At 40.3% G+C, this 72,089-nt stretch overlaps 3 protein-coding genes across 4 annotated transcripts; 2 read left to right on the plus strand and 1 right to left on the minus strand.

Annotated features, from left to right (window-relative positions):
- Positions 1–25,292: 25,292 nt before the first annotated feature.
- Positions 25,293–33,654, plus strand: LOC133830739 (agamous-like MADS-box protein MADS2). Of its 2 annotated transcripts, none has more exons than XM_062260786.1 (8): positions 25,293–25,625; positions 28,884–28,968; positions 29,139–29,200; positions 29,314–29,413; positions 31,886–31,927; positions 32,062–32,103; positions 32,712–32,842; positions 33,045–33,654. In XM_062260786.1, exons 1-8 carry the CDS (start codon positions 25,441–25,443, stop codon positions 33,127–33,129), a joined length of 732 nt encoding a protein of 243 aa, XP_062116770.1. In that variant the 5' UTR covers positions 25,293–25,440; the 3' UTR covers positions 33,130–33,654. The 2 variants fall into 2 exon arrangements, with proteins under 2 accessions (XP_062116770.1, XP_062116771.1); XM_062260787.1 differs by having other exon boundaries at positions 28,887–28,968.
- Positions 33,655–48,600: 14,946 nt separating this feature from the next.
- LOC133832491 (uncharacterized) lies at positions 48,601–50,600 on the plus strand. The gene is made up of 6 exons (XM_062262828.1): positions 48,601–48,683; positions 48,764–48,953; positions 49,070–49,318; positions 49,616–49,884; positions 50,009–50,159; positions 50,211–50,600. The coding sequence occupies exons 1-6, from the start codon at positions 48,601–48,603 to the stop codon at positions 50,598–50,600; spliced, it is 1,332 nt and encodes a 443-aa protein (XP_062118812.1).
- A 13,700-nt stretch (positions 50,601–64,300) lies between these two features.
- LOC133832492 (pentatricopeptide repeat-containing protein At4g04370-like) lies at positions 64,301–64,939 on the minus strand. Its single transcript, XM_062262829.1, has one exon. It carries the CDS (start codon positions 64,937–64,939, stop codon positions 64,301–64,303), a length of 639 nt encoding a protein of 212 aa, XP_062118813.1.
- Between the last annotated feature and the right edge of the window lie 7,150 nt (positions 64,940–72,089).

Consider the following 72,089-nt stretch of genomic DNA (forward strand, 5'->3'; position numbering starts at 1 on the left):
ATAGGTCAAATATATCACAACTCTAAGTGGATTAGGCTATCACCAAGGTCTACTCGCAGTTGACCAAAATCGTGGTCAACACCTATGAATCTAATTAATTACAAAATACATTTATAATTATAAAAGAGTGTGAATCTATAATTAATGTGATCTAGATAATTACTCATCATTCATCTAACTTTACTAAAAATGATTTTTACACGAAGTTGGATATCTTAAAAGCCTGTAAAATCTATTGCCTTTATTATGGTGTGAGTTGCCAAGTTTTAACTATTTCAATACTTAGTAGTTTACATGCAACTGATTTCTCCAAAGAAATTCATTTGAACAAATAGGACAATCCTAAATAATCATGATTCTATTAAGATGCATGATTAATGTGAAACACAATCAAACATCAATGAACATTTAGTAATTGACTGACATGTAATTGACTAATGCATGATTATGTTATCAATCAAACATCAATGAACATTTATTTAAATAAATACAATAAATAAATAAACAATAAATGATGAATCGAGTACTATTGGGTATTTCAAAAATTTACAACCCTTGGAAAAATTAGAAATTAAATTGCAATCTAAGCCTGTGTAGCTTTCAAGACTCTCTAAGAATGTTTCTTCTCTCCTTTAGGCCTTTTGCAAATCTTTAGGAACTTTGTTCTGCCCATCTTATTAATTAGAAATAAATTTTCTAATTAATTTATTTAATTAAAACGAACTTTTAATTAAATAAATATTTTTGTCATATTTTTAATTTAGTTGAATTTAAATAATTAAATAATCAAATTCAAATAATTACTTAAACTTAAGATCCAATCTTAACCAATTAAAATATATTTTATTTTTATAATAAAAATAAAATAAGATAATTAAACTTTTAAATTCAAATAATTTAAAATTAGTTCAATAAAAGATATTGCACAAAATTAGGATCTACGGTTTTTGGACACCAAGATTGGTGCCCTAGACCACTAGGGTCGGCGGCATATGGAGCCTCAAGGCCTCGGGATGGTGGATGTCGCATGTAGCAGGGGCGTGCACAACAAGGGCTTGGGCAGGCTAGGCACATGCAGCTGCTGGCAGACTGGGCTCGCAGGGTCGTGCGCAGGTGCGTGGGCGCGGGCCAGACAATGCGCGCGACTAGCTGGGGAGGGCTCAGGCCGCTGGCTTGGCTGGTGGCTTGGATCCTCCTCTTCTGTTGTGTGCGGATTTTTTTTTAAATTACATATTTTAAAAATAAAATTTACAAAAAAAAAAAACCATGCCCTTTATGGCTTACACAAGATCTAGAAACTCAAATTCCCAACTCAATAGCATCATATAATTAACAATTTATCATTCAACCATGCATTCAAAAAATATATCCATCCATTCAATATACATATAACAAATGCATGAAACCCACATATTATTTAATATATATATATATGTATAGACTGCTCTGGTACCAATTGTTGGTATTAAATGATCAACTCAAAGGTGCGCAGCGGAATATATGGACCCATTTTAATAAATATTAATACCAGTCAGGATCATATACATATATAAACATTAAATCACATACAAAACAGATTAGAGATTACCTCTTGTAGCCTATCAAGTGTCCTTGAGTCATTTTGTATAAAATCAACGATCTTCCTAACCAGTAATCTCAAATCTAACACCTTGATCTTCCAGACCAATCCTCAAACACACAACGACGAGTGTGGGCACGTAGGATTCAAAAAGTTTATTTATGAGATCTAGAGAGGTTTGACTGAGAGAAAATGTTTTATAATAGATTTTAGGTTTAGAGAAAAACTATCGCTTTAGAGAGAGAGTCTATATTTTTTAATCACATAAAAATAAATTAAAGCTTTCTGAAAGTCATGTACTATCAAACTTATATAAAATTATTTAATCTAATTGAATAATCTTTATTTTATTAAAATCAAATTCAAATTAAAACTAACTTGATATTTATATTTAATTATTTATTTAAATCATATTTTAAAAAAAAAATTAAATAACTTATTAAAGAAACTTATTTGAAATTCAAAATTCAAATATCAGGGATGAAAATCCCTGAGTTAAGCACCACACACTGTACTATACAGTGTGCGTCGCCCATCCCTTTTAGGGTTTCCCAAATTTTTTCATTTATTTATTTAATCAACTTTTAAGACAATATATTTTTCCCACATAAATACTAGTTAATTCAAAATTAACTTTATCTTAAAATATCAGTTTTAAAATAAATAAATAAATATCATATTCTAAATAAGATATTTATTATTCTCTCTCTTTATATTAATCCAAACAAGGTTAATATTAATTTTAACCTATAGTTTTTCAAAATAAAAACTATATAGTTAAATAATTAATTAATTCATAATTAATCAATTACCCTACAATTATCACATAATTATTTCCTTGCTCTAGAAAATTAATTCCTTTGCAATTTAGTCCTTCTCCCTACAAATCTTTCTTTTGACATCCTTACCCTTGACAGTATAGGAGAGAGGTGATCTAGGGACCATAGACCTATAATACGACGCTCCAATAAATCAGATTATTAATCAAACTCTTTAATCTAGTAATTTTATTTATTAATTTCATGATAACTCCACTATAAATATGGAATTGCACTCTAAGTATTTATAGAACTATATTTGCAGAGTTTTCTCTTGTAGTCAATTGATATAATCAATATATGTAGTTTTATCCTCCATTATTGGTTCGCTAATTAGAGTTGGTCAAAATTACCATTTTATCCTTCTAATTACCTCTTCATCCTTAAGTACCATTAATTTACTAGAGAACAATTAATCTATAATCTAATTATAGATTTGAGCTCAATAACTATTCAATTCCATAATTAACCCTTAATTAAGGGAACCAATATTTGATCCGTTGGGAAAGCATGAATTCCAATATTGTAATTCATGTTCCCAGCCATTCATGATATTGAATCTCCAAAACAAAAGTTATTAGCTTCATTATTCTAAGAGACCTTAACAAGTGAATCAAAAGATCCAATAAACACAAACAAGAGTTCATGAATACTCAGGATTTAGACTGGTCTACAAATGATCATTTATTATGATAATAAGTAAATCTTTATGTGAAACGACAAGTTTATAAAGATAATTGATTCTCATCGGTCTTGTCATATATAATCTTTATTATATACAACACATTGATTAGGATGTCTATCCACATCAGTAATCTGAATCTAGATCACTCACATCTCGTATGCTTAGCAAACCATACTAATAACCATTCATTAAAGATTTCATACTTTAATATGTTACTGACTATTTTATTCATTATATATGATTTTAATTCTCTCGTATTAATACAAGATCATTGTTGACCCTCGATTTGGCCTATGATACGGAGTCAAAAATACGACAGGAAATGTGATAACAATTAAGATTTTAATCTAATAGTAAAGAAGAAACACAAACAATTTATAGTGGTTCGGCCCCAATGAATGGTAATGATCTACGTCCACTTAGTGCTATTATTAATATTGAATCTCAATGTCATGATCAAAGAACTAGGGTTCTTGAGTTTCACAAACCTTGGGAGAATTACAATAAGACAATAGATAGTTGCACTATATGCTCTCTCTTTCAATACTCAGAAAAAAGCTTTTAAGATCAAAAGTCTCCTCCTGGAGCTATTTCATGCATATTTATAGGGTCAAGGGGGGTTACATGGGCCAATGGGCCTTAACTCTTCTTAATATCCTCATATCAAGGTAATAAAGGTGAAATAATCAACGTAGTTATTACAATATTATGACCGTTGAAGGAAATAAACCAAATCATACGACCAACCTGGTCGTATCTAATAGCTAAGCTTTGATGAAGCATAGAGGAGCTGGTCGACAGACGAACAACACCCATTCTTAATGACGCTGACACGTGTTACCCATGTGTACAAAATTCATGCCACGTCATCCGCAGCCATTTTGGGTAAACATTTGCCCCCCAAGTTTATTTTACTGCGACCAGCATAAAGTAAACTTAGGAAACTGATTCTTCGCTTACCCCACCAAATCTGTCAGATCCGCCCATGCCTTCTCGAAAAAAGTGACCACTCATGTCCAATCAAGTCTTTTCGGTTTCCCAAAAACTTGTATAACGGCTACTACAGTTCCCCATACTTTGAAAAAAGTAACTCATGATTACTTCTTTTATGGTGTCACAGTCACTATAAATAATACCCCAAATTCACATATTCACTTTTTACTTTTCACTCACCATCTCCTTTTCAAGAACTCGAAAGAACTTCGACCTTCAGAGCCCAGAAATCCCAGGAACTTTCATCGCTGATCCAAGGAACTTCCATCCGGATGTTCAAAGCTTTCGTGTTCAGACTTCACCTTTTATCTAAGTAAATTTCACGAACTCCTTAGACGTTTGAGCTGCCATGCAAAATTGTTTTTCATTTGTTTCATATTTGAGTTCTTGATTGTTCTTGATCGAAACTGTCTTGGGGTAATTGGGCATAAGGATTGACGTTTGATAGGGTAGTGAAATAATGTCTCATAGGAGTTTAGGAATTAGTTTGGTAGTCAGGATTGTAGATTTAGGGCATAAAATCGAAGTAAAAAATCAATTTTTAAGCTAGCTGAAAAACTAGGTTTTTCCCGCCCCTTCGGAGTCGAAAAAGTTTTCTCTGAAAAACTTTTTACTTCCGCTTTTAATCTGTTTCTCAAACTACTCGTAAGAAACTTTGTGTTTTTGTTGGAATGTTGTTGATCGGATAAAAGTCTAACTTCTATACGCGAGCAACGTTATCCCAACATTAACACAAATTTTTAGGCGTTAAGTTCTCATCTCCCCTTTTCTGTTCGCAGATTTTCATGCAAGATCCCTGGGGAGGTGAGAGGCCAATTGACGACGACCTGCTCACTCAACTGCTCGTGAACGAAGAAAAGTCGTCATTACTTATTCCAGACATTCCTTTTTCTCAAACTCCACCTAGAAAACCTCATTCAAACCTTTCAACCATGGGTAGAGTAAAGTCTACAGCCTAGAAAAAGAAACCAGCTAATCCCTCTTCAAATCAGCCTGCTCCTCGAGCTAAAATTCCGTCGACCAGCGGTCGAGAAAGAAATATCCCCGACCCTAGCATCCAAACTCACGCTCGGCTCTGAAACGTCGTTCAACCAAATGTTGAATGGTACGTTACCCCTCCTAGCCGAGTAACAGTTAGGATGATTGCAAACTACATTAAAAAATATGTACTTCCTGGGGTGACCCTAGTCTAACCCACCAGAGAACAAAGGGCGAATCTGCCTGGAGGTGCGTACAGTGCCTGGTTGAGGTATCACATCGAGGCAGGAGCGATCCTGCCTCTTCATCCCTTCTTCCAAGGAGTGGCCAATTATTTCGGGGTCGCTCCTTTACAAATAACCCTTAATGAATGCTTTTTGCACTCTATATCCTCTATAGCCACAAGAAATGGCCTGTCCCCACACCACATGAGGTCAACTACCTGTTCGACCTAAAATCCAACCCCAATCAAGAAAACACGGGGTTCTTCCATTTCTGCCACCAGGAAACGACGCGCACTTTTCTGAGTGATAATACATTCATATCCAACGTGGGGAAGTACCATCTAGAGTACTTTCTGACTACTGACATGGTTGCAAACAACTTGGCTTTCACACAAGGAGGTAATTTCTTAGCTCTCCTAGTCTTTTATTTCCCTTTAATTTTTCCTGCATTCCCCTTAGAGATTTAGTATATTTCAAGTCCATGGTTGCGACCAGCTCCCACTCCAGACATGGAAATCCGATCAGCGCTCTTGGCCAGCCTGACTGACGTAGAGAAGAGCGTCAAGCATCTGGTCACAGAGGCTAATCTAAGGCTGGTCGGGCTTGTGGCACCTCACCAGGATGTGAGGGAGTCAACAGCAGGAAGTGCCACTGGCGAGGAGATTCCCGAGCAGCACCCAGACGTGTCACAACCTCAAAGGAGGAGGACAACTGGAGTGACAATCAGGAAACCCTCCAGCACCCCGCGAGCTGCTGCTCCCCCTGCTCCACTGGGAAAGGGAAAGAAGAAAGCCACCGAACCCCTCGAGCCTCTCGACGAATCTTCGGATGAGAACGGTATTGATCTCTCGCTCTTAGATAGTTTGCCAATTCCATGTCACTTGTTTGACGGGGACGAAAATTTTAAGTACGCTCCCAATTTAGATTCAGACTTCTTCATGCCAGAGAATGAGTGTAACACTAGTAGAGTATATAATGTAGCGACCAGTAATGATAGCTCGAGTATTTTACTTACAATTTTCTTTGTTTCTTTTCCTGACATAACACACTCACTTGTTTGTACTATCTCACTGTTCGTGTATTTTCTTTCTTGCAGACATGGAATCCAAAAATGTGTTTGATATGTACAGTGCTCTCGAGGCTCCTAAAGCTCCTGCGAGCAAGAAGAAAGCGAGCAGGCGGCATCACAAGGAAAGCACTAAAGCGCCTCCGGCCAAGAAAACCCGTACTGCAGATCCTCCGGCAGACGGACCTTCAACAAATGTAACGCCACCTCCTTCTCCCCTCAGGCAGCAAACTCCGCCTGCTCCAGTCGGGTCGACACCTTCCCCACCGAATCCAACTAACCATACTCAGCAGGTTGCGCCTACTTCCACAGGGGGTGACATATCGAGTTGTGCCCTAAGATCGGCCAAAGACAGGATGGAAAAAATTCTGAGGCACGAGTGCTGCTGAGAATCGATGGTCGGGAGGACGTCGACCAGATCTTAACCTGCGCACTAAACAAGCTCGCAAGTGTAAGCTGTCTCTTTCTGCTGAGCCCCAATCCTTTTATATATTACAGTCAACTCTAACTTTTGTGCTGATCGCAGACAATGCTGACCGTCACTGCTGGCCGTCTCCGCTCGGGAGTTATCACCGAGCAGTCCAAGACGTCCGAGAAATGGCACGCTAAGGAGCTAAAGGTTGTCGAAGCAAAACATGCCGAGCAGCTTGAGGTGGTTTAGAAGACAAACGCAGCATTGCTCGAGGAGAAAAACAAGCTAGCTGTAGAGTTAAGGGAGAAGCAGACTGCTCTAGACAAGGCTGTCGAGTCAAGAGACCAGTTCAAGGAGTCTAACCGCATGAACTACCGCGAGGCTAAAAAGCTCTAGTAGGACCTGATTGCGATCAGACAGGAGACTGCAACGCTGGAAGGTCGTATCGAAGAACTTGAAAAAGCCAACGCCAGTAATCTGGAGAGATACAAGAATGCCACAGTCAAGTGTTTCTATGACTTCTAGAAACACAACCAGGAGGTTAGCTTCAGTTATTTTCCCGAGCGCACGAGGCATGCTGAGATAGCCCGCTGCGTTGCTCGCCTGGCGGAAGAAGAAAGAGCAAAGATGCCTGCCTCGCCTGAAATCTCCTTGGCCACTGGCGTGGAAGGGGCAGACAATGAAGCTACAACTGTCGTCGACTAGGACACCCCCCAAGATCCTCCTGCCTCGTAGTCTGCTATTTTTCTTTTATTCTTTTATCTTTTAAATACACAACCTACGGGTCGTGATGTAGAGACAATATAATTTTGATTGCTGCGCGGGCAGCTACTTTTTTCTTTTATCAAACAATTACATCCGAGCAGTTACTGCTCGTGGTGTAAAGGAATTTCTCTTGATATTATAATATTTGCATTTTATCATAACATCTGTTCACATGACCGAACCTAGCATAGTACTTTGGTTTGATTTAACAAAATACAAAATTTTGAAAAATACCCTAAGTACTCTAGCATGCTTTCACTTATTTTACTCATGTGTTTACATACCTTTCGATATGCTTTGCTTACTAGATGCCTTATATGCCCCCAAGTGATTGAGGAGCTTTAGGTTCTTAGTTACTTGCCTTGACCAAAACATGTTCGAACATTACTGCTCGGAGTAAAGGAATTAAAACGATAATACAGCAAAACAACACACATAATGAGCAAATACTTGTACTAAATACAATAATTGGCAAGAATGACTGGCTGCGCACAGTCCCTTATATTTCTCATAATATTTGGACAAAACTTTTCTGTTCAAGCAATCAATAAAATCTTACACTTATAAGCAATTAGTCACATAAAATGACCAACCCTTTTTCATAACTTGTAAAAAGTAAAATTAATACAAGCCAATTCTTTAAGAATAATTGTTCATTGATAGTACTTGCGCAGGTGTTCTTCATTCCAATAGCGAGGAACAAGATCTCCATTTAAGCGAGCAAGTTTATAGGTGCCTGGATGGAGGACTTCTTCAATCTAGTAAGGCCCTTCCCAATTAGGTCTGAGTACTCCAGCAGCCTGGTCGCGGGTGTTTAGGAAAACTCTTCTAAGTACTAGATCTCTGACATTGAATTTTCTTTCACGCACTTTAGAATTGAAATACCGGGCGACTTTTTGCTGGTACGCAGCTACTCGGAGTTGGGCTTGCTCATGCTTCTCATCGATCAAGTCCAGGGATTCCATCAATAATTGGCTGTTAGAGCCTTGATCGTACGTTATTCTGCGATGTGAGGGCGGATCTAACTCAACAAGAAACATAGCCTCATACCCATAATCCAAAGAAAATGGAGTATGGCCTGTTGCTGTTTGGTGGGAAGTTCTGTACGACCAAAGGACTTCAGGTAATTGTTCTGGCCATGCCCTCTTAGCTTCTTCCAGTCTTTTCTTCAAAGTATCCTTTAGCGTTTTATTGACTGCTTCGACTTGTCCATTTGCTTGGGGATGAGCGACTGAAGAAAAGCTCTTGATAGTCCCATGTCGTTCGCAAAAATCCGTGAATAAATCACTATCAAATTGCGTGCCGTCATCTGAGACGATTTTCCTTGGCAATTCATAGCAACAAATGATGTTTTTACCACAAAATCCAACACCTTCTTGGTCATTATGGTTGCGAGTGGCTCAGCTTCGGCCCATTTAGGGAAGTAATCAATGGCAACCACAGCATACTTGACGCCGCCCTTTCCTGTGGGCAGAGATCCGATTAAATCTATCCCCCACACTGCAAACGGCCACGGACTTTGCATCTGTTTCAGTTCATTAGGGGCTGCTCGCGGGATTTTGGAGAACCTTTGGCACTTGTCGCACCTCCGTACAAATTCCATCGAGTCTTCATTCATTGTTGGCCAGAAATACCCTTGCCTCAGGATCTTTTTGACAAGCTTTGCCCCCCAGTGTGGTCCCCACAAAAGCCTTCGTGTACCTCTTTCATCAATTCCTTGGCCTTCTCTTTCGAAATGCATCTGAGGAGTGGCATTGAGTATCCCCTTCGGTACAAGATTCCATCGACTAGGATATACCTAGCAGCCTGCCGCTGAAGGGTCCTAGCTTGGTTTATGTCTGTTGGTAACACACCTTGCATCAGATACTCTATGTATGGTGCCATCCATGTATCCGCCACCTAGATCACCAGAGTGGTCTCCTCTACTTGGATGCTTGGCACAGATAGTCGTTCAACTAGCACTATGTTCAGAGTTTCTGCCTCCTTCGCACTTGCTAACTTGGCTAAAGCATCAGCATTTGAATTCTGGTCACGAGGTACTTGCTGAAGGGTGTACTTGTCAAACTGCACTAATAGATCCTTCGTTTTGTTTAAATAAGAAACCATCTTTAAACCTCGGGCCTGATACTCTCCCATGACTTGATTTACCACCAGCTGAGAGTCACTGTAGATGTCAAGTACTTTTATATTCATGTCCCTGGCTAATCGTAACCCAGCGAGCAACGCTTCATACTCAACCTCGTTGTTGGAAGCAGTGAAGTCAAACCTGATTGCGCAGTGAAATCGATGCCCTTCAGGCGTAATCAGGATCACCCCCACCCTGCATGAGGCTCATTGGAGGAGCCGTCTGTAAATAAATTCCATGAGGGAGGTTGGTTTTGAGACTCAGGCTCTTCGGTATGCTCGCTATCTGGAAGTTCAGTGAACTCTACAATGAAGTCAGCCAGGGCTTGCCCTTTTATCGCTGCTCACGGAAAGTAAGAGATATCGAACTGCCCAAGTTCGACCGCCCATTTCAAAAATCTACACGCGGCCTCTGGCTTTTGCAGAATTTGCCGTAGAGGCTGGTCGGTCAAAACCGTGATTGGTTGAGCTTGAAAGTAAGGCCGCAACTTCCTAGAGGCCAAAATTAAGCAATAGGATAACTTTTTAATAGGTGGGTACCGCAGCTCCGCTCCAATTAGCCTTTTTCTCACATAATAAACAGCCTTCTGGACGCCTTCTTCTTCTCTTACTAAGACAGCACTAGCAGCATATTCTGTCATCGCCAAGTAGACAAACAAAGTTTCCTCATCGACTGGCTTCGATTGAATGGGTGGTTGCGCCATGTAAGTCTTCAATGCTTGGAAAGCCTGCTCGCACTCCTCCGTCCATTCAAATTTCTTGTTGCCTATAAGTAGATTAAAAAATGGAACGCACTTGTCCGTTGATTTCGAAATAAATCTACTGAGAGCAGCAATTCTTCCGGTCAAACTTTGAACATCCTTAATCTTTGCTGGTGATTTCATATCGACTAGGGCCTTGATCTTCTCGCGATTGAATTCGATTCCTCTCGAGTTTAGTATAAATCCCAAGAACTTCCCTGATCCTACCCCGAAGGAGCATTTGAGGGGATTCAGCTTCATCTGATATTTGTTCAAGACGTTGAAGCACTCTTGCAAATCCTCTAAATGCCCTTCTTCCTTCTTCGACTTAACCAGCATGTCGTCAACATAGACCTCCATGTTTGTTCCGATCATCTCCCTAAACATGTGGTTGACCAGTCGCTGGTAAGTCGCACCAGCGTTTTTCAAACTGAAGGGCATTACTTTGTAACAGTAAAGCCCGGTGTCAGTCCGAAAGCTAGTGTGATCCTCATCAGAAGGATGCATACTAATCTGATTATACCCGAAGCATGCATCCATGAAAGAGATAATCTCATGCCCTTCTGTGGCATCGACCATTTGGTCGATTCTAAGGAGCGAAAAATAATCTTTCAGGCAGGCTTTATTGAGGTCTGTGAAATCCACGCATGTTCGCCATTTGCCATTCGGCTTCGGAACTAACACAGGATTAGAGACCCACAATGGATAAAACGCTACCCTGATGAATCCATTCTCCTTCAGCTTCTCGACTTCTTCTTTTAAGGCCTTTGATCTATCTTTGTCGAGCAATCACCTTTTTTGTTGTACTGGTGGAAATTTTTTGTCTATAATAAGGACATGGCTAATGACTGCAAGGTCTATTCCAACCATGTCTTTATGCAACCAGGCAAAGACCTCCTGGTTTTGTTGTTGTCTCTAAGTTTTTACCAACTTTCACAACCCTGGTCGAATTTTCTTCATCGAGTTGGACCTCTTCAAGGTCCTCGATGGGTCCTATTTCTTCCTCAAAATCCCCAAAGCGAGGATCCAAGTCTCTAACCTCCTTTGGACAATGCCCTATTTGGTGACATTATCACCTGACTGGGCCTGAAAATCAACTGCCATTTGCAACTCCTTTCCAAGAACAACTCTCGACATACCTTTCTTCGCTTTAGTTATTGAGGCGTTGTATCATTCCCTTGCTTCCCGCTGATTTCCCAACATGCATCCTACTCCTGCGTCGGTTGGGAATTTCATGGAAAGGTGCCATATTGAAGTGACGGCTCGTAGGTCGACCAGAATTGGCCTCCCAATTACAGCATTATATGCCGAAGGACAATCAACTACTATGAAAGTAGTGAGTAATGTCCTGTTAGCAGGTGCAGTACCTGCTGTAACTAGAAGCCTAATCGACCTAGTTGGGGCAAGCCCTTCGCTGGAAAAACCATAGATGGTTTGGTTGCATGGCTCCAGGTCCTTGACGGACAGTTTCATTCTTTCCAGTGAAGACTTGTATAGGATGTTGACCAAACTTCCTATGTCAACCAACACCCTCTTCACCATCATGTTGGCAATTTGCACGTCTACGCCCAGCGGATCGGAGTGTGGGAATCGTACGTGCTGGGCATTTTCTTCAGAGAAGGTTATCAACTCCTCCTCTGTTCAAGCCTTCTTTGGTGCTCTATCCTCCACACTCATCATCTCAATGTCCTGGTCATGGCGTAGGGTTCGAGCGTATCGTTCCCTTGCCTTCCCACTGTCCCCTGCAAGGTGTAGGTCGCCGATGGTGAGTAGAGTGCCTGCCACAGGAGCTGGCTATAAAGGTGGCGAGCGTTGGTGTGCAGGCGCCTGCTCGTTGCCACCTTGAGCCTCTCGTTGAGACCCTCATGCGACTCGCACATACCTTCTTAGATGTCCCTGCCAAATCAAGAACTCAATTTCATCTTTCAACTGGTTGCATTCGTTAGTGTTGTGCCCGTAGTCATTGTGAAAACGACAAAACTTCGTCGTATCTCTCTTGGAGATATCCTTCCTTATAGGTGTGGGTCGTTTATAAGGCACGTTAGAGCTGGTAGACTTCCGCTCGACTTTCGACAAGTGTCGTGTAGTAGGTGAATCTCGGCTCGTATAGATTGCCTTTGGGGCGTTTATTCTCAGAAGCTAAGGGTTCATTGCCCGCCCGTTTTCCACCATTCCTACCATTGCCATTCCCGTTGCCCTTACCATTGCCATTGGGTTTCTCCGACCCGTTGGTGGCCTTGCCGGGTTCTTCCTTTGGCCCTTTGTCTTTAGTTGGCGATTTCCCCTCATTGGAAATCGCATCCTCGAGCTTGATATATCGATCAGCCCGATCCAAAAATTCCTGGGTACCTCTTACCCCATTATTTCTAAGGCTACTCCAGAGGGGTGAATGGCGCCTAACCCCAGCAGTTAGGGCCATCATCTTGCCTTCATCACCCACCGTCTTGGCTCTAGCTGTTGCTCGCATGAAACGCTGGACATATTCCTTTAAGGGATCTCCCTCCTTCTGGCGTATCTCAACTAGCTGGTTGGCCTCTGTGGGGTGTACACGACCTGCATAGAATTGTCCGTAAAATTCCTTCACGAACATCTCCCAAGATACTATACTAGCAGGAGAGAACTTAAAGAACCACTCCTGAGCGGTGTCAGATGGTATCACGGGGAAGATCCTGCAGCGGGCATCTTCTGACACTTTCTGTATATCCATTTGTATCTCAAATTTATTAACGCGAGATACTGGGTCTCCGTACCCATCAAAGTTTGGCAGTGTCGGCATCTTAAATTTACTGGGGGTTTCAGTGGCTGCAATCCTCTGTACAAAGGGAGTGCCCCTCCTCCTATCATACTCTATGTGGGACGTTCGTCCCCCGACTAGCTGTTGTACTACCTGGTTCAGAACATCAATCTGAGCCTGAACCGCTTCTGGGACCGCAGGGGTGACCAGTGTCGGGGGAGCGTACTCATCATGCCTTTCACGGTGGTCATTGAGTACGTCCCTTAAATCGTCATCCTTGTGTCTCTGCTCGCTGACTCCTAGCAGATCAAAGACGTTCTTCTGTCTGGGTTTCCCCCCAGCGTTATGGCTAGCTGGCCTATTTTCTCTAGGCGGGGGGCTTCTACCTCCACCTCTTTCCTCATTTCTCCAACCAGCATTCCCTCTGCCAGAGTCAGCTTCATTATAATCGTAGCCGTCTCTAAACTGGGGCAAACTACGGCGTGACCGACTGTTCACGCTATTTCCTCCTCGAGATGGAATTTCCCGAGCACCAGGGGGGCCTGCACTGGTCGTTGGGTCCACGTGCATTGTTATGCCATGGGGGGGCCCTGACCGCAGAGCCAGACTCGTTGTTCCTTCTATTGGCAGAAGGACGTTGTCCCCTGCTCGGTGGATTCGGCTCTTTATCCCCTGGGCGTCTAGGGCTGCGGGGCGGCTGCCCGGCCCTATTCTGCCTCTGGCGCTGGGGATTGCCTCAACCAGCCTGAGATGGAGGCTATGGCTCAGGATCCCTAGCTGGGACGTCATCCTGAGCCACAGGTGGCTGCTCCGGCCTTTGAGGGCTTGCTGGCTGGAGCGGAGGACTAGGATTGGGAGCTCTCTGAGGCGGCACACTCGGTGGCTAATCTGGCTGAGAGGATGGCACAGCCTGACTCCGAGCTAATTGGATGGCTGCGTCGAGAGCGGCCATGGCATCCCTTTGCCGACAGTCCATGTCCGCTTACCGCTCACTCAACTCCTGACGCTGGGGTTCAATTTCTCTCTGCTGCAGCGCCATTGTCTCCGCAGCATTCTCCTGGTTGGCCCTCAGATTAGCCAACTCGTCCTGCAACACCCCTAGTGTTGCCCTCAGCGTTTCCGAATCTAACTCCTCTTCAAACTCTAAATGTGGTTCATTTTCAGCCACATTTGGGGGAGGAGGTTGGGATGATGCAGCGCCAGCGGTTTGTCCAGCTCTCTTGGATGTCTTCGCCATTAGACTTTCTTACAGTTTTTTTATCAATCTCTCAACAAGAGCACCATAATGTTGACCCTCGATTTGGCCAACAACACGGAGTCAAAAATACGACAGGAAATGTGATAACAATTAAGAGTGTAATCTAATGGTAAAGAAGAAACACAAACGATTTATAGTGGTTCGGCCCCAATGAATGGTAATGACCTACGTCCACTTAGTGCTATTATTAATATTAAATCCCAATGTCGTGATCAAAGAACTAGGGTTCTTGAGTTTCACAAACTTTGGGAGAATTACAATAAGACGATAGATAATTGCACTATATGCTATCTCTTTCAATACTCAGAAAAAAAAATGCTTTTAAGATCAAAAGTCCCCTCCTTGAGCTATTTCATGAATATTTATAGGCTCAATGGGGGTTACATGGGCCAATGGGCCTTAACTCTTCTTAATATCTGCGTATCAAGGTAATAAAGGTGAAATAATCAAGGTAGTTATTACAAGATTATGACCGTTGAAGGAAATAAACTGAATCATACGACCAGCCTAGTCGTATCTAATAGCTAAGCTTTGATGAAGCATCGAGGAGCTGGTCGACAGACGAACAACACCCCTTCTTAATGACGCTGACACGTGTTACCCATGTGTACAAAATTCCTGCCACGTCATCCGCAGCCATTTTGGGTAAACAATCATATTCTCATGAATGAATAGAGAATTTTCTTGATATTATCATATAATTAATTCAAACAATAATTATAACATTTAAAGATAATAAAATTGTATTTTTATTTAAAACCAATAAAATGTTTTTACATGCTTTTTAGGACATTAATTCTAATAGTTTGAGGCTCTTGCATTTCCATGGGGATGGATGGAGATGGAGAAGCAGGAACCTCTGGAGGTGGTATTTCCTTTGCTCATCCTAACAGTTGGAGTCTCTTGCATTTCCATGGGGATGGATGGAGAGGGAGAAGCACGAACCTCTGGTGGTGGTGTTTCCTTTGCTCATCCTAACAGTTGGAGGCTCTTGCATTTCCATGGGGATGGATGGAGAGAGAGAAGCAGGAACCTCTGGTGGTGGTGTTTCCTTTGCTCTAGCAAAACTACCACCACTAGAAGTAGTTTTGCTTTTTGTTTTCTTAGGTGTGGCCAGCTTCACGTGAGATGTCTTGCTAGAAGAATTTGGAGCGAGAGTCGAAGCGGTCGTCTTTTTTGCAACAACAAGACCTCCTTGGGTTCTCACCATGATTCCTAAGAGATTACAAAGAACGCAAGCACAAAAACACATACACAAAGCAAAATGACAATTTAGAAGCAAGAGAGTGATGGAGGTTTGATCGTGGGTAATGCTCAACTTATACGAGGGAAGTGGAAAAAATCAAATTTTCGTAACTAGCTTTAAATGCCTAATATTTCAAAATTCCCTCCAACACTCAAATGAAATATTTCCACATTATAACATATAGGTAAGTAAAAAAGTAGGAATTAAATCACTAAATATGCCTTAAAAACTTAATGCCGGCTTACAAACCGTCCAAAAATACCCTTAATTAAAACAAAGATGTATAATTTGATTTGATCAGAAATAAACAAAAATATCCCTAGATACATAAAGAAAGACAAATATATAATTTGATTTGATCAGAATTTTTCAAGTATTCCTAAAAAGTAACATCAAGATAATAAATATAGATTATTGAATGTACATCCTACGTACCCTTTTTGTTTTTCGACCTATCTACCTCAAGCATGGTGTGTGAAAGTGACGCATGGGCAATATGTCATTATTGACCATTTTTATTTATTTATGTTTTTTTTCTTATATACATACTTCAAAAATCAAGTAACCATATTAGAAGCATTCACATTATCACTGATGGTAGCTTTGTTTCTACATAATTTTAGTTATACATTGTACCAAATTACTCACCGACGCTTTTACTCACCAGTGTAATTAAATAGCTCTTATTTCCTAATAATGAGGTCTGAGATAAAACAAAGCGGAAATTATTAGAGATGTGCATGTACAAAGAATAATCCACAAAAAATATCACAAAGGTTAAAATGAGAAAATTCAATCATTCTAACAAAAACATATCATGTCAACTGAGGAACTGGAGGTTATAGTACAATTAATCTTAAGTTATTCTTTATTTTTCTCTATTTGTAATTCTAAAAAAAATCATCATACAAAGTTTTTTAGGATATGACAAAACAACAATATTGGTAATTAAGTAGTGCAAATCTCCAAAGCTTTCTTGAAGGAATTGATACATGACATAATTAATTTAATTAATTATTCAAAAAATAAATTAGCTTAAAAGTAAATGAAACAGAGAAAACTTTCACCTAACAATAACAAGAATAAATATACACAAATTCCTGCCCATGATTTAGCAAACCTTGGGTTGGGCTCTAATTTTGATATTAGAGGGAATGGGGATCTTCTCCCCAATTGTATTTCTAATGTTATCTCTTGTAAGATTATTTGCTAATAAATTTCCTATTATTTGCTAATAAATTTCCTAAGAGGGACCTTTTTCAAAAAGTAAAATATATATACATAAATTCCCCTCCCCTCTTTTTTATAAGAATAATGCTACTCAACTCATTATAACTAGTAAGCCAAGCCACGTAAGCAGTTGACATTTTATTACATTGGGTTTTGTACCAAAATAAGTTTGATAAATACTAAATGCAATCAATATTATACTCTTTATTTTTACACTCTCTTAAAACCATGTATATTTCACTAATGATTTATAATACTTTTATAATATAAAAAAAAATATGAATAATGACCACATCATTATATGCATTTTCAGATGCGCGTGATCTTTTTGCGGTTCTAGAAAATGGTTAGTGCCCGGTATAGAGTCAATAAATATCCCAACACACGACCCCTCCCCCCTTCTTCTTCCTCTTTCCCTCAGATTTTACAGAGACCGAGTCTTTCTTTCTTCTCCGCCTTTCTCCACCGAAATTCCTCCATTTCCCTCTAAAAAATTTCATTTTTAGGTCAAAAAATCTCCCAAGTTAAGGGGTTTCTCTCTATTTCTTAAGGTAAGATTCATTTCTTCATTTATATGTATATATATTTATAAACTGGTAATCCATTTTTGTATTTTTTGTTTGAAGGTGATGGTGCGATTTTTCTTGAGCTACAGTGAAGGATTTGAAGTTGGTTTGCTCTTTCAAGATTCAAAGGTAATTTGATTTTAATTTTTCTGTTTTGTTTGATTTTTTTTTCAATTTTTTAATGATTTATGTTTTTTATAGAAATGAATTAATATTAGTTTTAATAAAAAATCAATTATTATATTAGGGTGAATGTATTTATTATTAGGATTTAAAAATATTTATTAGTAAAAATTAGATTAGGAATTAGAAAATTGTTAGATGGTTAATTAGTATTTTTTTGTATTAAAATTGATTCTTTGTTGTTTTGGTAAAAATTATGTATTAAACATATTAAATATTTAAGTGTTAATTTGGAATTTTTGGGTGCTAATGTTGGTATGTTGTTGTTAATTTTTTTTTTTTGGTTATGTTAGTAGTAAAAAATCAGATTATTTGAATATCGATGATTTGTTGTTGTTAATTTTTAGTAGAATTATGATATTTTGATTAGAAAATTGAATAATTAATAAAATTTAGAGTAATAATTATAAATTATATAGTCGTTTACAATGTATTTGTATTGCTCTGTGCATATTCTGGAACTTGATATTTTTTATGTGTCATTTGCAGGGTTTTAAATTTTGGGATAAATGACAATAAAGTCGTTATGCTATCGAATTTTACATAGAATTCTAAAATTTAGTTGTGAATATTAGTGAAAGCACTCAATAAAAGTTTTAATAGTTTAGTAAAAAAAATCATAAAGTAATTAAATAACTTTTAACCAAATCCTAGAAATTATGTGAAAATTAATTAAATTATTCAATAAAGTAAAAGCAAAAAATTAAATTTAATAAATAATTAATTAACATTTATAATTTTCACTATTTTTTGTAATTAAAATTAATATTTGAAGTTAGGAAAAATATGTCAATTGAAATAATTTTAATAATATTTACTCCCAAATATATTGGAGTTAGATATCATAAAACAACACAATTAACTTCAAAGAGCATAAAACATTATAAAAATAATATTTAATTTTTTTTCTTTGGTAATAAGAAATTATTACCAAAGATATGATAGTGTATTATTATCACCTAGTGATAATTTTTTATTTTATTAGTGTTCATCACAAGAAGCCTTAGACCCGTTCGGAGAGGGTGAGTCATTGGAGACTCTTAAATTTGCCTCTCTCTGAATTAGGACACACACACAAATTGATTATAAGTTTGATGATAAGTGTTCCGTGCAGTGCTACACTTATACAATGTCAATCGACAAGAGCTGGATTAATTTGACAGATCGATTATCTGATGAGTATGAGGCTGGTGTGATGGATTTTCTTCAGAGAGCTAGGCAGTGCGTTGACTTAAGGGGATTGGTGAAATGTCTGTGTAGGAGGTGTGTCAACGTTGAATTTCAGACGATTGATGTATTAGAAAATCATCTCTTTGTAAATGGTTTTCTACGGAAATATACCAATTGGCATTTGCATGGAGAGGATGAAATAATACCAATGAGAAAAGTGATAAATCAAAATGATGAAGATCAAATGATGGATGTTCTCAATGATGTTATGCAAAATAACAATGACGAATATGAAGAGAATGAGCGCGATCAAGAGAGACCTACAGCAGACTACTGGGGTGGGCAACATTATAACGATTTGTTTGCTGAGATCGAGGCTCCATTATTCCCCGGGTGTCAAAATTACACATCATTGAATTTCCTAGTGAAGTTGATGCATTTCAAAGTGTTGAGCAAAATTCCGAACAAAATATTTGATGGAATGCTGGAGTTGTTACATGATGCATTTCCAGCCCCAAATAAGCTTCCAAAATCGCATTATGCAGTGAAAAGGTTGTTGCGAAAACTTGGATTGGGCTACGAGTCAATCCATGTCTGCAAGCATGATTGCACACTGTTTTGGAAAGAACATGCTGGAAAAAACAAATGTCCTGTTTGTGGGGAGGATCGATGGGTGGACAAGAACACCAAGGGCAAGAAAGTGCCTCATAAAGTGATGCATTATTTTCCTTTAAACCCTAGGTTAATGCAAAAATATGCATTGAGGCACATTGCTCAATATATGAGATGGCATCACGAGCAACATATAAAAGAAGATGGTGTATTGCGTCATCCTGTTGATGGGAAAGCTTGGAAGGACTTTGACCGAAATAATCCAACGTTTGCAATGGAACCCACGAATGTGCGGCTTGGATTGGCTGCAGATGGATTCAATCCCTTTGGTACTATGAGTATTTCTTATAGTATGTGGCTGGTTGTGTTGACGACATATAACTTGCCACCATGATTGTGCATGAGAGAAACTAATTTCATGTTGAGCTTATTAATTCCAGGACCTCATTCGTCAGGAAAAGATTTTGATGTTTTCTTAAAATCATTGATTGATGAGTTAAAAGAATTATGGGTGACCGGTGTACAGACTCGAGATGCAGTCGATGGTAGTTTCTTCACTCTTCGAGCATCTTTGATGTGGACTATAAACGATTACCTAGCAAGGAGTAGCCTTTCTGGATGGACTAGCCAAGGTTATCATGCTTTCTCTACTTGCAATGTGGCAACACAATCTATTCATTGACAAAAGAAGGCTGCTTTTTATGGCCATAGACATTTTTTACCAGTCAAACATGTTATTAGAAGGGACAAGAAGACATATGGTGTTGTTGAAAAAAGACTACCACCAAAGCCATTAACCATGCAAGAAATGTTCACATAAATGAGTTTTATACCTAATTCTCTTCCTGGTAAGCATGGAAGATATGATGGCCAAAAAAGAAAGTGTACAAAAGAGAAAGTAGGTTGGCGGAAAAAAAAAGTATATTTTTTGAGCTCCCATATTGGGCCACATAATGTTGCGACACAATCTAGATGTTATGCATGTTGAGAAAAATGTGTGCGACGGTTTAGTAGGCACAATAGTTGGGTTGGAGAATAAGACCAAAGACACAGTTAGTGCCAGAGTAGACTTGGAGAAGATGAAGATGAGACTAGACTCGAGGTGTTGAAAACCTAGACCAAATAGAGAGGACTTTCCTAATTAGTTTTATATTAAGATTTATCATCTTCAACAAACAGGTTCTTTGGAAGTACATGAAGAATTAATCTCTTTAGCAAACAGTTCTTCAACTCGCATTGCTTCGTACCCTGGGTGTGTTGTAAATAGAGTTAGATTTTTGTGTTATGATAGGGACAAGAATCGCAAAACTCAAAATAGTTGAGTCTCTGTAGCGGGAGTTGAAAATAATACTTATTACAGCCAGTTGGAAGAAGTTTTAGTGATGTCATATCTTTCTAGTTGTTCTATTGTATTATTTAAGTGCAAATGGTTTGACACTAATCGGTCTTCAGGATTAAAGTTTCAGAAAAACATAACGAGTATTAAAACTAGTTTGAAGGCCTTCAAAGATGATAAATTTATCTTAGCAACTTAGGCTAACCAAGTTTTCTACATTGATGACCTTAAAAATAAATCTCACTGGAAAGTTGATCTGTGAAATCTGTACGCAAGTATATGTAGTCGTGTCAAGTAATAAAGTCTGTTAGAACAGAGATTGTCCCACAGAGACTATTAACCAATTACCAATAATTAATTTTCAAATTATATTTGGTGAATTAAAATTTAGATGAATAATTAAAAATTAAAATGAATACTCTAAACTATGAACAAAATTTAAATAACTGTAAGCAAAATAATGAATCAACTAATTAAAAATCAATAATAAAAAGCCTAGGAATTAATATCATCAACTTTTCATTCTATTAATTTTATTAATCAATTCTAAATCTCTTCTTCATATTCTAATAGCAGGTTAACATAATCGATTCCTATTATTTTTCAAGATATAAGATCTCAGCCTATATGCAGATTTTCTACATCTCTGTGATAAACTTAAACATATAGAAGTCATTAAGCATGGAAACCTAATTACTACACAAGTCATACAGGTACTTTCGTCCAATATGTAACCTATGTCTATATAATGATAGGATATTCAATTCTCATCTTTCGAATTTTGAATCAAAATCATTAAATCAAGTAAATAGTGATCAAGTTTTTACTAGCATTAAACAAACATCATATAGATGAGAATAGAAAAGAAGTATCAATAGAACATCATAATAAAATTAAATTTAAATTCAAGTGACTACATTAATCTCTAGATAAAAGATTTAGTTCATAGCTAACATAATTAAAATAAACTACAAATAATTATTCATAGAAAATAACCTAAAGAATTCAGATGAAGAGAAAAATCTAAAAAGTTAGGAAAATAAATCTAATTACAGCAGCCTTTTCTAAATCTAGGGTTTATAAAACTAAAACTGCCTACAAAATTCATAGAATAATGTCCCTTAAATAGTTTTACAAGGCTCCTAAGTGAAAAGACTGTTTTGTCCTTCAAAAAGTGGCAAAAAATCTCAGAATTGCGTCGATAGCGCTGTAGCGCTAGGTTTTGGGCGCTATAGCGCTATTGACATAGTCGAATTTCCTAAAAATTTAATGCACTAGTGTTGTAGCGCTGTAGCGCTACTCTTCAATTCTTGATAACGCTCGTTTTGTAGCGCTGTAGCGCTACTTACAGATTTAACACTTTCAATTTTCCCTTTTCTAGCGCTATAGCGCTACTTTGTTAGCGTTGTAGCGCTATTTACTGAATTATTACTCGAACACATTGCTCTCGAAAGACATGATTTTCTCCAAAATAACTTCATTTTCTTCTACTTTCACTTCATTCCCCTCTTTTCACCATCTTAGCATGAAAAACCTGAATCATGAACAAACGAGTGTAATTCTGCAATAAAATAGCCCTAAACTAATGAAAATCTTCATAAAAACTACACCCTAAACGAGCCTAAAACTCGTTTATCAAAAGTCGTCCAAGTAGTGCATCACAAAAATGTGTGGGACATCCAACTAGTTGAAGATCAAGCGAAGGATGTAAAAGTAGATGTTATGCACGACACTAGTCCCTTTGATTTCCAATTATTCATTGATCTTGGTCTGTTGCCACAAATTAGCTTTGAACGTACGGGGGCTCCATTACAATTTGTTGAGATAGATAATGTTGCAATTGAGGAGGAGAGGGAGGAGGAAGAAGAAGAGGAAGAGGAAGAGGATGGGGAGGAAGAGGAAGAGGAGGAGGAGGAAGTTGAATATAAAGAAGAATATGATGAAGAGGAAGATGAACACATAGAAACCGATGGTGATAGTGATGATTAAGTGGTAATTTTATAATATGTTGAAGTAATTATTTTTAATAATAATTGATTATTATAGTTATTATGTTTAGTATAAATATAAATTTAATATAGATTAATTTGACAAATATGGCTGATGTTATTGCTCGATTTCATGGGGGTGATGGTGGAGGATGCGATCCTCCATGTGGACCGTCAAATATCCCAGCTGATTATGAAAGAGGTAATACATTACACATTGATACACTCCTTAAATTTTAACCGTTAATACATATTAATTTTAAAATACTAAATTTGCATACAATAGCGCCTCCAAAACAAACTTGGATGCCACAAAGGATTGAACACGCGGGAAAAAAAGGAAGAGTTGGCGCGTCCTCTCCCTCTCGAGTGGGATGTGCGAGGGAGAACATAGAAAGAGATCGGAGATTACAACTCAAATTTCTCAAGAGAGTTGGGATTACTTGTTCAACAGTACACAGATCCAAATTGTCATCAATGGTCAAAAGTACCAAATACCTCGAAACAAAGAATACTTGCACATCTGGAGGTAAGTAATTTCTATATTTATGTTAATTCTATTTAATTATATATCATGTTTACTAATAAATGTTTGTAATTTAGGATGATTTGTTTGATATCGGGCATACCAGATATGGACAAGGGCACTGGGATCTTGAGAGGCATTGATACATCATGTGTTAAAAAGTATTCTAATTGGAAGTACGATATTAAAGAATATTTAACGATTAATGGGCCAGAAAATCATTACGGTGGTTGCACAAATACGCAGTGGCAAAAAGCCATTGAATTTTTCCGACGCCCAGAAATTATGGTATTAATTTCTTACTAAACTTAACTCTCTTAATTAACTCTCTTAATTAATTAATTTCTTACTAAATTTATTTATATGTTTAATATAAGTGTTTTAATTTTATTTTATTTTTTTATATTTAATTTAAATTAAATCAATAAATAAATATATAAGTGAATAAATATTGCATATATAAAAAAAATCTCGGCTCATTGTCCTCGGTATAGCCCATCCATATGACAAAATTGGACAGGTTATGCCGAGGAAATTGTCAACTCTATACCGAGGACAATTTCCTCGGTACAACTTATACAGATGACATATTAAATGCCCTCGGTAGAAGTTTATCTCTACCAACGCAGCTATACCGAGGACCTACTCTACCAAGAACATTATAGGCCGTGTTTTTTTTAGTGCATATCATACATTAATGAATGAAAGTGCAATGGTGCACTCCTCAAAAATTAATTTAATGAAATCAATACCTTCACTCATAGCATCACACCTCACCCCAATGTTAATATTTCAAAGCAATTTTCTTTTTATTTATAAGATCGTTGTTAATTTTCTGCCCCGCAATCATTTTTTGTGTTTTTGTGAAAATATATTAAGCCTGATTTTTTTATGACGAATATATTCAGCATAATTATTAATTACATATAAATTATTTGTTCAAAATAAAAAATATTTCTCTTAAACTTTGAGAAGTTTACCTTTATTTATTAGCATGAATTTAAATTTCTCCCCGCAAATATATTTTATTATATAGGGATATGTCCAGTAATTGTGATCTAGTAGTCTCATATAGTAATATTAATGTTTTTTTTGGTAAAAAAAAAAACATTAATGTTTTAATATATATATATATTAAAACATTAACAACGTACACATCCGAAGTTTGTACGTTGTTAATTATATTAATTATATAGGGATAGTAATATTAATGTTTTAATATATATATATATATATCGTACTATATATTATACAAAATTTGTAATGTATATATGTATTGTATAATGTACACATCCGAAGTTTGGCGTAAACGTGAATCTTAGCAGATATGAGATATGTCAAGGGTCAAGGATATAACCTTTGGTTTCTAACTTTTCCATTTGAGTTACAAATATTTGAACCTCGCCAACACCATGCGTAACAATAATCAGATTTTTGTATGATTTATTACCTAATAATATATAGTTGTAACTGTTACATTAATTTCGATTTCCAACAGAACACATTATAAAAACTTTGATATAAAGTGAACGTTATTATATATATCTTATTGTTCATAATTAAGTGGAAATTAATTTAATATCCTTAAAAACTAACATCATAGATTTCTCTTAAAAATTCTCTCTTAAAAATTCTTTGGCAAGGTTTAATTTGCACATAACTATATACTACGTCTGATAGAATTTTGATATCATGATCTAATGATCGATCTGACGTTGGAAATTATATTGAAACATGTAATGATAAAGTACTATATATACTATAGAAAGCAAAAATGCCTTGAATTTATTAATATTACACAAATATTGTACTATTATATTATTATTACCAAGAAAGAGGGGGAAATGGATCGAAGTTGTCCATATATATAAATATATATAGTTGATGTTGATGAGTGGATGACATAGGGCAAAACCATGTACTCTTCAAAAGAGAAAAATCTGATAAACTTAGCTACCTTTTAGATACCATTAAATATACGGCACACAAAATATAATTATATATATATATATACAGAGCACCAAATACAATACACAAAAGATTTTTCGGTGTTTCCATTTCCCTTCATAGGATACTATTATCTTATCCCTTTTGGTACCCTAACTGAAGCTTTTTTTAGAGGGTTTACTAGCTCTTAACCAAGACAGAAATTAAAGAGGGTCTAGCTAGAAAGAGAAAGTGTCAAAGTCTGAGAGAGAGAGAGAGAGATGGGGAGAGGAAGAGTAGAGTTGAAGAGAATAGAGAACAAAATTAACAGGCAGGTCACATTTGCCAAGAGAAGAAATGGGCTTCTCAAGAAAGCTTATGAGCTCTCCGTTCTCTGTGATGCTGAGGTTGCCGTTATTATTTTCTCCAACCGTGGGAAGCTTTATGAGTTCTGTAGCGGCTCTAGGTATCAAATTATTATTATTATTATTATTATTATTATTATTATTATTATATATACACACACACATCATCATCATCTTTTCCTATTAAACCTAGCTCTTCTCCATCCAGATCTCCATACATACATATATATATATGTTTATGTGTGTGAAATTACTTTAGATGTTATATATAGTTTATATCCAAGATCTGTGCTTTCTTCGAGTTGATTTTTGTTTATAATAAAATAAGGAGCATGAGGGTGAGGTTTAGATGGCTTAATTTGTAGGAGCAAGCAATGAATAAGATGCCTTTCAATTAGTTTCTCATATTTTCTGCAGATATGATAAGGTTGTAGTTCAAGTGATTTGTGATTGTGTGATCCAAAGTTCAAATCCTCATAAATATACTTGATTTAATTTTGTGACGTATATTTTAGGTTTTGATTTGTCAAATACGTTTATATACTTATATGTAGGAATATAAAAGCTAGAAAAAGCCATGATTATTCTATAATTTCTAGCTTCATCTACTTCATTTCGTCTACTTTGATCTCATCAGGAAAGATCAGAGGTTGAATCCTCTCTCTAATCTATATATTATATATTATATGAACAATATATAATTAAAAATATACTGTCATCATATTAATTATGCACTAACATTTATTTTTGAAGATAATTTTTTTTGTCACTCCTCTCAACTCACCAGGTTAGTTTTGGTGATCTGGAATGTAGAATATATACATACAAAGTTTGTTTTATCCTAACAATAGTTATATATATATATATATATTCTTGATTAATAATTAATAATTATATATAGTATGTCTTGATTCATTTTCAGAAAGCGAATTTTTCGAAGATTATTTATATTAATTAATGTTTTCAAAAGACTGGTTTCACTGTTATGATTCGAGGGCAGAGATGTGATGTATGATGTGCTAGAAAGAGCTAGCGTGGTAATTGGTGCAATGAAAGACTTGAGTTCAAGAGAGAGAAGGCTGCTTCTCTTGGCATGTAAAGCTGTTAGAATCTATACAGATCACTCACCTAAAACCAGTGTGTAAGCCATTAACAAAAAAAAAAAAAAACTTGTGTGGAAGGGTATGCTTTTTCTAGCTACTTCAAAATATTAACCTTCTTCAGAATAAATCTAATTCCAATATCTTTGTCGTCTTCCTCAAATAATTTTTTAATTAATTTCTTTCCCTATATAAATTCCTATTTTAATTTTTATTATTAAAGAAAATCACAGATCTAAACTAATGCAAATATAATAATTCTTCGGGATATAGATCAGCTATTTTTTTTTCTTTTCTCCATTAGTATCATTTTCTTTTATTTTTTTCTCTTTTTATTTTTCTTGCTTTTTGTAGTTTTCTTTAAATTTTGGAGTTTTTTTTTTAATTAATTGTACATCAAAGTTTTTTTTTTCTCCCCTTATAATTGTAGTATAAATAATGCACACCCAGAAGTTCATAAAACTATTTTAAATACACTAACATATAAGCGAAATCGAAAACTTTGTGAAATCACTTGTTTGTTTCTGTTATGTACTTGTGTGAGTACCATATAATATATATAGACTTTGATTTTTTTTCGAGACAAAGTATATACTCTACATTTAGTTTTATATATATATATAAGTAATTTAGATTTAATATTTTTTTTAAATGATTTAATTTTAAGTATTTAAATATCCAATAATTAATTGTCCATTTTATTGAATCGTTGTGGGTCGAAGTGTCGAACTGAATTTATTTCCAACAAAAACAATATTGAAACCGGTAAATATATTTATGGTGGCCAATATAAAATTATATATATATATATATGAGCTGAAGTTTTTTTGTAATATTTAAGTGAAAACATGTTTGTTTGTTCGGAGAGCTGAATTTTTTGAAATATTTGAGTGGAATATGATCGATCATCTATATTTAATGATAGTTTACATATTTTCTATAATTGTCAATCTTAAAAATGATTATTGAAAGGGCGAAAAAGAAGCTTAAGTATTATTAGCTCATATATTGGAAGTGAGACAGCCTTGTTTATCCACTTTAATTTGTGCCGAGTCCGGTGCACTATCAGTTTCTGAATGTGTTACTAATATTTATATTTTTTACATATTCGATTATTGTACTAAGTATATATAGGTCTATGACTGTATGGAGCCTCCTAGGAGTCCTACCTCTTGTGCCTTACTAATTCAGATGTAAAGTCATTTGAGAAATATACTGATGACCTGATGTACATATGCATGGCATAAGTGATAAACAAATGTGGCTAAGTCTAGCTATATAAATTAAAAGGACATGATAAATATATAGGTTTGATCATGATATCATCATTATTTTCTTTTGTAAGAGTGTTATTACGTACATGGTGAAAATGGTATAATATATTTGTAAATATGTAGGCATGTTATATTATGCACACTTTTACCTACTTAGTAGTAGTCAAAGGGCTTGCCCTGAAACTATTTTGTGTATATGGGTAAGCACAAAGTCTCTCATAACAAACTTTATTACCTACAATTGTGCACCTGAGTCTATAGGTTCAATTGTAGCCTTAAAAGATCTTTGTCATCATACATGTACAAAAAGAAAGTACAACTAAGAGAATAACGGAATGAGTCTGGTGTCCTGGGTACTGTAAATTATTGACACTATTTTATTGCATATTTTCAGGCATTATGCTCAAAATATATAGTTTGTAGTGGATGAGAAATTGTCTATTAAAATAAGTTTAGAGTGAATGAAAAATTGTGTTCTAAGTAAGTAGAATATATAAAATTTGAGAATATACAGATCTTCAAATTAACTAACTAGGATTCAACATCCTTTTAAAAGGGAAGAATATTACTACTGCATACTTGTTCCCATATATATATGTATATATATATATATATATTGGAACTATACTGTACCAGTTGAATTGTCATGCAATTAAATTATGAATGTATAGTATATGTAACATTTTGCTTCCAACATAGGAGTTGCTATAAGAGTAAAATTCGTGAAAAAAAGTCCGGCCACTTCACCTTTCTGTTCAAATGGGAATATATAGCTTTTTGCGTGTTCTTAATTATTCAAGATTATAGTAAGATATATGATAATAAAAAAATTTATTCGATTGATAATAATCATATAATATGCTTTATCGATTGATTTAATTCAATTATGTACCCCATAAATTATTTATATAATAACACTGCGTTGTAATATTGTATTAATTTTCCTTCCAATTTGTGCGTTTTACTTGGATTCTTTTTTCTTAAGTAGCATGATAAAAACACTTGAAAAGTACAAGAAGTACAGTTATGGGGCACTGGAGGCTACGCAACCTTTAATTGACTCTCATGAGGTAAATTGAATGGGTATACATACACCAAATTTATATAAATATATGTCTTGTACACGTGTCAAATATACATATATGTACATGAGAAATAAACTAACCATAGTTTATGTTATAATAAACTCATTGCACCCTAGAGCTAAGCATTATTAACTGGTGATTTTGTGTCTGAGCAGAACAGCTATCAGGAATATTTGAAGCTAAAAGCAAGAGTAGAGGTTCTGCAGCGATCTCAGAGGTAGGTACACTTCATTCTTTAATACATGTAATACATATATATATATATAAATATATCTATATCATTTTTATGTGTGTGTAAAGATTATACATACTGAATATATAATGCCGCAGAAACCTTCTTGGAGAAGATCTTGGTCCGTTGAACACAAATGAGCTTGAGCAGCTAGAGAATCAGCTAGAGATATCTTTGAGGCAAATTAGGTCAATGAAGGTAACATTAAATTAAATTTTAGGATGATACTTTAATATTAATTATTGCATTAAGATCAATGATCTATATTTATAATTGTTAATTAATATTTCTAAAAATAAATTTTGATTTTTTTCAAACTTTTGGAATGACTACCTAATAACATAGTGGTCATATATTAATTAAAGTAGGAGTGAACATTTGATCCGCAAAACGCGAAAACCCGCCCGACCCGAATCTCGAGAACTCAAATTTTCAGAAAATAACTAGTCATTTTGAGCTTAATCCGATCCGAACCCGACACATATTGAGTCGGGTTCGGGTTTAAAATTCAATAATTTTGAGTTCGGGTTACAAACCCGACCGAAATTTTTTTAAAAAAAAAATCTGAAAAATAAGATGATAACCCTAAAAACAATCGTTATTTCTTTTCTTCTTCTCTTTCACTCTCACTCATCACGCACAGCCCCCCTTCTTCTCAAAAGAGAAAACAAACTATAAAAAAAATGTAAAAAATGGTATTTTTGAAAAAAAATTGGTATTTTTGGAAAAATGGGCTTTTCGGCCCAAACCCAACAGGCCCAACTCAACACAAACCCAACCCGAAAAATCCGAAACCCACAAAAACTCGAAAATTTCAGATCGATTTCGGTACCATTTTTCTCCACCCGAAAATCCGACCCATGTGTACCCTTAAATTAAAGAATAAAAAAAGAATCTTATTTAATATTCACTATTAATTCCCTCTTCATTATTGAATCATTCCTTTTATCAATTTCATGAGAAAAAAATCATTTTGGAATTAATGAGAATAATTAATGTGACCATTATCTTTCCAATTAGTATTTATTGACTAATTAATCTAAAAAATTCAAAATTAATAAGTTATAATTTAATTTTTTTTTATATAACATTGTATATTGTAGTTATAGCAGATCTCCTATCAATTTTCAAAAAATTCTGAATAATTTATTATGCTAAAACATGGTTCAAATAACCTATTACACGCAAACCTGTTTTTTTATACACGTGTAAAATTGACTTTGAACTTTATTTTTGGCATAAAAAATTATTTAAAAAATTCATAAAAACTAATGGAGGTTTAGAATAACTACATTGTATATCGTCATATAAAAAATGAATTTAGAACTTCATTATATGCCGAAAATTGAAAGAAAAAAAATTATCTGTAATTCTCTTTCCAAGAGGACTATAGAATTACGCTATATTCAAAACACAACATACATTATGATCATTGTTTAATAGTCACAAAAACTATGACAGTGTTTGAAATTATGTCTTTTGGGCGTGATAATAATAGTAACAACTTGAATATGATCATAGAAGAGATCATTAAAAGTCATCAGTTTTGTGATTAGTCCGAATAAGAAAGTTGAATGGTAATTAGAAAAGGTAAATATTTTCACTCAATTACATCAACTTATATATAAAGGTAACTATCCCAAAAGTAGTGTAAAAAGACATGTTAACGCAGAATAAAGAGTTCAAGACAGATCAGTTTCCCATTTGGCACACAACCCAGTTTTTGGGCCTCTTTATTTATTTATTTATTTTCATATTTTGGTTACTTATGAGATTAGAAAATGATAATAAGAAAATATTGGCATCATTATCTTTCTTTGCTTACCTATTTTTTATTTGAGAATAAAATATGTGACACTTGGGATTGAGAAATAGGATTGTTATAATTCCATAAGATTGAGGGATTGACAGCAACCTCATAGGATTAGAAGGATCATCATTCTCATTATTTCTTAGATTATCATTCTCATTATTTCTCAAATTACATATTATTATTTTTACTCTTATTTAATAAAAAAACTATTAATTAAAATATTTAATATTTTTTTTCATAATACAGATATATTATTTAAAAAATTGTCAATTTTCTTTTATATGTTATTGAAATTATTATTATTTTTTATTTATAATATATTTTTGTTTATATTGAAAATAATAAATATAAGATAATTGATATTTATTATTATTTTAATAAATTTGTACATATATTTGTGTATGTATAATTTAAATATTTATATTATTTTTAGTCTGAATATATTTCAATTGTAAAAAGTTAATATGAAGATAAATTAATATTTAAAGTTTAAAATATATTTTAATATAATATTTTTTGAAAATATTTATTTTATAGATCTATACATATATTTAATAATGTAAGTTTTGTAACTTACAAATATTTTATTCAGATTCCAAAATCAATGTAAACATATTAATTGAAATATTGATAATTCTAATTAATTAATTAATTAATCTGATTATCAATCATTTAAACTGTAAATCATTCTGACATTTTGGAGATTTGAATGTCTAAAAGAACTTCATTTTGGTGAATAAATAGGGATTCTCTTTTAAATGGATTCATAACTTATCTTGCAATGACATTTTATGATTTGAATGTGTAAGAAGCTGAGAATTGCTAACAATGGACTTTTTACGTACACAATTTTTCAGACCCAATGCATGCTTGATCAACTCAATGATCTTCAACACAGGGTATGCGTATTTGACGATCACTTCAAATTCACATTCCAAAACTATATATACTTATTTATATATATTTATATACATGTATATATATACTTCTTAATTTCAATTTATATATTAAATATAAATTTACTTTAATGCAGGAAGAATTCCTACTTGAAGCTAACAAAGAGTTGAGAAGAAAGGTATTCCAAATTTTTTTATATCCTACATATAATATTGCTCTGAATAAGAACGAAGTAGACCAGCAGTTATAGAAATTGGTTTTTTATATATACATTAATTATATTTTTATGCACAAAAACTCGTTTTATAAGAATCATTTATAAGAGCTTTTTAATAACCATATCACATAATACAACATAATTAATATATGCAATCAGAATTATTTATAATGTTGTCACGTACGTATATGTATAATATATTCGTGTTCATAATCCATTGTCAATTTCCATCTTTCTTATCGTAATTTCTGTTGGATTGGATAGATACATAGGTTCGGATTACATTAACAAACGATTATTGTTAGTTGAAACAACAATCCACTTTAATCAAATCTTACGGAAAAGAGTTAGCAAAAGATTTCCTTGGCTACAAAATTTATTGCTATAGTTGCTACTATAGTCGTTGTTGATGCTTTTCAAATAATTAATTATTAATTTCTGTTTCCGGCAATGTGATCATATTATATTTGTGAGTGTGTGAGTATTACAAATTAACAAAAATATTTAGCATATAAATATATATATATCTGACATAATTTTTAATTCTAGAATTGCTGATTATTATTTAGTTGGAAGAAAACAGTACTCAAAATCCACTTCGACTTACATGGGAAGCTGCAGCAGAGGAACACAATAACAATGCCTACACCCACCTTCCTTCTCAAACTGATCAAGGCTTCTATCAACCTCTGGGAACTGGGTAAAAATAAATTATTTCGAAACTAACAAAAAAATAAAATTTACATCTAAAATTTGCATTTGTTTTCACTAATAATTTTTTTAATTATTTTCGGATCACACCACATGCATATATGATAATAAAGAACTAAATTATTACTATTGAAGTATCAAAATAATATTTCAGTCCAATTTAATTGATATTGCTTAATCGTACTGCTTAGATACAATTCAATGGGCCCAGATGAAATTAATGGTGGAGCCCCGGCCCAAAATATGAACGGGTACATGCTTGGATGGATGCTTTGATTTCCCATGGACCTATTATATCAAGTTATTAATTGCACCAATAAAACGTGTACTAGAATTGTACTAGCTTTTTTTCCCCTCCTATATAACTTGTAATTATGCTTCAATAAGTAGTATCTACGAGTACTATACCTCTCCTCGTAAAGAGAGGTAGTTCAAATCTATCTTCTCCAACATATAAAAAATTAGTATTCATGACTAGTGTTGGCATGAAAAGCCAATGTTGTTTTATACTCCCACCACTACCCTGCTATTAAACATTCTGATGTTGTAACATGTAAGTGTGTGTGCATGTATATATAGTATATATAATATGCATTTTCACATAGAACAATATATAAGAGAACATTCTCGATTGGTACTATAATCTTTTGTATCTATTATTTGGTATTTGAGGGATAAGAGACTTGGAAATTTGTTGTTGTAGATTAGTTTTTCTATTTGGTTGATTATGTTCTATCTTTCGATGTGGATGTTTGTATTTTTTTGGTCATTGTGTTATTGTGATACGGGCTGGTTGTGATAGCTTTTGCTTTTGACTTTTAACTCATGGGTTGGTAATTTGTTCATTTTTTCACTGCTTACCCACACCGCCCTCATCCTAGTCCCTAGTTTTTGTGGTTTATATAACCAAATTAAGGCTATATCAATAATGTTAAGATGAATATAACTTATTATAAATTTTAAGAGTAATATTTGACACGCACTTACTTTATACATACAAAATGCACACAATGATACAATGATGTAGCAGTTTAATTAAATCATTCAAATTTATTAAAGTAGAACCATATTATTTTTATGTATGGTCTAAAATATATATGTAATATTAGTGTGTGCATTTATTATGTGTAAATAAATATGTCTCTAGCATTACTCAACTTTTAATATATGTGATTTTTTTATGTGAGGATAAATAATTTTAATCACAACTTCATATGCATATAAATATATATTATAACTAATACTTTTAGCCATAACATATATAATAACATTTCTTTTAGATTACAATTTTTTCATTTTTAGTCATAAGTTATGCTTTCTGTTGACGCGGTTCTTCGGCATAATTAAGAGAAGGAGAGAAAGAGATTAGTACTTAAAAGTAGAACCGTCGCAGATATGAAATCTTTGTGGAAAGAACTAGGTGACCCTAAACACGTTTTTAAGTGGTTCGAAGGTTAAAATCCTTCTACTCCACTAGTCAATATTATTGATCTTTTCTGGGTAATTGGTTTACAAAGTATATAGTTCTTACAAGACTATTTTTCCAACCCCTATCAACTCCCAAGGTCTCCATATTTATAGGAGAAGGCACCTGGAAGTTGGTAGGGAGGTCATCCCGTGACCTTACCATTTGTCATATCAAGTCTGTGATATTCATGATTAATTCCTAAACCTGACACACAAGTGTGGTCTAATCAGTATGGAAGGAGATAATGGGCCGCATGGCCCAACCCGTCCGTGGGTGTCTGAATACGCACGTTCCTGCTGCGTGTCCGAGAAGTCAGGGGGATATCGGACACGTGATGGCAGGATTATGCACGTTTATCTTGCGTGTTGACTTCCCATAGGGTCAGAGCTTCCTGAGAAGCTCGCTACCGGAGCAATCCATAACCCGAGCTGATCCGTCGGTGGTCGCCGGATGTTGTTCCCAGCTCCTAGTGCAACAAGAGCGAGCTGGAAACAGGGCCCCCTCGAGCTAGAAAGGGCCCGTCCTAGAAACAGAGCCTTTGGCCTGTGGGAGCCTCGGACTAAATCATGTTTAGTCCGAGGCTCGTCCTGCTAAACAGCCCGTGGGAAAACCAGGGCGTACATCTGCCCCCCAAGCTCCTGCTCGTGGTTCATGACGTCAGATATGGGAGACCACAGTAGGGGCTTTTAAACTTCTCCCACAACCCTTCGTATTCCATGCTTTTCGCAGGCGTCTGATACGTGGAACGCCGTGGGTGGCGACGGTACACTCTACGAGAACCGCATTAAATGGCCTAGCCTACTGTCCAGCCGTCGTTTCACATTTCGAGTGGAGGGTCTCCCAAGGGCCTTTTACACGTGATCCTTCCCGTGTATAAAAAGGGGTGGTCATCCCACGCACGGGCCACCTTACCATTCAAAACCTCTCAAATTTCCTTCTTTTCTCTGACCTTCCGAAGAACAAAACCCTCATTTCCATTGCTCTCACCTTCTTCGTTCACGAAGCTTAGGCGTCCAAGTTCCTTCAAAACTTTGGAGACCACTGTGCCAACGAAGCTCCTACCAGCGCAGCGACCTCGCTCACCATCTAACCATATACTGTAAGTCTTCTGCCCCTGTTTATTTTTGAAAGCATGCCACTGTAGCTTAGGCAAAAAAATTTACTGTAGCCACATGCAGAGGTTTTCTGGGTCGCGCGGATATGGAGGGTGACAACCCTTCTTAGATTAGGGCACACTTGCCATGGGACATCGTCTTAGAATATGGGTTCCATGGTTCTCTCTTGGGAACAATTTCTGGGTAGGATCCTTAGAAATTTTGGGTGCAAAAAACCGGGTAGCTTAGGGAATACGCCTTAAAAGCGGTTTTGCCATGCCTTGCTTGTTGAAACTTTCCCCCCAAGGCAATTTTTTACTCTGAGTCCTCTGACACACGAATTCCGAGTAATCTGGGATCTGTTGAGGGCATAGGCGCGTGTTCCTTGGAACGCGTGGCATCACTCTCCACGGGCTGGGCTTACCCCAGCTCGTGTACTTAATACTTGTTTCACTCTCCTGCTTGGGTCGCCTTTTCTAAAGTGTTTTCTTTTGTTCGATAGGCGACCAGATGGCTCCAAAGAGAAATCTGCCACAGAAGAATGTGGGAAGTTCGGCCTCCCAGCAGGATAAAGGACAGGCGGTGGTGACCAGCTCGCCAATTCCTCACTTTGGGCCGGCGGTGGAGAAGCAAGCCGAGGTGGCTCCTGACGCGTTTTTCGAGGCGGAGAGAATCGTCTCGAAGATAACCAGCCAGGCAAAGATCACCAAAATCTTCCTTAACCACAACATTCCTCTGGGGAAGACCTCCGTGATCGCCCGACCCGCTACGGATGGGGAGCGGAGCTGCACGCCGCTCGACGAGTCGTTCGCGGCCTGGAGCGGGGAACACTTCAAGGCAGGGGCCTTCCTCCCCCTGGATCAGTATTTTGCTGATTTTCTGAACTATGTGGGGTTGGCCCCATTTCAGCTCCCCCCCAACTCATACCGTCTATTGGCGGGATTGAGGTATTTGTTCCAGAAGCATGAGTGGGAGGTCCCCACTCCTGCTGATATTCTATATTTCTTTTGCCTCAAAGCCAGCCCGGACCAGCGGGGGCGAGGCGACGGGTTCTATTACTTAACCCGCTTCCCTAACACAGTAGCAGTGATCGAGCTGCCGAGCCATCCAAACGACTTCAAAGACCAGTTTTTCATGTCAACTGGGTTCCGAAACTGCGATCATCACTATTTCAACCGTCCTCGTAAGTGATCCTTGATTTAGCTCGCCTTTTAACGGTTATCTTATTTTAGCTCGTCCCTTATTCCACTTCTGATTTCAACCAACCTTGCAGCCATCTACTCGAGGACCGAAAATTCTGTGACCCTTGGGGGTCAATACGATACACTGGCGAACCTGCCCCCCAGTGAGAAAGACTACCACGCGCTCGTGACGGACGAGACGATGGTATTCTGCAAGCTGATTTTCCCAAATCAGACTTTGAATTTGAAAAGGCCCCGGGGGCCTCCCCCAGCTCGCGACAACAGACCGATCATCGCGGAGGAGGTCACAGACGACGAAGGCGAGGAAGAAGGTGAGGAACAGGAAGAGGACCTTGGAGGTCGCCCAGGGGATGAGCAAGGAGAGGGCCCAATCCGGAGCAGCCGCGGGTCCTTCCGGTCAAGGTAACTCTTACTTATTTAAGAACGTAGATAGGGCCACTGCAGACCCCCGGCTGGTTAGGTTCAACCCTAGGCAGCTCGTCCATCGTCACCCAAGGAATCCGGACCTGGACACGCTCCTGCTCCACTGCGTTGACCAGCTCGTGCTGGACAACCAAGAGAGTCGGCCTAAGGGTACCGTAGTAGTATATAATACCCTAGCCTTTAGGTCGGCCATTTTTGAGGAGTACGGGACCAATTTACGCACGTGGCCTGCGCTCTAGAGGGGCATCTATGCTCCGGGGATTAGGCAGTACGTAGAAGAGTCCAGCCCCGATTCAGAACCGGACCTAGAACCTTCGCCAGTTCCCGAGATAATCGTCCTAGGCTCTTCCAGCTCGGGGGGTAGGGTTCCCTTAGTATTTGCTTTCTCATTGCCTTTGGACCTTTTGTCTTTATTTCTTCATGATTGCTAATAACCATGTTTTTTGTTCTTGGCAGAAGAGATGTCTCAGCCCGGGAATAGTCTGCGGGGCGTTGTGTTCGGTGGGAATCCCCCAGCAGGGCCGAGGTTAAAGAGGCTTCGCGAGTCCAAGAGCTCGGCCGGGGCCTCCACCAAATCCCCGGCTAAGGAGAAGGAGAAAGCCCTGCCATCCCAGGTCGCGGGGGCGAACCTCCCTGTCGCCAGGACAGGACTCATGCACCCGCCACCCCAACGATCTCCACTGGCCGCCCAGGATGGGGTAATAGAGGTCGGGAATCTGGCCGCGGCAGCCCCGGACGTGCGTATCCCGGTCGACCCCCGGGCTCTGGAGAAGATGCCCGAAGCATTCCGGGGGACGGTGTATGAGTCGGCTAGCTACGTCGTCAGCCACTATTACAATATCAGGGAGAAGGAGCTCTGAGCCATCGAAACAACGAGCCCGGTCCGAGTTATAGAGTCTGCTATGGACATGACCTTAACGGTAAAGTGCCCCCTTCTTTTAAGGCTTTAACACTCACACGCCGCCTTTTTCCTTCCAGTTTGCTAATTTATCATTCTTTTCTTGCAGGGCATGGCTGCCGCCTATAGAGGCATTGTTAGGACCAAGGCCCAGCTCGAGGGTTTGGAAGCTGATCGCCAGACCGCCCTCCAGGAGTCTCAGGAGGCGAGAGACGCTCTGGCGGCCTCTAAAGCCGAGCTAGAGAAGATCCGCTCTGAGAACCTAGAGCTTAAAAACTCCCTGGCCGCGTCCGAGCTAGAGAAGATCCGCTCCGAGAACCAGGAGCTTAAAAACTCCCTGGCCGCATCGCGGACAGATCTTGAGGCGGCGAAGGCCGAAGCCCAGGCCTCCCTGAAAGACGAGCGGGTCGTGTCGGAGCAGTCCTTACAAGACCTGTTCTATCACTGCTGGTCCCACAATCCGGACGCGGACTTTTCTTTCATGTCGCCGGACCTCTGGGCATTCTTGTTGCCGCAGCTTCAAGCTCGCCTGAATAAGGAGGTTCCTCCATCGGAGACTGGAGAGGCCTCTGCCGCGGCGGAGCAGGATGAGACCGCGACCTCCAAAGGGCCAGCTGATGGGGCTTAGGACACTTCTTGTTTAAGTATTTTGAACTCTTTCTATTGTAATTTTCTTTTTATGTGAGGCGTTTCCGCCTCGAGACAATTTGCTCAGCCAGTTTTACATATATATTTTTATGCATTTGGTCAGAATTCATCTCTTTATTTTTATGAACTTAGTTCGAGTTAACTTTATCCGTATCCCGGGCTCTTTACAGAAGAACCACGGTCAACAAATTTTTGTTAACTTCTAAGTTTTATGACCTGGTTAAGACCAGGAACTTATTTTGAAAAAACTTAGTTCGGGTCAACTTTTATCCGTATCCCGGGCTCTTTAAAGAATAACCATGGTCAACAAATTTTTGTTAACTTCTAAGTTTTATGACCTGGTTAAGACCAGGGACTTATTTTGAAAAAAATTTAGTTCGCGTCAACTTTTATCCGTATCCCGGGCTCTTTTAAAGAAGAACCACGGTCAACAAATTTTTGTTAACTTCTAAGTTTTATGACCTGGTTAAGACCAGGAACTTATTTTGAAAAAACTTAGTTCGGGTCAACTTTTATCCGTATCCCGGGCTCTTTAAAGAATAACCACGGTCAACAAATTTTTGTTAACTTCTAAGTTTTATGACCTGGTTAAGACCAGGAACTTATTTTGAAAAAACTTAGTTCGGGTCAACTTTTATCCGCATCCCGGGCTCTTTAAAGAATAACCACGGTCAACAAATTTTTGTTAACTTCTAAGTTTTATGACCTGGTTAAGACCAGGAACTTATTTTGAAAAAACTTAGTTCGCATCAACTTTTATCCGTATCCCGGGCTCTTTTAAAGAAGAACCACGGTCAACAAATTTTAGTTAACTACTTCTAAGTTTTCTGACCTGGTTAAGACCAGGATAGGACTTAGTTTGTGATAACTCTTATCCGTAGATAAAAATTAACACCTAAGTCGTTAAGGAGACCTGGATATATCCAGGTACCATATGCCCCCCAAGTAACTGGGAAAGGGTCTTTCGTTGTTACTTTAAAGTTACACTTGCAAATAACGAGAAACATTTGATTTTTATTTATACATGGAAGGTGACCTTCTAGGCCTTACAAATGGCTCATTGATCATATTTCTTTAGGTGGATAGAATTCCAAGTCCGCGGGACCGCCCCTCCACCAAGTCGAGCTAACTTATAAGTTCCCTCTTTGATGACTTCGATGACCTGGTATGGTCCTTCCCAGCTTGGTCCCAAAACCCCATCTTTGGGATCTTTCCCGGCCAGGAAAACTCTCCTCAAGACCAAATCACCGACGCTAAAGGCACGTCTTTTGACCTTAGTGTTGAAGTACCGAGTGATTTTCTGTTGATAATGGGCGAGCTGGAGTTGTGAATCCTCTCGCCTTTCATCCATTAAGTCTAAGGAGTGGCATAGGAGCTCGTGGTTCTCGTCTTGGTCGTAGGACCGGACCCTGTGCGACAGGACCTTCACCTCCACGGGGAGGACTGCTTCACTTCCAAAGGTTAGGGAGAAAGGAGTGTGGCCCGTGGGAGTCCGATGTGAGGTCCTATAGGCCCACAGAACTTGGGGGAGCTGTTCTGGCCAGATCCCCTTTGCCTCATCTAGCCTCTTCTTGAGGCTTGCCTTCAGAGTTTTATTGACAGCCTCGACCTGGCCGTTCGCCTGGGGATAGGCCACGGACGAGAAGCTTTTCACAATTCCGTGCCTTTCGCAAAATTCGGTGAACAGGTCGCTGTCAAATTGAGTGCCATTGTCGGAGACGATCTTTTTGGGTAGGCCAAATCGACATATGATGCTCTTAATCACGAAGTCTAGCACCTTTTTCGATGTTATTGTCGCCAACGGCTCTGCTTCGGCCCACTTGGTGAAGTAGTCAATGGCGACCACGGCGTAACGGACCCCGCCCTTTCCGGTGGGCAGGGCGCCTATTAGATCTATCCCCCAAATGGCGAAGGGCCAGGGAGACGAAATCATCTTTAGCTCGGTCGGAGGAGCTCGCGCAACCGCGGCGAACCGCTGACACTTGTCGCACTTTTTTACGTATGAGATCGAGTCTTTGGACAGAGTCGGCCAGTAATAACCCTGCCGAAGGATCTTCAAGGCCAGGCTTTGCCCCCCAGTGTGATCTCCGCAGAATCCGTCATGAACTTCCTGCAGGATGGCCTTCGCTTCACTTGGAAGAACGCACCGGAGGAGGGGTAAGGAATGCCCACGTCGGTACAACACCCCCTCGACTAGCGTATACCTCGGAGCTTGATAAAGGACTCGTCGTGCGTCGTTGCGCCCTTCGGGTAACTTGCCCTCGACGAGGTACTCAACAATGGGAGTCATCCAGGTCGGCCTGATGTCAATCATCCCAATATCTGCTCGATCTCCGCCTATGCTGGGTTTCTCCAAGAACTCAACTGGCACCAACCCCAGGGTTTCTGTCTCTCCTGAGGTGGCGAGCTTGGCGAGAGCATCTGCATTGGCGTTCTGCTCCCGAGGTATCTGTTCGATCGACCCTTGCCCAAACGTAGACAGTTCGGATTTTACCTTAGCCAAATAGGAGGCCATCTTGGGACCCCGCACCTGATACTCGCCTAGAACCTGATTCACCACGAGCTGGGAGTCGCTAAAGCATTGGACAGAGCTTGCCTTTAGCTCGCTGGCTATCCTAAGTCCAGCTAACAAGGCCTCGTACTCTGCCTCGTTGTTAGATGCCTTGAACCCGAACCTCAGCGCCGAGTGGAATCTATGCCCCTCTGGGGATATCAGAATGATTCCGGCCCCGGAGCCGTTCTCGTTAGATGAGCCATCAACGAAGATCTTCCACGATGAACCTGAGGAGGTGAGCTGATGCGAGTCTTCCGATGGGATCTCATGGAATCCCGCGCATTCTGCCACGAAGTCGGCCAAGGCTTGACTTTTTATGGTAGTTCGGGGAGTATAGAAAATCTCGAACTGACTGGGTTCGACCGCCCACTTTAGCAAGCGTCCCGAGGCTTCAGGCTTTTGCAAAACCTGCCTTAGAGGCTGATCGGTCATGACGTGTACAGAGTGGGACTGGAAGTATGGCCTGAGTTTTCGCGAGGCCGTGATTAGGCAGAACGCCAGTTTTTCCATCAACGGGTACCTTGACTCAGCTCCGAGGAGTCTCTTGCTGATGTAATAGACCGGTTTCTGAGCCTAGTCCTCTTCTCGCACCAAAACGGCACTAGCTGCGTCCTCAGTGATGGCCATGTAGAGGAAAAGAGGTTCTCCTACCTTGGGCTTTGACAGCACAGGTGGCTCAGCCAGGTGCGTTTTTAGGTCGAGGAATGCGCCTTCGCATTCTACTGTCCATTCGAACTTCTTGTTTCCGCGGAGCAGGTTGTAGAAGGGCAGGCACTTGTCGGTCGATTTGGAAATGAACTGGTTCAGTGCTGCCACCCTTCCTGTGAGGCCTTGGACATCTTTCCGCGACCTGGGGGAGGGAAGCTCGAGCAGCGACCTGATCTTGTCGGGGTTTGCCTCGATTCCTCGGGTATTGACTATGAAACCCAAGAATTTCCCCGATGCGACACCGAAAGTGCACTTCTGAGGATTGAGCCTCATGCCATATTCTCGCAGTATGTTAAAGCATTCTTCCAGATCGGTGACGTGGTTGCTGGAAATCTTTGACTTGACAAGCATACCATCGACGTATACTTCCATGTTTTTCCCGATCTGATCCGCGAACATTCTATTTACCAGCCTTTGGTAGGTAGCCCCGGCATTCTTAAGACCGAACGGCATGACCTTATAGCAATAGACATTAGTTGGGGTCATGAAGCTGGTATGATCTTGGTCTGCTGGATTCATCGCGATCTGATTGTAGCCCGAGTACGCGTCCATGAAGGACATGAGCTCGTGCCCCGCCGTGGCATCCACCAGTTGATCGATCCTCGGCAATGGAAAGCAATCCTTGGGGCAGGCTTTATTCAGGTCGGAAAAGTCGATACAGGTCCGCCACTTCCCATTGGGCTTTGGAACTAACACGGGATTGGCAACCCAAATGGGAAACCTGGCTTCGCGGATAAAGACACATTTTTTGAGCCGGGCCACTTCTTCTTCAAGGGCTTCGGCTCGGGTCGTCCCTAATCGCCTCTGCTTTTGAGATTTGGCAGGGACGCTTTTGTCTAGGTGGAGCGTGTGCATGATTACGCTCGGACTGATCCCTATCATGTCCTCGTGCGACCATGCGAATACGTCCAGGTTCTTTTTCAGAAACGCAGTCAGTTCCGCCTTTCTTCTATCACAGAGGTTCTTTCCGAGCTTAACCGTCCGTGATGGGTTTTGTTCATCGATGCCTACCTCCTCGAGGTCTTCAATAGCTTGGAGCTCGGACCTGTCCTCGCCTACTCGGGGGTCAATGTCCTCGCTTAGGGCGAGCTTTTCATCTTCGGAAACCCGAGGTTTTTCAATCTCAGGGGCTGCCTTGGGTCCCTGTGATTCCTCTTCATCCTGAATGGCCATCGTCACCTGCCCGGGTTTAGATTTTCCCTTCATGGAAATGCTGTAGCATTCCCTGGCAGCGAGCTAATCGCCCTTGATAGTGCAGATCCCTGTTGAAGTAGGGAACTTCATGGCAAGGTGCCGGACGGACGTGATAGCTTCGAAAGCAACGAGCATAGGTCGGCCCAAAATTGCATTGTAGGCAGCGGAGCAGTCAATGACTACGAATTCGAGTAGTTTGGACACTGTTCGGGACTCGTCGCCTAGGGTGATCACCAGCTCAATCGTTCCTATCGCTGCTGACCCTTCTACTGAAAAACCATATAGCATCGTAAAGGTTGCCTTCAGCTCGGAGACGGTCAGACCCATTTTTTCTAAGGTGGAACGGAATAGGAGGTTCACCGAGCTCCCATTGTCCACTAACACTCTCCTTACTCTCTGGTTGGCGAGCTGGACTGCTACGACCAAGGGATCGTTATGAGGGAATTGGACATGGCCCGCGTCTTCCTCCGTGAAAGTGATCGGTTGTTTCTCTAATCTTTGTTGTTTTGATTGACGTTGTTCCGGGACGAACTCCCCTCCATTGTGGGCCTTCAACTCATTTATGTACCTCTTCTGGGCGCCTCTGCTCGTGCCAGCCATGTGTGGTCCTCCAGAGATGGTGGAAATCTCTCCCTCGACCACGGGGGGAAGGACGTCCTGATCTACTCGAGGTCCAGGTTGACTGGCTGGGATCTCCGGAGCGGGTCGACTTGTCGGGACCCTGTTCCGCGAGTATTGCGCCAACGGACCTGCTCGGATGAGAGTCTCGATTTCATCTTTGAGGTGCCTGCAGTCGTCGGTATTGTGCCCGACGTCGTTATGAAAACGGCAGAATTTGGAAGCGTCTCTCTTTCCCTTAGGGTGCTTTATTGGCTCTGGTCTTTTCCAGGGGACTCGCGTAGCGTTGGCCAGGAAAATATTCTCTCTGGTTTGGGTGAGCTCGGTATACGTTGTGAACACGGGCTTGAATTTATCCACGGACTTATTCTTCTTTTGACCGTGCTGGATTTTTTCACCGTTCCCTTTTCTTTTGCCGCCACCGGGCTGGTTACTCTGCGTGACGTCGGGAGTCGCTACTACGATCTCTGTTCCCGTCCCAGCGGGCTTCTCGAGGACCTGGCTGGTCCCCGCGGCTGAAGCTTCAGCTTCTTCCAAGTTTATCCACTCTTGGGCTCTGTTAAGGAATTCACTAACTGAGCTGACCCCCCTCCTTTGAATATCCTTCCACAGATCTCCGCCTACTAGGATCCCGGTCCTCATAGCCATGAGTTTGGAGCTGTCGTCGGTGTCTCTGGCTCGAGCAGCAACATTTGCAAATCTGCTCAAGTAGGCTTTTAGCGTTTCTCCAGGTTGCTGTCTCACATTAGCTAGGGAGTCGGCCTGGACCCTGGAGGCCTGAGAGGCGCGGAATGCCCTCTTGAAGTCAGCCGAAAAGGTCTTCCAGGAGCTGATTGACTGCCTTTTACTTTGTTTGAACCACTGCCTGGCAGGTCCAGTTAGGGTGGAAGGAAAGATCAAGCAACGAAGCTCTGGCCCGATGTTATGAGCCATCATTAGGGTGTTGAACATCCCTAAGTGGTCAGATGGGTCTCCATCCCCGTTGAACTTTGACAAGTGGGGCATACGAAAGCCAGAAGGGTATGCCGTTGCTGCTATGTTGGGGGCGAAGAGCTCCATCTCATCCCCTGAATCATATTCGTCTTTTTCTTTTTCCGATAGGAGCTTCTTCATCAGCTCCTCCATTTGAGTTAAGCGCTCTAGGGTTTTGTCCTGAGATCCTGGGTTATTCCGGGGCTGTTCAACTGCTCCGGACCCGTTGTACATATTAGGCGGGTTGTTGCCCCTCCTATCTGGAGATAGGTCATTTGGGGCATTCCCGCCATTACGTACTTCGGATCGGACCCCAACTGAGCGGGCCTGGCTACCATCCCTAACTCGATCCTCTCTGTGAGAGTTGAGGCGATCTCGAAGGTCGCCTCCCTGGGTAGTATGGTGACTTTGTGCTGAACTTAGTCGCTGTCGCAGGTCTCCTCCCGAAAGATCACTCCGTGCACTACCGGTCCAGTGACTCCTGCTGGACAGGCTCGAGGTGCGTCTTTGGCGGCTCCGACCTGATCCTTCCCCCGGCACCCTGCTGCGCCGGGAAGGCCCGGCCGATGGCGGGTCTCTCCTACTATTTCCGTAGGTCGGGATGTCTCGGACGGGCTGAGGAGACGGATATCTGATGGGAGAAGGAGGATGCCTGACCGGAGAGGCGATCCTAGTGCCGTCCGGATGGACTAAATTTGGTGGGGGCCTCTCGGCCCTGCCAGCTTGATGGTTTCGCGCTGGGCGAGCTGGACGAGGAACTGGACGTTCTTCGGGGACGGGCTGACGTCTCCGGATCCCCTCGGCCCTCCTTTGGGAATTTCCTCGATCTCTTCTGGGCGTCCTCGAGGAAGGCTGAGAGCTAGGGGTTGATGTCCTAACTGAACGGCTGTACTGCTGCTGTTCGGTCTGAGGCATTTCCCTGAAGTTCGCCTCTTGATGGTGCGTTGAAGGGGTGGAGTTGGCTGCAGGGAGTCTACCCGAACAGCTATGCCTGGATCGATTACTCCGGCGAGACTTAGGAGCCTCGCCTTGCCTCTCTCCAACGTTACTGTTGGTTGTGAGAGGGGGTAGTCGACTCAGAATATCCTGGATTTGCTGACCAGCTGCTGCTAGCTGGCTCCTCAGCTGAGCATTCTCCATCTTCACCGCAGTGTAATAACATGGATTCGGATTAGGCGGCCGGGGCGCCGAACTACCAGTGTCGTCTTGGCCGGCCGGCTGCTTTCCTGGCCTTTGCTGGACTTCAAGAACTTGCTCATCGGGGAGGGCAACATGGCAAGCCTCCTTCCCATCATGCTGTTCTGTCTCGTTGCCATGTTTGGATCGAGTGGTCACCATAGTTGTATGTTTGTGGTAGTACTAATCGGACTTGCTCTCAATGAAAGCACCAAACTGTTGACGCGGTTCTTCGGCAACAGATAATTAAGAGAATGAGAGAAAGAGATTAGTACTTAAAAGTAGAACCGTCGCAGATATGAAATCTTTGTGGAAAGAACTAGGTGACCCTAAACACGTTTTTAAGTGGTTCGAAGGTTAAAATCCTTCTACTCCACTAGTCAATATTATTGATCTTTTCTGGGTAATTGGTTTGCAAAGTATATAGTTCTTACAAGACTATTTTTCCAACCCCTATCAACTCCCAGGGTCTCCATATTTATAGGAGAAGGCACCTGGAAGTTGGTAGGGAGGTCATCCCGTGACCTTACCATTTGTCATATCAAGTCTGTGATATTCATGATTAATTCCTAAACCTGACACACAAGTGTGGTCTAATCAGTATGGAAGGAGATAATGGGCCGCACGGCCCAACCCGTCCGTGGGTGTCTGAATACGCACGTTCCTGCTGCGTGTCCGAGAAGTCAGGGGGATATCGGACACGTGATGGCAGGATTATGCACGTTTATCTTGCGTGTTGACTTCCCATAGGGTCAGAGCTTCCTGAGAAGCTCGCTACCGGAGCAATCCATAACCCGAGCTGATCCGTCGGTGGTCGCCGGATGTTGTTCCCAGCTCCTGGTGCAACAAGAGCGAGCTGGAAACAGGGCCCCCTCGAGCTAGAAAGGGCCGTCCTGGAAACAGAGCCTCTGGCCTGTGGGAGCCTCGGACTAAATCATGTTTAGTCCGAGGCTCGTCCTACTAAACAGCCCGTGGGAAAACCAGGGCGTACACTTTCCTTAATAATTAAGTTCATGTTTCAGTATTGAACATTTTTTATATCAACAATTTTAGGTGGGAAAATATCATTTTAATCCCCAAAATTTTAGCTAAATAGTAGACTTGACTCTCTCAAAAATACCAATGAAAAATTATTTAACTTTAGATAACTTTTATCATGTGATTTTATTACGTATTTTTATTCGTGTATTATTACTATTAATATATTATATTTATTTATGAAAATAAAAATTAATATATTTTGTAAAAGAAAAAGCCATATGCGATTAAAAGAAAATCAAATTTTTAAAACAATGGTAGAAATGTCTTATTTTTCTTAAAAAAATATTTTTTACCATGTTTTTAAAATTAAATATAAAATAAAATTAATAAATTTGACAAAAAAATCACATGAGATTTTTAATAAATTTATTACTTATAATATAATAAGAGTTGAAAGGCTGAAATGATAGATTTTATAAAACAGAGGATTAACATTGGAGTTTTCTAAAACAAATGGTTAAAATCATTACGGAGACAAGGGGGCCGGAGGTGGCCATGGCCCCCAACTTTTTCTTAATTTTTTTACTTAATTTTTTTTTTTTTTTAGGGATTTTACCTAGTTATATTAATTAATAACTTAGTTATTATTTAATAAAAAAATAATAAATTAAAAAAAGTTATAATTGAAATTTGGATTTAAAGTTTACAACTATGAACCAAATTATGTATAAGGCTCATAATTAAATGGGTCATATTATTTAATAGTAATCCTGACAAGGTTAGTCTCTTTCATTTTTTTTAAACCCTAGTAGTTTCCCTGAATAAATGAAGACAAATAGTATGGAGGAGGAGTCGATATCTGCAATGGCTATATGCATTAGCACAGAAGCTCATACTGGTCTTTAAACTTCCTCTTCCACCAAAATTTTCTCCTAGAACGAGCCAATACCCTTCCAATCAAGACCTCCCTAGTCAAGGTCCTCCACCAAGTAATTAGTAATAATTATCTTCTATGTTTTTCGTCATAATTTTTTTTGTTGGGTTTATTTGTTATAATTTTAATATCTCATGGATTTTATTTTATAAATATAATTAACTACATACGAGCAACTAATTAATATTTCATAAAAAATATATATATTGTTTGTTACACAGCAATACAAAAGGTGGATAAAACTGATATCGTTGGCTGCCATATAAGATGCTATAATTTAATTGATTGAAAGATTGATTGTTTGCAATGTGATTATGGATTGTAATTTGTACATAATTACCACTAACAAATCTATTACATTTAAAATTATATATTTGTGTTGTTATAAATTTTAATTTATTTTTCTCTTATATATAGTTTCACAATACAATTTTAGGTTCAAATACTCTTCATAGTCACGGGAAAGCTAATAATTGATGCATTTTTTTAAAGAAAAAGCATTGAAGATCAACAATTTGGAGAAAATGGTCAAACATCTATTCCAAATTCTGAAAATATAGTTCCCACACATCCTAAGAAGGTTCAAAGAATTGAAAGTGAAATATTTAATATTGCCTCTTTGGGGCGTGATCCTGGAAAACATCCTCCAATTTGGGAATACCCAATTAATTAACAAGATGAAATTTGTCGAGCTTATATTAAAGCTGGACCATATCAAATCAAACTTGAAAGCTATCTGCCATCCGGATCAAAGGAGCATCTTCGACATTTTTGTAGCTCTTGATTTGAATTGTTTCCTCTTTGGCTAGAATACTCTCCATCAGTTGATGCAGCATTTTGTTTGCCTTGCTATTTATTTAGTAAGCCAATTGGACGGATGGAAGCAAACAAATTTGTTCTTGGAGGCTTTAAGAACTGGAAGATAGTCAACGATGGAATAATTGTGCTCTCTTATGACATGTGGGTAAAATTCCTAACTCAGTTCATAAAAATAATGTAAAAGTCTATAATGATTTGATGAATGCTTCAATACATATTAGAGGTTTTATTGAAAAACAAACTTACGAGCAAATTGAGAATAATAGATTAAGACTTCAAGTTACAATTGATGTAGTCAAATGGCTTGCCCTTCAAGCTTGTGCCTTTCGAGGACGTGACGAAAGTAAAGAATCAATTAATTGGAGAAATTTTCATGAATTTCTGAAGCTATTGGCATCTTACAATGATAAGGTGATGGTGATTTGTATTCTTTCATATATCATTTTCTAAAAATTGTATTCTTTTTTATTTCTTATATTTGTATGTTCTTTCCTAAAATAATTTGTTTAATTGAAATTAATGTATAGGTTGCAAGTGTTGTTCAAGAAAATGCTCCTTTAAATGCCACATATACATTGCCTACTATTCAAAAGGAGATTCTTTATATATTTTCCAACAAGGTCAAAAAAGAGATTCGTCAAGAAATTGGAGACTCAAAATTTTGCATCATAGTAGATGAAGCACTTGATGTGTCCAAAAGAGAGCAAATGACTCTTGTTTTGAGATTTGTAGATAAAGAAGGGTTCATTCGTGAACGATATTTTGGTGTTGTCCATGTACGTGACACTACAACGTTAGCTTTGAAAGAAGGTATATTTTTTGTTCTTTCTCAACATAATTTAGTTATTTCTAACATACGCGGGCAAGGGTACGATGGAGCTAGTAACATGAGAGGAGAGTGGAATGGCTTGTAGGCTTTAATTTGTAATGAATTTCCATATGCATATTACATCCATTGTTTAGCCCATCACTTCCAACTTGCTTTAGTTGCAGCTTCTTGAGAAGTAAGTCAAGTTCATCAATTTTTCTCTACCTTGGTTTTCATTATCAATATTGTTACTGCATCTTGCAAGCGTAATGATGAATTAAAGGAGGCTCAATCTGTTGAACTTGCTACTAAGATTACAAATGATGAAATCAAATCAGGGACGGGGCTAAATCAAATTGGCACCTTAAAGCGAGCTGGAGATACTCGTTGGAGTTCTCATTTGGATTCTATTTCTAGCTTGCTCAAAATGTTTAATGCAACTTGTGTGGTTTTGAGTAAAATTGCAAAAGAAAAAGTTTCATATTCTCAACGTGGAGATGCAGATTTTGCTTGCAATCAATTATTATCTTTTGAGTTTGTTTTCATATTACATCTTATGAAAGAGATTTTGGAAATTAGTAGTATTCTTTGTGTAGCCTTACAACGACAATCACAAGATATTTTGAATACTATACATATTGTTGCAAGTACAAAAAAGGCTACCTAAAAGCATTCGAGATTCAGGATGGGATTCTTTCCTCATGAAGGTTACATCATTTTGTGAGCAACATCAAGTTGATATCCCAGATTTGGACGCTCAATATGTTGCAAGGGGTGGAAGATCTCGAAATCAACAAGATAAGATTAACGTTATGCATTATTGTTGAGTTGACATCTATATTACTACACTTGACTATCAGTTGCAAGAATTAAACTCTAGATTCAATGAACATTTAGTAGAGTTGCTTGTACTGAGCACTGCTTTTGATCCTAGAGATGGATTTAAATTGTTCAAGATTGATGATATTTGCAAACTTGCAGAGAATTTCTATCCTGATGATTTCTCAGAGCAAGAAGTAGTACGTCTAAGAATTGAACTTCAACATTTTGTGCTTGACATTCCAAGTCATCCTGAATTACAGAATTTATCTAGTATTCATGAATTGTGTCAAGGCTTGGTGAAAACAAGGAAAGCAATTATGTATCCTCTTATTGACAGATTACTTAGGCTTGTTCTTACTCTTCCTGTATCAACAGCAACTACAGTACGAACATTTTCTATCATGAAAATTATCAAGACAAAGCTCTGAAACAAGATGGAAGACAGTTTTTTGAATGATTGCTTAATTGTTTATATTGAGAAAGAAATTGCTACAAAATTTAGTATTGAATCCATTATAGATGAGTTTGCATCTATAACGAATCGTCGAGTACAACTAACTTATAAAAATAAAAAATTGATGTTTTGAATTATTATTGTCGCTCTTTCTATTGAGATACTTGTTATTTGAAAGACTGTACCTTGTTTTTAAAGGTTATACACATAGTATATTTGGATCTTTATGATGAATTATTATAAATTATAGTTGTATAATAATATGAATTATTCAGTATGATATTTGGCCCCCTTGTCTATAAATCCTGGCTTCAACACTAGTCAAAATTTATTTTAGAAAACAAAATTTGTATTTAACTAAAATACAAGGGACAAAGTAGTATTTGCCAACAATAAATTAGATTCAAAGCTGCACTTTTTATTTATTATTATTATTATTATAATATTATAGTATTTATACACATAAAAGTTGGAATTTGATAATATAAAATTATCCTAAGTTTCTCAATGTGATTAAGTTATTTCATACTACGTTCACGACAACAATTTTCCTATTTAATTACAAAATAATAACATGTTAGAAAAAGTGTAACTGACTTGTATTAAATAAAGTAATTTTGTAATAAGGGGTATTTGCGGCATAAATACCACATGTTTTCAGTTTTATAGACTTATATACCACATCTTTTTTTTTCGACGGATTAAATACCAAATGTTATGTTTTGGGCAATTCCGTCACTACCACTCTGTTAAATACTATTACGGCTGGTTAGGATGCTAGCTGTCATGATCTTATTAGTCCATTTCACATTAATTTTTTTTAAAATAATTTGAACATGTACGCCCTAAATATCCGCGCAGTATTGGCGAGCTGGGAAAGGGCCTAATTCGATCCACCACGTGTAAATCGTCCACCCGAAGCTGTTGTTACGAGCTTCCATCTGTCCAGCCCGAGTTGATTAGAGAGTTAACTGCTACTCGGAGGCAACGGGTCAGCAGTATGGATGTCACGAGCTAGCGCTACGTTAAGCTCGTGATGCAGCAGAGATCTGACACCTGAATCCTTGTAAAGTCAATCACGCAATATAAACGTGCATATATCAGACATCACTTGTCTATTCCATTCCTGAATTCTTGGACGTGCAGTATAAACGTGCGTGTTCAGACATCCCACGCCTGGTTTGGGCCATGGGGCCCATTATCCCTTCTTACCTATTGATTAGACCACACTTCCCTGTAAGGTTTTAGGAATTAATCATCAGTGTCACAAAGATGACGTGAAGGGTAAAGGGATCACGGGATGACCCCATTGCCAACCCAGGTATCCTCTTCCTATAAAGACCAAGATCCTGGGCAGTGCAAGGGGTTGGCATATTTTTGTAAAGAAATACTCTGTAAGAAATAGCCAAGAGATATCAATAATATCGACTGGTGGACTAGAGGGATTTTAACCTTCGAACCACCTAAAAAGAAAGGAGTGATCACTTTCCCATGATATTAATTTCTCAAGTCTATAATTTAGCTATTTTCATATTACGGTTCACCAATTAACACTAATCTATCCTACTTATTCGTATAATTACCTGTTGGTGAAGAACCGTGTCAACAGTTTTGTGCTTTCATTGATAGGATTTAGATTGGTGCTATCGCAAAAACCTGATCATGGTGGTTACTCGTTCGAGACATGGTAACGAGGCAGACCAACATGATGGGCAGGAGGCCCACCATGCCGCCATATCCGATGAAAAAAACCCCAAGATCCAGCAGCCGATGGGCTAGGACGACACCGGGAGTTCGGCTCCCCGACCGCCAAATCTAAACCCAGGCCTCCTGACGGCGATAGAGATGGAGAACATACAGTTGAGGAGTCAGCTATCCAAAGCAAGTAAGCAAATCGAAGAAGTCTTGGCCTGACTGCCCCCTCTTACAACCGACGTTAACATCAGAAAGAGGCAAAGTGAGACTCACAAGTCCCGCAGGGATAATCGGCCTAGACCCAGTCGATCGTCAGAACCTCAACCCCGAGTTCTACACCCACGTCACACCATAACCAGGAAACTATGTTTGAGGAGTTTCCCAGGCCAATAAGCAATTCAGCCGTTCAGTCCGAACCTCGAATCCTAGCTCGATTCCACCGTCGAACGCTCCCAGAAGGGCTCGTGGCAGCTTGCGGAGGAGATCCGGGGAAGGCTTGCAAAGACAGCCTACTCTGGCCAACACTCATGTGCCGCGGTCCGACCACCGAGCGCAGGATGCTGGAGATGGTAGAGTAGAACGGGCGCGAGCTAATTTGATCTGCTCGGAGGGGACTAGGATCGCATCACCAATTAGGCATCCCCCGTCGCCGATAAGATACCCATCTCCTCCCTGTCCAGTTCGAGACATTCCGACACATGGGAGCAGCAGAAAAAATCCTCCTCCCGCCGGTCCTTCCCATCGCAACCGAGCACGCGGGGAGGTCCCGGATCCTCACCCCCAGTAGCGGGCTCCAAGCTTTTCCAACAGGAGCTACTGGACTGGGAGCCACCGAAGTGGCAGATCCGGTGGAGAACTGCGTAATTGCTTGAGTTCGGCGCAAAGCCCTTGGACCGCCTCGAGGGTCGACCTTCGAGATCGCCTCAACTCCCAGAGGGGGGATCTGGCTAGAAATGGAAGTCATGCTCACCGAGGGGATGGTCTTTCCGAAGTACGTGACAGTGGGAATGTCCCACCTAACCAAGCTCAAGCTTGGAGGGACAATAACCCGCCTAACGCGTACAATGGAACTGGAGTTGTTGAATAGCCCGAGAACAACCAAGGGATTAAGGACCAAACCCTAGAGTGTTTAGCTCAGATGGAGGAGCTGATGAAGAAGCTCTTGTCAGGAAAGGAGAAAGACGAGTATGACTCAGGGGACGAACTCGAGCTTTTCGCCCCCAACATAGCAGCCACAACGTACCCGCCGGGTTTCCGGATGCCCCACCTGTCTAAGTTCGATGGAGACAGAGACCCGTCGGATCATTTGGGTATGTTCAACACCCTGATGATGGCCCATAATATCGGCTTCGAGATGAGGTGTTTGATATTCCTTTCCACCTTGACTGGGCCAGCTAGGCAATGGTTCAAGCAGTGTAAAAAGCATTCCATCAGCTCGTGGACGAATTTTTTTGCTGACTTCAAGAGGGCGTTCCGAGCTTCTCAAGCTGCCCGCGTCAAAGCTGACACCCTGGCGAGCGTGAAGCAAAAGCCTGGGGAACCTTTGAAAGCTTACCTGAGCAAGTTCGCAAACGTCGCGGCTCGAGCCAAGGACGCAGACGATAGTTCCAAGCTTATGGCCTTGAGGACTGATGTCGTAAAAATGACTCAAACCGTTGCACAGAATAACCAGGGGGTGGAGGTAAGAGAAAAGGGAGCGGCGAGGGCAGCCAGCACGGTCCGAAGAAGAACAAGCCCGTGGAAAAATCTAAGCCAGTCTACGCGGCTTATACCAAGCTCACAAACACTAGGGAACACATTTTCCTAGCAAACTCTGCCCGCCTCCCCTGGAAAAAGCCAGAGCCTTTGAAACACCAGAAGCCTAAGAGGGACCCTTCCAAGTTCTGTCGATTCCACAACGACATTGGCCACAACACTGACGATTGTAGGCATTTGAAGGATGAGATCGAAACACTCATCAGATCGAACCTTTGGCTCAATATGCGCGGAACCGAGTTTCTACTAGTTAGCCAGCCCCGGAAGCTCCGATAAATCAGCCCAAGCCCCGGATAAGTCAGGATACCCCTCCTCCTGTAATAGGAGGAGAGATATCCACAATCTCCGGAGGCCCCCATTTGGCCGACACGAGCAGAGGTGCCCAGAAGAGATATGTCAATGAGTTGAAGGCCCATAACGGAGTGGAATTCGTCCCGGAGCAACATCTACCCAAACAGCAACGATTGGAGAGGCAACCAATCATTTTTACCGAGGAGGACGCTAGTCACGTCCAGTTCCCCCATAACGATCCTCTAGTCATAACTGTCCAACTCGCCAACAGGAGAGTTAGGAGGATACTCGTCGATAATGGGAGTTCGGTGAACCTGCTGTTCCGATCTACACTGGAGAAAATGGGATTGTCTGTCACCGAGCTGAAGGCCACCTCCATAATGTTGTATGAATTTTCCAGAGAAGGGTCGGCAGAAATAGGAACAATCAAGCTAGTAATAACCTTGGGAGAGGGGCCCCGAACTATCTCAAAGCTCCTCGAATTCATGGTTATTGATTGTCCCACCGCCTACAAAGCTATTCTGGGCCGACCTACGTTGATGGCATTTGAGGCCATAACCTCTATCCGCCATCTCATAGTCAAATTCCCCTCCTCTACGGGGATATGTACGGTCGGAGGTGATCAGCTCGCTGCCAGGGAATGCTACAGCATTTCCATGAAGAGAAAATCATGACCCGGGCAACAGACGATGACTATTCAAAGCGGGAATGAGGAATCTCAGGAAGTAGGACCTATTCCTGAGATAGAAAAACCTCAAGAAGCCAATGGGGAGGGTATCACCTTGAATGATGATATCGACCCCAGGATAGGCGAAGATAGATCCGAGCTCCAGGCCATCGAAGAACTCGAAGAGGTGAACATCGATCCAAAAGACCCCTAGAAGGTGGTAAAGCTCGGGAAAAACCTGTGTAATGAGAGGAAGGCAGAGCTGCTGAGATTCCTACAAGAGAATCTAGATGTGTTCACCTGGTCTCATGAAGACATGATAGGGATCTGCCCAAGCGTCATCATGCACACCCTCAACTTGGACAAGAATGTGCCTGCGAAGTCCCAGAAACAAAGGCGCCTGGGCACGACCCGAGCTGAGGCCCTAGAAGAGGAAGTAGCTCGACTTTTAAAGTGCGGCTTTATTCGCAAGGCAAAATACCCGATCTTGGTCGCCAATCCTGTTTTGGTCCCGAAGCCCAACAGGAAGTGGCGGATCTGCATGAATAAAGCCTGCCCCAAAAACTGCTTCCCCTTGCCAAGGATTGATCAATTGGTAGATGCCACTGCAGGGCACGAGCTCATGTCCTTTATGGATGCATACTCGGGCTATAACCATATCGCCATGAACCCTGCAGACTAGGAACACACTAGCTTCATGACCCCAACTAGTGTTTATTGTTACAAGGTTATGCCCTTTGGGCTGAAAAATGCAGGAGCTACATACTAGAGATTGGTCAACAGGATGTTTATTAATCAGATCGGGAGAAACATGGACGTGTATGTTGACGACATGTTGGTCAAGTCGAAAACTGTCGATAACCATGTCCCCGATCTGAAGGAATGTTTTAAAATTTTAAGACAGTACGACATGAGGCTGAATCCCCAAAAGTGTACCTTCGGGGTTGCGTCAAGAAAATTTCTGGGTTTCATAGTCAACACCAGAGGAATAGAGGCGAACCCCGATAAAATCAGGTCGTTACTCGAGATGCCATCACCCCGGTCGCGAAAAGACGTCCAAAGTCTCACAGGAAGGGTGGCAGCCCTTAATTGGTTCATTTCCAAATCAATCGATAAGTGTTTGCCATTTTATAACCTGCTTCGGGGAAATAAAAAATTTGAGTGGACCGATGAGTGTGAGCGTGCCTTCCTCGACCTAAAAGCACATTTAGCTGAGTCACCTGTGTTATCTAAGCCCACGGAAGGAGAGCCTTTTTTTCTTTACCTAGCTATAACGAAAGATGTAGCCAGCGTCGTGCTGGTTCGTGAGGAGGACCGATCTCAGAAGCCGGTCTACTACATTAGCAAGAGGCTTCTCGGAGCCGAGTCTAGATATCCGATGATGGAAAGGATGGTGTTCTGCCTTATCACAGCCTCCAGAAAGCTCATGTCGTATTTCCAGTCCCATTCAATCCACGTCATAACCGATCAACCTTTAAGGCAGGTTTTGCAGAAACCTGAGGCATCGGGGCGTCTTTTGAAGTGGGCTATCGAGCTCGCCAATTCGAGATATTGTACGTGTTGCGAACTACGATCAAAATCCAAGCTCGGGCTGATTTTGTAGCAAAGTGCACAGGATTCCAAGAGGAACCAGTGGAAGAACCGGTACGAGCCTCATGGAAAGTCTTTGTGGACGGCTCGTCTAACGAGAATGGATCCGGAGCTGGAATTATTTTGATATCCCTGAAGGGACATTGTTTTCACTCCACGTTGCGATTCGGATTCGAGGCATCCAACAACGAGGCCGAATACGAAACTTTATTGGCTGGGCTAAGGGTGGCCCAAGAGTTGAAGGCCAGCTCCATCCAATGCTATAGCAATTCCGAGCTCGTGGTAAACCAGGTGTCAGGAGAATACCAAGTGCGGGGAACCTAGATGGCGGCCTACCTAGCTAAGGTAAAGAAGGAGCTGTCCACATTTGAGCACAGCCTAGTTGAACAGATACCTCGGGAGAAGAATGCCAATGCTGACGCCTTAGCAAAGCTCGCCACCTCCAGGGAGGCCGAAACCTTGGGCCTGGTACCGGTGGAATTCTTGGAAAGGCCAAGCATAGAGGAAGCCGGGAGGGAGGTCGAAATGATCGACACCAGGCCGACCTGGATGACCCCCATAGTCGAGTACCTCACAACAAGAAAGTTACCTGAAGAGCAAAACGACGCAAGGAGGGTACTTTACCAAGCTCCGAGGTATACAATGGTAGATGGGACATTGTACCGGCGTGGTATTTCTTTACCTCTTCTGCGGTGTGTTCTGCCAGGCGAAGCGAAAACCATTATGCGGGAGATGCATGAGGGATTTTGTGGAGATCACGTCGGGGGGCAAAACCTAGCCTTGAAGATATTAAGGCAAGGATATTATTGGCCCACTCTGTCGAAGGATTCGATTTCTTATGTCCAAAAGTGCGACAAGTGCCAGTGGTTCACCACGGTTGCCAAAGCCACTCCAGTCGAGCTGAAGATGATCTCGTCCCCGTGGCCGTTCGCGGTCTGGGGAATTGATTTAGTTGGTGCCCTGCCCACGGGAAAATGAGGAGTTCAATATGCGGTGGTGGATATTGACTACTTCACAAAATGGCTGAAGCAGAGCCCTTGGCGACGATTACATCAAAGAGGGTCCTCGACTTTGTGGTTAAGAATATTGTCTGCCGATTCGGGCTGCCAAAGAAGATCGTGTCGGATAACGGAACCCAGTTCGATAGTGACCTCTTCACCAAATTCTACGAGAGGCATGACATAATTAAAAGCTTTTCCTCTGTGGCCTACCCCCAGGCTAATGGACAGGTCGAGGCTGTAAACAAGACACTAAAAGCGAGCCTTAAGAAGAGGTTGGATGAAGCCAAGGGAGTTTGGCCTGAACAGCTCCCCTAGGTGCTGTGGGCGTACCGGACCTCACACCGAACTTCGATGGGTCACACTCCTTTCTCCCTGACTTTCTGGAGCGAGGCCGTCCTTCCTGTCGAAACAAAGATAGCCTCGCATAGAGTCCGGGCATTTGACCAAGACCAGAACGACAAATTGCTCAACGAGTCCCTCGACCTAATTGACGAAAAACGAGAAGCTTCGCAACTGTAGCTCGCGCATTATCAACAAATGATCACTCGGTATTTCAACTCAAAGGTCAAGAGACGCATCTTTAACTTAGGCGACCTGGTGCTCCGAAGAGTCTTCTTGACCAGTAAGGATCCCAAGGACGGAGTGTTGGGACCAAACTGGGAAGGACCCTATCAGATAATAGAGGTTGTGAAGGAAGGGAACTTTAAACTAGCTCGGCCTAATGTAGAAGCAGTCCCACGGACATGGAACGCTACACACCTAAAGAAATATTATCAATAGTCATACTTTTGTAAGGCTTAATTATGAAAGCCGCCTTGTTTTATTAAAAAAATGAGATGTACATCCCTTGTATATCGTTGTATGTTTTCGTGTGCGTGTAGTATTAGAAGAGTGTGTTCCAAGTAACCAAGAAAGTTCCCTTTCTGGTTACTTGGGGGGCATATGTCCTAGATACAACCAGGCCCCGAAGCTTAGAAGTTGGTTTAAATTGACTAACTAGTGTTTTTCTTAAAAAGTGCGAGGTGTCGATAAAACTAACACGAACTAAGTTTTTAAAATCAATGTCCTGGATATAACCAGATCCAAAAACTTAGAAGTTAATTCAAATTGGTTAATCGATGTTTTTCTTAAAAAGCACGAGGTATCAATAAAAAATTAACGCAAACTAAGTTTTTAAAATCAATGTCCTGGATATAACCAGGTCCGAAAACTTAGAAGTTAATTCAGATTGGTTAATCGATGTTTTCCTTAAAAAGCACGAGGTATCAATAACAATTAACACGAACTAAGTTTTTAAAATCAATGCCCTGGATACAACCAGGTCCTAAAACTTAGAAGTTGATTCAAATTGGTTAATCGATGTTTTTCTTAAAAAGCACGAGGTATCAATAACAATTAACGTGGACTAAGTTTTTAAAGTTAACCGTCCTGGATGCAACCAGGTCCTAAAAACTTAGAAGTTAGTTAAAATTGACTGGCAGTGCTTTGTGGTTTCAAAGAAAAAGTCAATAAACTAACGCAAACTAAGTTTTTACCAAACACGCTAAAAAAATAAATAATAACAATAATAATAAAAATAGATTGAAATGAAAGTCAGGGAAACCAATTGTCTCGAGGAGGAAAAACCTCGTGGTAAAAGATTACAAGTAAATAAAGAATACAAAAGTTCTAGGCCCCCCCAGGCCGCTCCGATGAAGTCACCCCTTCGGTCTCCTGCTCGTCAGCAGCGGAAGTCTCCCCAGTCTCAGAAGGCGGATCCTGTTGAAGGCGGGCCTTGAACTTCTCGAGGAATGGCTCCCACACCTCAGGCGCTAGGAAGGAGAAGTCGCCATCCTGGTTGAAGGCCTAGTAGTGATAAAGCATGGCCTGCATGGAGGAGCTGGAAGATGCCCTCTCTGCCACGGTGGCGGCCTCGGTCTCCAACTGCTTAGCCTTGGCCTCCTCGAGCTCGGTCTTCGCAGTAGCCAAGGCGACCTGTGCAGCCTCAGCCTCCAATTGCTTAGCCCTGGCCGCCTCCAGTTCGGCCTTCGCAGCAGCCAAGGCGACCTGTACGACCTTTTCGCTTTCTTTGGCAGCCGTCAGGGCAACCTTGGCATTTTGCTCTTGCTGTTGTGCAAACGCGAGAGCGCCCTGAGCAGTCTGGAACTCGTCCCTGATCTCGTCAATCCTGACCCTACACCAAGCTATGCTATGGTGTAGAGCCAAAGCCGCCTGCAAAGACATAGATAATAAGGCATGTGCTAGAAAAAAATCAAAGAAGCATGTGCTGGGAAGAAAACAAAGAAAGTTAACTTAATAAACTTACCGTGAGGATCATCCCCAGCGAAGACTCCATAACATTCTTGAGGCTCCTCGTCTCGATCTCCCGCAAGTCCCTTGGGGTGGCACTGTAGTAATGATCCACCGTATAGCTCGCGGTCTCGTAAACCGTCCCTCGGAAGGCCTCGGGGATTTTCTCCAGGGCCTGGGTGTTAACCGGGATACGCACGGTGGGAGTGGGAGCTGGCGGGGTTCCAGCTGGTGCCTCTTGTTCCCGAGTAGGGACTGGAGGTCGCAGGGGAGGTGGGGGCATGTTCTCTGCGGCTGCAAGGACCTAGCCCCTCCCCTTAGCGGGAGACTTAGAGGTGGTCCCGGGGGGAGGAGTCTTCTTGGTCAGCCGGGGTTTCTTGACCAGTGGCCCGGACGATCCGGAGGGAGGATTTCCCCCTGGAAGATGGACCGCAGGACGTTGTCTCCGGGCTGGGCCATCTCTTCGCCTGAAACAAAAAAGAAGGGAGCGTTAGTATACATGTAAGGTTACTTCATTACAAGAAAAGTCTAAAGGTGTATTGAAAAGGTCCTACCCTCCGAGCTAGAGGAGGAATCTATTGCCACGACCTACAGCCTCAGAGCTTCTATGAGGGAGTCTATGCTTATAACTTCGCGAATGAGAGGGGGCTCTGGGTCTGGATCCGCCTCAGGACTGGGCTCCTCTACATACTGCCTAAGCCCTGGAGCGACTACACCCTCCAGAAGGGAGGGCCACGACCTAAGGTTGGTCCCGTACTCCTCGAAAAAGGCCGACCTAAAAGCCAAGGTGTTGTCTACTACTATAGTGCCCCTAGGGCGGCCCATATCATGGCGCAACACTAGTTGATCTACACACTAGAGTAGGGTTATGTTAAGGTCTAGGTCATCTCGATGACGATGTATGAGCTGGCTTGGGTTAAACCTAGCAAGCCTTAGGTCTGCGGCAGCCCTGTCTAAGTCCCTAACACGTATGGGTTACCTTGGCCAGAGGGACCGGCTGCTGCCCTGGACTAAATCTGATCCACGTCGAGGCCCTGAGTAGCCTCGAGAGCCCGCTTTCGTCACACGAGTAGCACCTCATCTTCCTCGTCCTGCTCGTCATTGTCTGCAGCATCCCCCTCGGGGATAGGCACTAGCTCGCGAGCTACTGGGATAGCCCACGACCTCCTCAAGGCCAGAGTATGGCCCGAAGAAATTAACTTACACGCGAGCATCGTCTCATCAGATATGAGCTGGCGGTAGTCTTTTTCACTTGGTGGGAGCCCCGCCAAGGTATCGTATTGACCCCCAAGGGTCACTGATTTAGCCATCCTCGCAAAAATGGCTACACGATGATGTTCAAGTCAACATGCATGAAAAGAAATAAAGCAATGTGGTGATTTTGCGAACTGAGAATAGAGAGAACTTACGAGGACGGTTGAAGTAGTGGTATTCGCAGTTGCGAAACCTCGTCGACATGAAGAACTGGTCCTTGAAGTTGTTGGGGTGGCTGGGCAGCTCAATGACTGCAGGAGAGTTAGGAAAACGGATCAAATAGTAGAACCCGTCGCCTCGCCCTCATTGATCCGGGCTGGCTTTGAGGCAGAAGAAGAAAAGGATGTCTACTGGTGTAGGGACCTCCCACTCGTGCCTCAGGAAGAGGTACCTCTGCCCTGCTAGCAGACGGTAGGAGTTAGGGGGCAGTTGGAAGGGAGCCAGCTTCACGTAATTCAGAAAATTCGCGAAGTACTGGTCCAGGGGTAGGAAGGCCCCGGCCTTGAGGTGTTCGTCGCTCCAAGATGCGAACTCCTCATCGAGAGGCGTGCAGATCCTCTCGCCCTCGAGGGGAGGTCGAGCAACAAGAGCGCCTGTCCCAATTTCGATGTTATGGGACAACAGGATCTTGTTGACCCTCCCTTGGGTCGTAATCTTCGAGACTATCCTCTTTGCCTCGAAGAAAGCATCAGGTCCCACCTCGACCTCTTTCTCCAATGTGGGACCGAAGTAGGGGATGGGATAATCCACAGCAATCCATTTCCCCTTGCTGGCCTGCTGGGATGACGAGCCAGCCATGCTCTTCTTGGGTATGTTCTTCCTGGGCCCCATCTGGTCGCCTAACGAACAAGAATGAAGAAAAGTTTAAATGGGCGACCTAAAAATAGAAAAGGGAATATAGCGCGAGAAGTGATTTTCATACACGGGCTGAGGTAATCTCACCCCGCGGTGTGTGAAGCCACGCATTGCAATGGTCATGCGCCCACGTTTCCAACGGAACCCTGATTGCTCGGGATCTGTGTGTCAGGAGGATCAGGATAATGCTTGCCTTGGAGGGAAAGTTTTAAAAAGCAAAACTGCCTAGGAAGCGTGACCCCTAAGCTACCCGGTTTTGCACCCTAGAAACCTCTCACCTTCCCCTTTCCAAACAGGCATTCCCTAAAGCTACCCAAAATAATTATCCAGAAATTATCTTGTCCTAAATATCACATTCCTATACATGTTCTCATATAGTCGATATTCCTAGGATCAAAACCTATGCACCAAAAACCAGCCAAAAACAACCTACAGTGTGCGACTAAGAAATAAGTTTACCTAACAGAGAAACGGAAAGATCAAAACATGCAACAGGCAGAGGACTTACAGTGTTTTTTCCGTGTGAAAGTTGCAAAAAGCGTAGGAATCAGAGTCCTGGTGGAGCCTTTAAAGCTGGACTGACGAAGAAACTCTTGTGGCAGGAGTGTAGGGATCTCTGGGATGATAACCAGAAGAAGAAAAACTTTTGAGACTAAAAAAGAGAGAAAATGAGGAAAAAATTTCAAATAAAGGGTGGCTAATACGGAAGATGGCCAACCTTATATATACGTAAGAGACAAAGGAACGAGGACCGTTCGATCAAATTAATGCAACATACGAGGGTCATAACTCGAGAGGCGAAACGATGGCCAAAGGAAGGCTAGGCCATTTAATGCAATTCTCGGAAGCCGAACAGTCGTCAACCATGGCGCTCCACGTGTCTGATACCCGCACAGTGGGCGGGACATGAAGAGTCGAAAGGGAAACTTAAAAGCCCCCGCTGTGAAGGTCACAGATGACGTCATGGGTCACGAGCAGGGGCTTGGGGGGCAAATGTACGCCCTAAATATCCGCGCACTATTGGCGAGCTGGGAAAGGGCCTAATTCGATCCGCCATGTGTAAATCGTCCACCCGGAGCTGTTGTTACGGGCTTCCATCTGTCCAGCCCGAGCTGATTAGAGAGTTAACTGCTACTCGGAGGCAGCGGGTTAGCAGTATGGATGTCATAAGCTGGCACTACGTTAAGCTCGTGATGCGGCAGAGATTTGACACCCGAATCCTTGTAATGTCAATCACGCAATATAAACGTGCATATATCAGACATCACGTGTCTATTCCATTCCTGAATTCTCGAACGCGCAGTATAAACGTGTGTGTTCAGACATCCCACGCCTGGTTTGGGCCATGTGGCCCATTATCCCTCCTTACCTATTGATTAGACCACACTTCCCTGTAAGGTTTTAAGAATTAATCATCAGTGTCACAAAAATGACGTGAAGGGTAAAGGGATCATGGGATGACCTCATTGCCAACCCAGGTATCCTCTTCCTATAAAGACCAAGATCCTGGGCAGTGCAAGGGGTTGGCATATTTTTGTAAAGAAATACTCTGTAAGAAATAGCCAAGAGATATCAATAATATCGACTGGTGGACTAGATGGATTTTAACCTTCGAACCACCTGAAAAGAAATGAGTGATCACATTCCCATGATATTAATTTCTCAAGTCTATAATTTAGCTATTTTCATATTACGGTTCACCAATTAGCACTAATCTATCATACTTATTCATATAATTACTTGTTGGCGAAGGACCGCGTCAATACAACATTATTTAAAATAAAAAAAATAATTAAAAATATGTTTTAAATTATAAAAATTAAAATTTATCAAAAAAAATTATAAAAATTAATTTAATTAAATTTAAAAATAAGTTTAATTAGTTTTCCTCTTCTCTTCTTCTTCGGCGAAACCCAGATCTGTCAAGAAGTGGGGCTATGCGATGGAGGCTCCATGGAGGAGGAGGTGTGGCGTCAAAGGGCTGGGTCAGGCTGTGCAGAAAGGAGGTGCCGCCTGAAAGCTTCTGTGTTTTCTCATCATCGCCTGTGTTCATCAAGGAGGATGTGTGTCGCATGTGTTAGGGCTGTGCGAGAAGAGAGAGAGAGGAACCAGATCTAGCAAGGAACCCCTTACCCATCGAAGCCCAGAAGCTTTCAGGCGTGGTCAATGGCCTGAGATCCCTTCCAATCAAATACCCTAAATCAAACTTATTAAAACTACCCTAAATCAAATATTTTTTTCTCTTTCTTCCTCATATGATCTATCGTCGTCTTCTTCTCAGGTGAAGGCTTGCGGCTGGGCTGGGGAGGAATCTTGGGATGTTGAGAGGTTGGAGACGCAGATGCTAGTAGTTGGGTTGGGGAGGAAGCTAGTGACTGGGTTTTGGTTCGGCTTCAATGGTCCACTGACGAGGCACAGGGGTGGAGAAGAAGTTGTTGGGGGTGCTAGTTGAATCCCAGTCCGCAAAAATTCTGAATACATCTTCAAAGCATTTTTCCCTTCTCCATGGCAACCATATCCGGAGATAATTGTGCCCCATGAGACCATGTCCTGCTCTGACATTTCATTGAAGCACTTCTTAGCATTCTTCAAGTCACCACACTTTGAATACATATCAACAAGAGTTGTGTCCACCAGGATACACGGTCTTATGCAGCTTCTAATAACAAAATTGTGGATCCATTTCCCCTGATCGAGTGCCCCAATAGATGCACAAGCTTGGAGGAGAGAGACAAATGTTAGTGAGTCTGGTTTTTTAAGTGTTGTTCTCATCTCAGAGAGGAGAAACAGACCCTCACACAAATGGTCATTTTGAGCATATTCAGCTACTATTGCATTCCAAGAAACCAAATCTCTTTTGCTCATTCTTTCAAAAACTACACGGCTTTGTTGCAGATGCCCACACTTTACATACATGGTTACAATAGAATTCTGGGCAGGTGAATGAGAGAGAGAGAATGTAGAGAGGTGGTTTTGAGACAGATCTCTCGAATAAAATGAAAAAGAAGGGAGAAGAAAGAGAGAGGAAGAGAGGAATGAGAGAGAGAGAAAATTTGTTTTTTAATATTTAAAAATAATTAGTTCTTTTTTTAATATATATTTTTTTAATGTTTTAATTTTTTTTATTTTAAATAATGTTGAAATTATTTTTAAAAAAATTAATGTGAAATTGACTAATAAAATCATAACACATGACATCCTAATCAGCCGCAATAGTATTTAACGGTGATAGTAATGAAATTGTCTAAACCATAACATTTTGAAAAAAAAATGTGGTATATAACTAAAAATATGTGGTATTTATGCAGCAAATAATGTTTATAAAAACAATTTCTAATTTCATTAAAGACAAAAAATTGACTTTTTCATTTCCGTTTTCCGTTTCTCTCTCCCATTTCTCCCCTTCACTCTACACCACTTAGCCATCACTCTCATAATCTGATGCTCTCCTTGGCATGGGTAAGTACTTCAGCCAACAATTTCCACAACTTTGTTCTCAGAAGATCAACAGGCCTTATCGACGAATTTGATATATATTATGTTCTTTGACTTTAAAGTTTAAATTAATCACTATTCTTTGTTTATGTTATTTTATGTTTTGGATTTAGCGCAACAGAGTTTTGTTAATATAATATGGGAAGTAGCTAAATCCCTAACTATCTATAGTTCAATTTCACCATAGAGATTGAATTTTTAGTCATTGATACCTTGCTCACAAGAGGCCTAATTGCTTTGCTCTGTATGTCATTGTTTCATATGTGTTAGATTGATTATTAAGGATCGTCAGATTCTTGTTCGGGAGCACGAGGTAACAATTTCATTGTCCTTATTGGGTTTTGATTGATATCCTTAAATGTAATTGAATTTAGTTCCATTGTTTGATCAGTATAATTTTGATAAAATGTGAGCATGAGAAAGTTAGATTAATTAATAGGAATGGAAGTAGGTGTATTTTTTTGGGAGTTCTTTGTTTAAGTTATATTCTAAAAATTGTTGTATTTACAGAGTAAGAAAACTGTTTGATAAAATATCTCAAAGATACATTGACTTGGATATAAAGTAATAGTTGAGGAAGCAACAAGATGAAGCTCAGAAATGGTTTTAAGCTTTGAATATGTAGTTGAATATAATATAGGATATGTAGCTGACACACTTTTGTGAATATGTGGAGTAATTTGAATATGTAGTTGAATATAATATAGGATATACAGCTTTGTGAATATACAGAGTGATTACTGCTAATTTAAGAAGTGATTTTCAGGTTAATTTAAGAAGTGATTTTCAGGTTTGAGGTAAAGTGTCTTGAGTCTGTATTTTTTGTTTTTGATGGTGTATTTTTGTCCAATATACATAAATGTATATATATGGAGAGTGTGTATTCTGTATTTTGGAAAAAAACAAAACAAAGCAGAGAAACTCTCTATAAAATGCAAAAACGAAACAATGACTCTGCTTTATATATTATCACTTTAGACAGTGTGGGTCAACAATAATCACAAAGATACATGTATGTATATGTAATTTTTGTAAGATGTTCCATACATTCCCCTGAATTTATCTTATATCTTATTTGTGTTTTATAACTTATGCTTATGTTTCTTTCTCTGTTTTCTACTCTATCTAGTTGCTGAAAAGTGGTGTCTTTGCTAGCATTAAAATCAGATTCTTTTTCATATTTCATTGTTGGAACAATTATTTTGTATTTTATCATACTTGCAGATTATTCTAAGAAGAACCTACACTAATACTGAATGCTTTGGAGTACTACTTGTAGGCTCCCCTATATTTCAAGTTTACAAAACTGCAAATCTCTTCCAATCATTCTGAAAGAATAGGCCCCATATTTCTTTGAAGCAATTTTGGCACTTACTTCTTGCTTCATTTATGTTTTTTTCTTCAAGTGAAGCCCATTTTACATTCTAGTAACTTTTTCGCTATTAACTCATTTAGTTTCAAAGTCAAGCTGAGCTCAACTTTTTTTATCATAAAATTAATTGATCATTATGCTTGTAGTTGAAACTTGTGCTCTCATGTGAAAATATAGACCTAAACTATGATACTATTGTACCATGTTTCCATTAATTAGGATTGTGTTGTTTCCCAATTTAAACTAAGAACTTTCTCACCTGATATAGTTACGTGTTACTCTTTTCAAGCACGCATGTTACTCTTATCATACTCAGCGTGATTATTTCATTTTCATTGTGTCTCAATATCATTATAAATCCTTCAATTAAGCAAAAAAGCAACATGCAATTAGAACATTTTTGCAAGATGGCAGCTCATTCACACTGTCATTTAATATTGCAGCAGCTCAGAATTTCAAGTCTCATCAAATGGAATATTAAAGGATTGTCACAATGATGATAAAAGTTTTCTAAGGCCCAATTTTTGTAGTCTCTCATTCTGTGTGTGGCATTTAATTAATAACTTAATTTTCTTGATTTTGTTTATGTGTTACAGATCAGTGCTTACTTCACTGATAAGCCTCCAATCCAGGCCGTCTACACTAGGAGGCCCCGAAATAATTAGGTTTTTATGGTGTTAATTGTACCCTGTTTTATTTAGTTTTATTCTGTTTTATTAGTTAATCTAATTGGCTGTTTTAGGGCTGAGTTGTAATTGTTGTATTTGGTCTTTCTTTTTCCTAGCTGGCATTAGATTGTTATATTGTAAAAGGACCAAAGCCTATAAATAAGGCAGGGGTCTCATTTAGAAGGCAGCTTGTGATAGAGAGATCTAGACTTAGGAGGAGCAGCCATCTGAAAAGGTTGTAATTGGAGATACTAGCATCTCGAAAGCTAGACTGTATTTCTTTTCTCACCATTAATAAAGAGGTTTTCTATGAGGGATTTCATTCTTGGTGTTACTGTGTTGGTAGAAAAATTCTATTCTCTAAAATTGTTCTATCAAATTGGTGCGGTGAGCTACGGACATGGGACCTAAGAAGGCCATGGAGAAGAGTGACTCTGCTGCTGTGTTCGAAGAAGAATTGGAGACTTTGAAGACTGAGTTCTCTGCATTCAAGAATTCAATGGAGGAGATGGCCACTAAGCTTCAACAATCTCAGCATGAGTTCCAAGAAAATCTGCAGCAACAATTCAAAGTTCTTTTTGACATCCAAGAAAGATCAAGAACTCATCAAGAACCAAGGGAGGGGAGCAATGATGCTACTGGCAGCCAGGAAAAAGGGAAGACCAAGGAGTCGGCAGTACCAATTGAACCACGGCAGAGTGGATTGCAACCAGGTTGCAGGAGTAGGTCTACAACCACATCTCCCACGACAGGATTCAGAGGCACACGACATTCAGAAGGGGGGTCCTTAGACCGAGGACAGCAAGAGACTCGACTCCGCCATGAAAATCGACTCAGAAAGTTGAAGATGCCTACCTTTGATGGAGACAATCCAGATGGCTGGATAATGCAGGTAGAAAGGTTCTTCATTTGCCATGGTTACGAAGAAGAGGAGAAGATAGAGGCAGCTTTCATCTCATTCTCTGGTGACGCACTACTGTGGTACCAATACGAGAGCAACAAACGTGACATACACAGCTGGGAAGAATTGAAAAGAATGCTACTTCGGCATTTCAGAGATACCCAGGAAGGATCCCTAAACGATCAGTTTCTGACAGTCAAACAAGAGGGGTTCTGTTTTGGAGTACAAAAAGAAATTTATCAGGTTGCTGGCACCATTAAAGAGTGTTGACCCAGCCGTGCAACTGAGCACTTTCATGAATGGGTTACTCCCTTCTTTACGGGCAGAATTGCGTATCATGAGACCAAGGAATGTAGATGAAGCCATGGAGGTAGTTCAGGATATAGAGGACAAGAATAAGGTTCAAAGGCAGCGATATTCCGTGACAAATAGGGCATCAACTTCGGAAGCATACCCAAAGGCAGAAAAACCAGCAGCTCGTCCTCATTTAGCGAATTCCACCACTGAAGTTAGGCGACTTACTGAATCTGAAATTCAGTACAAACGTCAAAAAGGATTGTGTTTTCGCTGCGATGAAAAATGGTCACCAGGCCATCGCTGCAAAAGGAGGAAATTGCAAGTTGTAATGGTGCCCGAGGTGATCGACGACACCATTTCAGACCCAGAATCTGATGACAACAGCGAGAGCAAGGCAGAAATGGACTCTACCGATGTCCACGACAATGTGGAAGTGTCCTTCCAATCCGTGGCTAGATTGACTACTAATTCGACTATGAAACTCAAGGGGGAACTCAGCTCAACCCCTGTGGTAATCCTCATTGACTCGGGGGCTACTCACAACTTTATTTCCAAAGCCTTAGTCGCTAAAATGAACCTGCCCGTCACCAAGACAAAGGAGTACGGGGTCACAATGGGAAATGGAGACTCAATGAAATGCGGCGGGGTTTGCAAAAATCTGAATATACATTTCCAAGGAGTGGACATTTGGGATGATTTCTTACCCTTACAACTGGGAAGTGCGGATATTATACTGGGATTACAGTGGCTAGCCACTCTTGGGCTAACTAAAACAAATTGAAAACTACAGACTATGGAGTTTCAGCTGGGCAAACGGACTGCCACAATCCACGGAGACCCGTCCTTGGACCGCTCAATGGTGTCCCAAAAGAATATGGTGAAGACTCTACAAGTCGAGAAGCAAGGGGTTTTACTGGAGTTGAATTTTGCTGGCAAGGATGAGGGCCTTTCAGCCATAGAGGTACCTGGAATTTTTGCATCTATTATTGATAAATATGCAGCTATTTTTAATATGCCTGCAGGACTGCCCCCGCAAAGGACACACGAGCATGCCATCAACCTCCAGACGGGTTCTGCCCCCATTAGTGTTCGTCCCTACAGATACGCACACGTACAAAAAGCTGAAATAGAGAAATTAATCTCTGAAATGTTGGCAGCCGGAATAATACAACTGAGTATTAGCCCCTTCTCAAGTCCAGTCCTCTTGGTCAAAAAGAATGATGGTTCGTGGAGATTTTGCGTGGACTACCACGCATTAAATAGAGCCACCATACCAGATAAGTATCCAATACCTGTGATTGATGAATTACTAGATGAACTTAATGGTGCTGTAATATTTTCGAAATTGGATTTAAAATCAGGTTACCATCAAATCCGAGTGAGGCAGGAGGATGTGCACAAAACAGCATTCCGAACACATGAAGGCCACTACGAATTTCTAGTCATGCCATTCGGGTTAACCAACGCTCCAGCCACTTTCCAATCTCTAATGAATGACGTATTCCGACCCTATTTGCGCCAATTCGTGTTGGTATTCTTTGATGATATTCTAGTGTATAGCAAGACGTTAGAACTCCATCAGCAACACTTATCTCAGGTTTTTTACCTCCTACAAAACCACCAGCTCTATGCCAACAGAAAAAAATGCTCTTTCGGACAAGCACAAGTGGAATATCTCGGTCATATCATTTCTCAACAAGGAGTAGCAGCTGACCCAGAGAAAATAAAAGCCATGACCGAATGGCCATTGCCCAAGACAATCAAGGCTCTTCGAGGCTTCTTAGGCCTTACCGGATACTACCAAAAATTTGTAGCCAACTATGCTCGCATAGCACAACCACTAACAGACCAACTGAAGAAGGATCAATTTTCTTGGGGGACAGCCGCTGATTATGCTTTTCAGCAACTCAAGGAGGCGATGACTAAAGTTCCAGTTCTAGCTCTACCGGATTTTTCCCAACCATTTGTCATTGAAACGGATGCCTCAGGACACGGTTTGGGGGCTGTTTTGCTACAAAATCAGAAACCAATTGCTTATTACAGCCAGGTTTTAGGGGTACAAGGTCGAAGAAAATCCATTTACGAAAAGGAATTAATGGCCATCGTATATGCTGTAACTAAGTGGAGACCCTACTTGCTAGGAAGAAGGTTTATAGTAAGAACTGACCAACAAAGCCTCCGGTTCTTACTAGAACAGCAAGTAATTGGTTCGGAGTACCAAAAGTGGGTGTCAAAGCTCATGGGAATGGACTTTCAGATTGAGTATAAACCAGGAGCTCACAACAAAGTGGCCGATGCCTTGTCAAGACAAGTAGATGTGGCCTCCATTGACACATTGGTCACCACGGAATGGGAATTATGGCCAGAATTAGCAACAGAAATAGAAAAAGATTCAGTACTTAAACAGTTATGGGAAGACCTCAAAACGGGCAGCAAGACCCACCATGGTTTTCACATTCACCATGACTTACTTCACTACAAAACTCGCTTAGTTATTCCAAAGAAGTCCACTCTTATACCTAAGATACTAACTGAGTTCCACAATACCGCTTTTAGTGGACATTCGGGGGAACTCAAGACTTATAAAAGAGTGGCTGCCGAACTCTTTTGGGAAGGACTTCGTGACAATGTACACAAGTTTGTCCAAGGCTGTACCACATGTCAACAAAACAAGTTACTCACCACATCTCCAGCCGGCCTATTACAACCCTTAGCACTTCCAGCTCAAGTTTGGGATGAGGTCACCATGGATTTTATTGAAGGACTTCCCAAATCTGAAGGCTGGGATACTATCCTAGTTGTGGTGGATAGGTTGTCCAAATATGCACATTTTATAAGACTCAAACATCCATATTCAGCCCCTACAGTAGCTGATTCTTTCATGAAGGAAATAGTGCGGTTACATGGCATTCCTCAATCAATAGTTTTAGATCGGGATAGGATCTTCCTAAGCTTATTTTGGAGTCACCTATTCAAGCTACAAGGCACTACATTGAAGAAGAGCACTGCCTACCATCCACAAACTGACGGTCAATCCGAAGTGCTCAATCGATGTCTAGAAACATACCTACGTTGCTTCTCGTTTCAGCAACCAAAACAGTGGTCAAAGTGGTTGGCGTGGGCTGAATATTGCTACAATACTTCCTATCACTCTGCACTCAAAAGCACCCCCTTCAAGGCTCTATATGGGAGGGGCCCTCCTGTCCTATTACCCTACAAAAAAGGGACTGCATTGGTATCCTCAGTGGACGAATTGTTGGAATCTCGAGATGTCATCCTAGATGATCTCCGAATGCATCTCCTTCGTGCTCAACACCGCATGAAAATCCAAGC

This window comes from Humulus lupulus, chromosome 4 (assembly GCF_963169125.1).
Source record: "Humulus lupulus chromosome 4, drHumLupu1.1, whole genome shotgun sequence".
Classification (NCBI taxonomy): domain Eukaryota; kingdom Viridiplantae; phylum Streptophyta; class Magnoliopsida; order Rosales; family Cannabaceae; genus Humulus; species Humulus lupulus.

What these genes read in the sequence shown, in the direction of transcription:
- LOC133832492 (XM_062262829.1), bottom strand. Translation starts at nt 64,939, where the DNA reads ATGTATGTAAAGTGTGGGCATCTGCAACAAAGCCGTGTAGTTTTTGAA.
- LOC133830739 (XM_062260786.1), top strand. Translation starts at nt 25,441, where the DNA reads ATGGGGAGAGGAAGAGTAGAGTTGAAGAGAATAGAGAACAAAATTAAC. An exon ending in TCAATGATCTTCAACACAGG is followed by an intron (nt 31,928 to 32,061) that starts GTATGCGTATTT and finishes ACTTTAATGCAG; the next exon opens with GAAGAATTCCTACTTGAAGC. An exon ending in ACAAAGAGTTGAGAAGAAAG is followed by an intron (nt 32,104 to 32,711) that starts GTATTCCAAATT and finishes ATTATTATTTAG; the next exon opens with TTGGAAGAAAACAGTACTCA.
- LOC133832491 (XM_062262828.1), top strand. Translation starts at nt 48,601, where the DNA reads ATGGAAGCAAACAAATTTGTTCTTGGAGGCTTTAAGAACTGGAAGATA. An exon ending in ATTGTGCTCTCTTATGACAT is followed by an intron (nt 48,684 to 48,763) that starts GTGGGTAAAATT and finishes AATACATATTAG; the next exon opens with AGGTTTTATTGAAAAACAAA. An exon ending in GATATTTTGGTGTTGTCCAT is followed by an intron (nt 49,319 to 49,615) that starts GTACGTGACACT and finishes GCATCTTGCAAG; the next exon opens with CGTAATGATGAATTAAAGGA.